The sequence below is a fragment of the Setaria viridis genome, chromosome 9, assembly GCF_005286985.2.
Source record: "Setaria viridis chromosome 9, Setaria_viridis_v4.0, whole genome shotgun sequence".
NCBI classification, from domain to species: domain Eukaryota; kingdom Viridiplantae; phylum Streptophyta; class Magnoliopsida; order Poales; family Poaceae; genus Setaria; species Setaria viridis.
Window position 1 is genome coordinate 20030403 of NC_048271.2, and position 67435 is coordinate 20097837.

Sequence of the window (67435 nt, forward strand, 5' to 3'; positions counted from 1 at the left end):
AGCAGGAAAAAAGGGGATTGATCTTCAAACTAGAAAAAAGGGGATCGATCTTTCCATTGATCTTACAAATAAAAGGTAACAACATAGCAAAGATGGCTAGGGTTCCAACAAAATCTAAAGTTACTAATTAACAGCATAGCAAAGATAACAGAATTGATCTTCCACCGGTGCGGCTCGCTCACTCCATCCACCCCTCATTCCGGGTCATCACGTGGTGGTGGCTCCAATTCTTCTTGTTCTCGCTCCTCAGGGGCACAGACTATGCCATCCCCAGGACGTGGTCCTTGACCTCATTCATGATCCTCCACCGATGCCTCGTGCCGAGGCAGACGGGGCACACGAAGGTGTTGTCAGCGTGGTGGAAGATGCGTAGAGCATCGCCCTGGGGCAAGGGCGTGCAGTAGCGGCAGCAACGGTCGTCAGACGAGCTCGTCTCAGTTTGGGAGTCAGAGTCGGAGTCGAACGCATCAGCTGGAGGAGTCACCATCAAGGTCAACTTCTGAGGTGGCGACGAGGGTGCGGGGGTGGAGGAAGCCACCCCTACTACCGGAGGAGGCTGGGAACGCGCCGGGGAACCCCCAGTGGCTCCACGGCGACCATCCGCGAGTGACGGCATGTCGACACCGGCGGTGTCAAAGTGTAATCTCGATGACGAGCACAATGGCCACCCGAGATCACCAGCATCGGAGCGGGATCCCAACTCAAAAGCGCCACCGTCGGTTTTGCCGATGAAAAGCAACGAAAAACTAGAACATTCTTTCTTCCATGACAAAACAAAATGCTAGTTGCCTCGTAACGCATACACTGGAGCGTCGATGAGGGCCAATGAGACTTTCCTTTCTTTGCCCTTAATTCTACTACGGTGCTGCAAATTCGCAAGCTGATCCTAAGTAATCGTTGTTGTTCATTGGATTCCTCCGGAATGACTTCGTTAGGATTGAAGAATTGCTGCAATTCTTCCTGAATAGACTCGATTCCCCGCCCCGCGTGAAATGTCTAAGACGCAACGGAATCGCTACGCTATGTTTCTATATGAAAATATATGCAAAACCAAAGTAAGTCCAAAGGAATCTTGCTCGCTCCAACGGGGAAGTGCTTGGTCTACGAATTCTACTAGCTGCCCCGCTTTCGCTACTCTTAAACGTTTGCATGTGGACCAGAGAATGGAGATGAGGATTTAGCCATAACTTGACAGCTTCTTTAGAATTATTGGACTGAACTCGATCACCCGAGGAAAGCGAATAGAGCTAGTTGCCAAGGTAGCTGGGTTACGAGATATCCCACCGCCTGTGAAGAATAGGAAGAGCCATGCATGCCTTTCTTCGCCACTTCACTGGGCACTTATGAGCCGATTTCACTAGCTTTAAAGAGTTTTTTTGGCACAAACAACGAAATAGTCCTTTTGGATTGAGCATTTTAGGAAGATTCAATAAGCTTTTTTTTCAACTATTTAGTCATATCTTTTGATAGGAAGTTCTAAATCGGGGGATATACAGTAAGACTCAAAGGATCCAAATTCATCTTTATTTTGAGAATTCCTACAGCAACGTTATACTTCTTTTATACGATCTTCCATACGAATCCGGCGCGGGTAAGAGTGCTTACTTAAAGCTTAGTAAGGTTATTTCAATCTCTTTATTTAGCATCCAGAGAAGTAATGTTCTTCGAGGAGTAAAGTAACTTATTCATCTAAAAGACCTAGTATAGATTAAAGATATAGCTGCCTCCCTATAATTATTATTTTCTTTTAAGTATCACACTCTCGTTGATTCAGACCATACGCCGGCTTCATAGTTCAAGTAGTTACCAGTAGTTCTCTCGGGCACAAATAATGCACTTACAAACTAATGAAATATAAAGGAGAAGAGGGGTCTGGGTATGGGGATTGCTTGGTCCTATGCTAGCTGAGACAGGTAAGCGGCGCTATTTCAAGCTTTGGATAGATGAGTGATGAGTCAGTCGGTTCGAGAAGATCCGTCATTGTGTAATAGGTTATCTTTAGGAAAAAGAACTAGACATATATGTTTCAGCCTGCTCTGACCTAGCCCAAATGGAGCTACTTACTCGTTGATTGGAAATCAAATCTTCAAAATTAAGACCAGGCGGTATGGATGGGAGTCTAGCACAGTGGTAGAGCGGTAGCGGGACCGAAGCATGAGCCTTATAAAAGCTAGGATTCGCGAAGTCAAATGTTCAAGAAAAGACGGACGGAAGGTGATAGAGTTACCTTGCTTCCTAAGTAGCCCTCTTTCTCCACAACAAAACTAAAAACAAACAATGAAAATGACTTGAATATTGAAAGTAGCAAGGTACTCCACTACGGGTACGCAGGCCAGATAGAAGGATTGAAGAATCCTGATGTGCAGTTCTGGGGAAGTGAAGAAGGAGACGATGGGGAGAGAGATGGTGAGGAGACGATGTTCCAATGCAGTAGGGTTGCCGTTTCCTCCGCCCCGGGGAGGGTCCTTTTTTTTTGTACTAATCGAGCTTTACCCAGGGCTTCTTTGGGCCAACGCACAAGCTATTCTTGAGGGTGCCGAAAGAGCCATTTTTCTTGGTGCAGCTGTTTTGGCTCGCAATAAAGCAAGGGTCCTGATCGAGCAAGACTACGTCCTATCTATCTACCTCTCCAAACACAATATCTTGAGTACCTATGATGGTGACTACATCTGCTGGCATGTGATGTTTGGACATAGAATCGAGTCCTTGTGAATGGGCAAAGCCAGGTGCTCTTATTTTACAACGGTAGGGACGATTACTCCCATTACTGACAAGAAAGACACCAAATTCACCTTTAGGTGCTTCAACTGCGGTATAGGTAGAAGGAGCTGGTACGGAAAAACCTTCTGTATAAAGTTCGAAATGGTGAATTGAGGTAGAGTAGACCGATGATTCGGTAGTCATTTGGCCGGCTATGGAAAGAAAAAGCTTGCATCTGCTCCCCCTAAACTATAACAGGTCCCATCTCTCTCCAAAGCTAACGTGGTAGTTTCCCATCATAAGGCTTTCCATCTATAGATTGATTGAGCCATTACCCACCAAGGATCCCATTCGTTCAGAACTCAGTTGACTGCTTCTATAGATAAGGTGGAACGTCCTTAGTTCAGCATTATAGCACATAGTCTCCGACGCTACTACAGCGCTTCGCTAACTCGAAGCGCCTCGCTATGAGAATGATGCTTCGCTAACGCTCGGCTAAGTCGTCGAACCCTTGCGCTGACCATTCACTTTCTCAGTAGTGAAAGCGCTTCTCTTTGCCCCTTAACTTAATCTTAATTTAATAAAGTGTTTGGAAAAGAAAGAGATTCTTGGTTTTATTGCTCCCACTTCCTCATCTGCGCTTGTCAAGCCAACTTTGCTTTTTGGGAGGTGAAAGAGGAAGCGAACATTTCAAAATGACAGCATCGAAGATATCTATATACACAGGAACGCTTATTCCGGACTGCGTTCCGGAAAAAGTAGCCTACTTGACAGAAAGGGCGGGCACTCTCGGCTCGGAGGTAGGCACTCTCGTCTTTCAACCCCACCGTCACTTTGAATTTAGTGGGGCACTGTTTACTTACAGCCTCTACGAGTTGCAAGTGAATGGGGCCGGTGCGTGTGAACAGAAGGGTTCATCAAGCCATTTTAACCCCTAAACAAAATAGGAAGAGGGGTACTTGACTAATAGGGGGCAATTGCATCGCACCTGACTGTGAGGGACCTCTTGATACCTTATGTTCACTTCCTAACTAGTAGCTGGTTTCCTGTCGCGGAAGCCTTTTCCCAGTGCGCGGAGCCCCAACGAGGAAGGTGTTAGTGCTTTCTCATGGGGTCAATAATGCTAATCCCTCTTTTTGTGCCGGGAAGAAGATAAGAAAAGGCGAAGCCTTCTCTTGGTTTCCCAACCTGTTGCTTCTAAAGGCTGCCCTCTCTCGGCTGGATTTTGGTCCAGCCTACTACGAGGATCCCGTATCCGTACATCGTCTTTCTCCCTCCTAGGTTCCCGTGGTTCCTATGCCGTCGCGTTTCCCAGTCCTTTTCTTTTAGTGCTTCGACCCGAAGCGATAGCTTGACGCGTTTTCCGTGGATAAGATGGCTGCGCTCCAGCTCACTAAAGAATGGGACGGCAGTGGTCCGCCGGCAAGCTCGTTCTGATCTTGGACGCAGTACATTGGAATCCTGAAGCACCACCACGAACGCTACCGCGCGTGCGCCTGCGGTGCGGTAAGGCACCACCCTGTTGTGCCAGCAGCCAACTCCGGCGTGTCAGCTTAGTTATCCTCATCAAGCCACAACCTTGATGTCTAGCTTCCCAACTGGTAGACGGTTCCCTTTCCCCTGGATCAATGAAGAAGGGAGAAGTCAGCTGATTCTTTCGAAGAACTGGAAGCGAAGCGCTATGCCGGGGCGAGGGGACGGGAAAAGAAACTGCTCCGAAGAAAGATATTGGGGTTCCCAATGCTTCTCCACGCCCAACGAGATGCGCCAACCTCGGGATGCTTTACTCCTAACCCCACGACGGTTCTGAGACGGAGCTTAACCTGAGTCTCGGTTAAGAACGGCGATGATCTACGTTTCACACGGCGCACGATTCCATGGATAGTTTCATTCGAGATCGTGATGGAGGACATAGCTTACGATCATCAGCTTTGATCATGCCACTAGGCATTTGATTAGGACATTGCACAATGATCCGAACACTTTGTCGCATCTCTTCGATACGAATACAGTAACGATCATAGCGATCTCCTCTGGTACCTACTGGTACGTCAAGATCCGATTGGTCATGAACATCGTAAGGTGCTGCTCTTCGCGAATCCCAGCATACCCCAGGTTGGGATGGGTAGGCCCACCACTTCACTTTTTCACTTTCACTTAGGCCCGGGCCAAGTCAGTGGGGGACCCTGTCGGGCTCCTTCCCCCCAAAACAAACTGTGGGCCTGTTCACTTCAGCTTATTCAGCCGGCTTATCAGCCATCAAACAGTGTTTTCCTCTCACAACAAATCAGCCGTTTCAGCTTTTCAGCTGGCTTATAAGCTGAAGCGAACAGGCCCTGTATGTGGGAGTTTCCCTTCATACGGCTCGAATCATTCTCAGATGCCCCGAGAGGCATCTTTCCTTATGATCTGGTGGTTCAGCAAACGAGCACCGGCCGCAACAGCAAGGAACTATGACCAATAGAGTCAGACACAGAGCGTCATACTTCTTTATCTTGTGATGGTTGAGGAGTTTCTTTCTCAGAGGGTGCGGGACGCTTGCGGAGTCCGTACCTTCCGTACCACCACAGGTCGTTCTTGGGAAAATCCCGCTCCTAAACATAAGGGAGGGATAGGGGGAAAGGGGCCGGGCCTATCATATAAATAGGGTTGTAGAAAGACCACGTATTTTCATTCGACGTTCCAGGGCGCCCGATTCGATCAACGAATTTGGCGAGCTGATCTGCTTTGATCCAGGAGAAAGCCCAGTCAGCCACCTTTTCGGTGCAGGTCACGTGACCTACAGCTCGGCCTTCGCTTTTTGAGACTTCCTCTACCCACATCTCTATGTGCCCGCATCACTTTCATATGGAGAAAGATGGGCTTAACATGTTCCATCAATAGCACCTAACCTATGCCGATTTTGGCAGACCGTGCTCCACCCCGATGAACTCATGCGGTTCCGACGTGCCCAGAGGCCAGAGGCGAATCCGTTCACGGTCCGTAGGACCAACACCATTCGAAGGTTGATGGCCCGCCCCGCCTAGAATAGGAATCTTTGACTGGGCTTACACACATTCGCTCACTTACGCTGTCCCCCCTCAGCTCACCCTAGCCCCGGGTACGTCGTCTCCAAGGCTTCACACAAAATCTTCACTGACAACATATGCATGCTTTTGTAGGGTCGGGCAGAACCGTTGTTGCCTGATGGGAACTTCCCCCATATTGCTATCAATGTCTTCATGTCGCACGACCTCTTAACATTACACCACTGAATCCCCAATCCTTTGCTTGCTGTGTAGTGACAGTACCAATATCCACTAATCAATGTTTCCAGATACGGTTGCTGGTTGACATCTCTTCTAATTCGTCGATACGAGAAGCAAATTGTTGTGTGGAGGAATCAATATCTCGACATAAGCCAAGAGGCAGATCTTGTGCCACTCCACCAGGTCGTATGAAACTGGCATGCATCCTAGCTCCCGGGACTCTTTCATAGAATTCCAACAATTTCTCCCGCTCCTCAAAAGCCCAAAGGAATGGAGTTGATGCTCCCACATCCATAGCATGAGTAGTTGAAGCAAGTGAATGATTTGAAATTCGAGTTATTTCACAGAATAACACTCGTATATATTGAGCTCGTAATGGTACCTCACAATTCAAAAGTCTCTCTAAGGCTGAAGAATGAGCGTGTTCTTGGGCCATCGTAGAAACATAGATAGGGTCAATGACGGAACGAACAACGAAACTTTACGACAGCTTTTTCGTACACGTTCACTTGCATCACATACACAAGTGCTCTCTGAACCGTGCAATAAGGTCACCCATAACACGGCTCTCCCACTGGAGTTATCTTAGCCTCGGGCCATGCTATTCCATGATATTGGAAAAATGGCAGCCTAACTACTTATTATCATCGTCTTGAAAGCTGGGCGCCTTTTGAATATGAGTGGGGCTCCTAGTCTAGGCGGCGCCTTCATGGAGCCAAACCGAAGGAAGAGCAAAAGGGTGAGGCCACACCCGGCTTCGAATAGGAGGAGGGCTTAGCTCTGGATCCTGCCTGCTTGCAGAAATGAATGGATCAGAAAGGGGGCTGGGTTCTATTTCCGGGCCGGGCAGGAGGTGAAGGCCAGAAGAAGAAGAGAAGTGCGCCTTCCCGGTAAGGAAGAGCATAAAAAGGTGTTGTCGTCTATCTCGACCTGTTTCCCGAGGCGTTGGAAATGAAGACCGGCTCAGAGAATCACTGGCGTGCTTTCTCTCCTCCATCGTTTCGCCAACAAAGAAGTCATCCTTGACTTGACGATTGACCATTCCATCCCTACCGAGCCGCCTCTTCAAAGTATTTACCTCTGCCTTTATTTTTTTCTCAAATAAAAAAGAAAAAATCAAGAACCTCATCTGTGATTTAATCGGCCCTAAGGGAGTTTACTCGACCCATTCTCCAGTCTCCCGCACTGCTCAAGTGTGCGACTCCGTATGAGGACCTCCTTCCCTTTTGCTCTGCCCACTCTTCGTTCACACGGTTATCAAAGCGGAGGAAGGGTGGGCAGAAGGTACCACGAGCCCTCTGTCCCACACATCTATCAAGAAGCAAGTGTAGTTCACCGGTTCCACCGAATGCTCCTATCTCTCGGCAAAGATCGTGTGAGTGTGCAGTTATGCTTCGGATGCTTCGCCATGGAATAGATCGACTCAGTTCCCCTTCTTTTCCGGTGCACTCACTTTATATCTCCGACACACAAGGAAGGACGCGGTGGGAAGAAAGCAGCCCTAGCCTCTGTCCGGTCGATCATTCCGCTGGCATCTTGCATTCACTCCTCTGTTTGACTGCCGCTCGGGAATGTAGTTGTAGATACGTGAGTCTTAGTGGGTCGTTGGCTCCACCTCTTATCTCCTTCTACGACATGCTGTAGTCGTTGGCTCGGGAAATGAAGAGGATAAACACTACACATTTTAGCCCTTCATGCTGCAGACACCAATTACGTTCATACAATTCTCCATTTACAACTCTAACATCAAGAGTACAAGCAAAGTTTATTCCAATTGAAACAAGTTATTGTTTACCTCACTGCAGGATGCATACCGGTGCCCAGGGTTGTCAAATGTCCAATTATACCTCACAAGGAGAGCATACTCGTGCTCACACTTGTTTACAGGATCCACAACGATAAGATCATCGTTAGAAGGCCCCGATCTGCCACTACCAATGACTTCAAGCACCTCTAGTAAAATATTTGAACCTATCAATCCATATTACGATCCAAATTGAAAACTAACTGCATCACGAATCTAGTATGTTCAACATAGATCCCCAAATCCAGAAATCCCCTTCCCTAGATGGATAGGGGAAAGTAGTGGCTCAAACCAGAGCACTGGCCTCATCGTGGCTCCTCATCCTCTCGTAGTCGGGAGGTGGCGCAATCATCCTCCCGTTGCCGCTATGATACGCCATTCCCGTTGTGGGCCATTGCAGATTTGTGCAGCGAAAGTTATCTTTGTGAAGCTAGCGAAGCATTATGCCAGCCATTCGATCAGTAAAGACTCACCTGAAACTTTCATATGGGACCCGGTCATGGTAAAGACTTCCCATTTGATCGGTAACATGTTCGACCCATGGCAGGAGCACATCTTCCTTTTTATTTTAGCGTCCTGTTTATCAGCTTAAACTTACATGTACGATCCTGGTTGGTTTATGACATTTTCATGGAGATTATATCGTCACAAAACCACCATGTAACAGCGAGTGACGATTTCTTTTTGGCTACAGTGCCAACTTTTATGACGTTGCGTAACTTTGTCACTAAATTTTCTCAGATTTGAAACTTTGTGACTTTTCAGCTAGAAACGTCATAGATATATGATGAGAACAAATGTGTCATAAAATTTTCATCATAGATCAACATATTTCTTGTAGTGGTAGTAATAGTGCACGCGCCTACTTGGCCTTGCCTGTGGTCACCGACTCATTCAGTGATGGTTACTATTGCCAGAGTACGAATCGGTGGTAATAGTGCATGCACCTACCATCCTCCTGCCTGTGGTCACCGACTCATCTGGTGATAGTTACTATTACTAGAGTATGAATCGGTGGTAACAGTGCATGCACCTACCTTGGCCTTGCATGTGGTCACCGACTGAATCGGTGACGGTTACTGTTACCACAGTATGAGTCGGTGGATTATGTCGGTTCATATTTTTAGCAGGATTTGCTTCAAATCTCTGCGTGTTTTTGTCCCGGCTTCATTAGCATCATTTGTAAGCCTTAAAATAAGACTATCTCTGGATTTTTTACTATCATTTGGATGTCATAGAATTCTTTTAAGTCTTTCTTTTGCTTCTCATTTTGATAATTTATAATTCATCCTTGGGACCTATAAAACACCTACAAAGGTACATCTTGCAAACGCATTAGTTCCAATAACTATGTTGTCATTAATTACTAAAATCATTATGGTCTAAGGTCATTTTCCTTACAATGGACACTCTTTGTGGGACATATTTTGAAAGTTAAACGAACAGTCTTTGTGGGACGGAGGGAGTAGATTTTATTATGCAGCTAGACCTACACTATATCAATGCATAATAATACACCATATAGGTGCCCCCCCTAACTTTACTAGGTAAGTTTATATCCACACTGCAGCGCGTACGGGAGTATACGTAGCACCATATATGAGTGCAGTAATATATCATGTATGTGTGCATCCATTAATCCCAAACATACTATATATCCAGAGGCACAAACATATTTGATGCTAGGTGGAACATGTGTAGATTGTCAGATGCATGTAGACTCTACTTTTTCCTGCGTGCAAGACTGCAACCAAGTCAAGCCGCCGGCCATTTTTTCTGCTTCATTACTTGGAAGGAGATCGACAAGTTCAAGTTCGCATGCACATGCAATGTACGTACCGTATGCGAGCAGAAATATATATAAAGATCGTCTTTGTGAGTCACGCTCACACAAGAGACCGGCATCACACTTCTATTTTTTTCGGTATTGCGGCCTTACGGCGCATGCACATCTCTTGTTGTTTCCTAATTTGCCGGTCGCCGTCGACATGCCCGGCATTGGCCTCTTGCGTTCCTACAGCAGTATGTATCAAGTAAATTACTGAGGTCTTTCTCTATGAAGTTACAAGTAATTTACATGCACGGGTAGAAAACTGACCTTTTATCCCGGTTGGTAGGGAGCAAATCTCCCAAAAAACCATCCGGAATAAAGCAATCGATACTAAAGGGGGGTCTTTAAAGGGGGGTCTTTAGGCCCAGGTCACTCAATCGGGACTAAAGAGCCCCTTTTATCCCAATTGGTAAAACCAACCAGGACTAAACGATTTTGCGCTAAAAAAATATTAGAAATTTCCGGGAGGCCTCCCACACGCGCACGTCGCAAGTCACAAGTCACACCAAAGGCTCTATCATCCCATTCTGGATCAACCAAGATCATGTAACCGCATTGCTTTTTTTCTTCCTACTAATTAAATGCCCCTTTACAAATCGCTGTTGACAACAGTAACATGAAAGCACGTAACCAAAATCTCTATGAAGCAGGTAGCCATTACCTTTGGGCAGCAAGCAAACTGGCGACCAAGGTTGAACAATACTTCAGCATAGTTCTCAACCCGTGATCGCACTTGTTTTAGGATGCCAATGAGTAGTGTTGCAGGTCGATGTCTCCTACTAGTTGCTACCAATGGAAGAAGATGATGGAAAACTTGGATGCTTCATAAAAGTCATTGTAACTTGAAATCAATGTTTAGTTTCGCACTTCATAAACTATAGCCTATCAACTTCTAACACCAATCAGAATGCAAACCTAAGGCTAGGACGAAATTGGAATCTACTGCCTTTGACCGAAATCCTTAATTCCAGAAATCCCCTTCCCTCCAATGAAAGGGGAAAGTAGTTGTACAAAACAGGGGACTGACCTGACCGTAGCTACTACTCCTCCCTTCGCTGCTAGGATGCGTCATTCCTACCACTCGTTGCAGATCTGCGCACTGACACCTCTATGCTCAAGTCTTTGCCACAGCCAAAATGAGTGTGCCGGCGAGTCCCTTGCATTGTACTCCATTGCAGATGTACCCGTTGCAGGAAATTAAGAACATAAATCTAGTAGCCCAAACAAGATGTCCAAATAAGAACATCCAAGCCCATACTGATAAACTATTCATCCCAAAAGGATTATATCCTTTGATATGTTGTGAAGAGTTTAACTATAGGTAATCTCTTAACCATCCGATCAAATAAGTGGAGGATTCATTAAGTTGTGAAACGTTGCCCTGCCATAATGTGATGTGTTTCCAATGCCAATAAAAAGTAACCCATCCAATGGTATTTAACATTCAGAAAACTGCCAAATAAAACGCGTCCCAAGAAGAAGTATCAAAAGTACCACCACGCCCTGAGCTGCCGCAAGGAAAACTATATCCAAAATCCTTTTATCCGGCATTAATTTTTAACCACATGCACCAAAAGCACCCTTTACTAATATCAAAAGCCTGCAACTAGGAGGTGGACCACACTTATTAGAACTGTAATATAAAGAAGCTATCTTATTGAAAAACCATAAACTACATTATGTCTCCGTAGTAGTGCTGACTCTTCAGAAACAAGAGGTTGTCGCAAATTTGATCCCTGCTGTGGACACTATTACCTTTTTATTTTTCTTCTTTTTAATCTCAGACTGAGTCGTGGGATCCGACCAGATTTTATTATCTCAGCTGCCAGTTGTATTATGAGACAACACATTTGTATATATACTACCAATATCTATATTATTAGGGTTTCTCAATTATGCAACATATCTGAATTGTGAATTTAAATATGCTAAAATAAAATTAAAAGTAGATTAAACCAAAGCAGCATAATTAGATTGCATGTCATAGCCATTATATCCATCATTACAAAGTTCATAATCATCATTCTTACTTATCCTAATTTGATAGATAGTACATCACAGCAGCAGCGATTGCTTGACCTTCTTCACCACATTGGTGGCATATTCCAGGTGTCCCTTCACCTTCTACAGCTCAGCAGCAATCGCTTCAAGCTTCATGTTAGCCTTTGCGCATTCTTCCTTCCATGACATTGCTTCCTCTTCAGCTTTTGCCTTCCTTTTCATCAGCTTCATCAGAATACCTTTAGTCCTAGCATCCCATTCAGGATCAACCCACATAAACGTTGTGCATTTTAGCGCTTCACACTGCAGACACCAATTATGTTCATACAATTCTCCATTTACAACACTAACATCAAGAGTACAAGCAAGGTTTATTACAATTGAAACAAGTTATCGTTTACCTCACTGTAGGATGCATACCGGCGCCCAGAGTTGTCAAATGTCCAATTATATCTCACAAGGAGAGCATACCCGTGCTCGTACTTGTTTACAGGATCCATAATGATAAGATCACCATCAGGAGGCCCCGATCTGCCGCTACCAATGACTTCACGAATTTAGTATGTTCAACCCAAATCCCCAAATCCAGAAATCCCCTTCCCTAGGAGGATAGGGGAAAGTAGCGGTTCAAACCAGAGGACTGGCCTCATCGTGGCTCTTCATCCTCTCGTAGCCGGGAGGTGGGGCAATCATCCTCTTGTTGCCTCTAGGATGCGCCATTCCTGCCACGGGCCGTTGCAGATCTGCGCAACGAAACTCGTCTTTGCGAAGCTAGCGAAGCGTCGTTCTGGCCATTTGATCCTTAAAGACTCGCCTGAAACTTACATGTGGGACCTAGTCACGGTAAAGACTTCCCATTTGGTCGGTAACATGTTCGACCCACGGGAGGAGCACATCTTTCTTTTTATTTTAGCGTCCTATTTATCAGCTTAAACTTACATGTGCGATCCTAGTTGGTTTATGATATTTTCACGGAGCTTATATCATCACAAAACCACCATGTAACAGCTAGTGACGATTTCTTTTTTGCTACAGTGGCAACTTTTATGATGTTCCATAACTTTGTCACTAAATTTGCTCGGATGTGAAACTTTGTGACTTTTTATCTAGAAACGTCATAGATCTATAATGAGAACAAATGTGTCATAAAATTTTCATCATAGATCAACTTCTTGTAGTGGTGGTAACAGTGCACGCGCCTACTTGGCCCTGCCTGTGGTCACCGACTAATTCAGTGATGGTTACTATTACCAGAGTATAAGTCGATGGAATGTTTCGGTGCATATTTTCTGCAGGATTTGCTTCAAATATTTGCGTGTCTTTATCCCAGCTTAATTACCATCATTTGTAAGCCTTAGAATAAGACTATCTTTGGATTTTTTACTATCATTTGGATGTCATAGAATTCTTCTAAGTCTTTCTTTTTTCTTCTCATTTTGATAGTTTTGTAATTCATCCTTGGGACCTATAAAACACCTACAAAGGTACATCTTGCAAACGCATTAGTCCCAATGACTATGTTGTCATTAATAACCAAAATCATTATGGCCTAAGGCCATTTTCCTTACAATGGACACTCTTTGTGGGACATGTTTTGAAGGCTAAACGAACAGTCTTTGTGGGACGGAGGGAGTAGATTTTATTATGCATCTAGACATACGCTATATCGGTGCATAATAATACACTATATAGGTGCCCCCTAACTTTACTAGGTAAGTTTATATCCACACTGCAGCACGTACGGGAGTATACGTAGCACCATATATGAGTGTAGTAATATATCATATATGTGTGCATCACATTAATCCCAAACATACTATATATCCTCAGGCACAAACATATTTGATGCTAGGTGGAACCTGTGTAGATTGTCAGATGCATGTAGACTCTACTTTTTCCTGCGTGCAAGACTGCAAGCAAGTCAAGCCGCCGCCCATTTTTTCTGCTTCGTTACTTGGAAGCAGATCGACAAGTTCAAGTTCGCATGCACATGCAATGTACGTACCGTATGCGAGCAGAAATATATAAAAAGATCGTGTTTGTGAGTCACGCTCACACATGAGACCCGCATGACACTTCTATTTTTTTCGGTATTGCGGCCTTACGGCGCATGCACATCTCTTGTTGTTTCCTAATTTGTCCGGTCGCCGTCGACATGCCCGGCATTGGCCTCTTGCGTTCATACTGCTACTGAGGTCTTTCTCTACGAAGTTACAAGTAATTTACATGCACCGGTAGGAAAGTGATGTAGGGATCAAATCTTCCAAAAAAACCATCCGGAATAAATTAATCGAGACAAAAAAGGTCTTTAATCCCGAGTCACTCAACCAGAACTAAACGATTTTGTGCCAAAAAAATATTAAAAATTCCTGAGAGGCCCCCCACACGCGCGCGTCCCAAGTTGCAAGTCACACCAAAGACCCTATCATCCTATTCAGGATCAACCAAGATCATGTAACCGTATTGATTTTTTTTCTTCCTACAAATTAAATGCCCGTTTACAAATCACCGTTGACAACAGTAATATGAAATCACAGAACCAAAATCTCTTTGAAGCAGGTAGCCATTACATTTGGGCAGCAAGCAAATCGGCGGTCAGGGTTGAGAAAGGTCCAAGAATACTTCACCATAGTTCTCAACCCGTGATCGTAGTTGTTTTCAGGATGCCACTGGGTAGTGTTGCAGGTAGATGTCTCCGAGCAATTGCTACCAATGGAAGAAGATGATGAAGACTTGGATGCTTCATAAAACTCATTGTAACTTAAAATCAATGTTTAGTTTCGCACTTCATAAACTATAGCCTATCAACTTCTAACACCAATCGGAATGCAAACCTAAGGGTAGGACGAAATTGGAATCTACTACCTTCAACCGAAATCCTTAATTCCAGAAATCCCCTTCCCTCCAACGGAAGGGCAAAGTAGCGGCACAAAACAAGGGATTGATCTAACTAGAGCTCCTACTCCTCCCTTCACTGCTAGGATGTGCCATTCCCGCCGCTCGTTGTAGATCTGCGCACAAACACCTCTATACTCAAGTCTTTGCCACAGCCAATAGGAGCGTGCCGGCGAGTCCCTTGCATTGTACTCCATTGCAGATATACTCGTTGCTGGAAATTAAGAACATAAATCCAGTAGCCCAAACAAGACGTACAAATAAGAACATCCAAGCCCATATTGATAAATTATTCAACCCAAAAGGATTATATCCTTTGATACGTTGTGAAGAGTTTAACCATAGGTAATCTCTTAACCATGCCATCAAATAAGTGGAGGTTTCATTAAATTGTGAAACATTGCCCTGTTTTCCGATGCCAATAAAAAGTAACCCGTATTTAACATCCAGAAAACTGCCAAATAAAACGCATCCCAAGTAGAAGTATCACAAGTACCACCACACCCTGGGCCGTCACAAGAAAAACTATATCGAAAATCCTTTTTATCCAGCATTAATTTGGAACCGCGTGCATCTAAAGCACCCTTTAGTAATATCAATGGCCTGCAACTAGGAAATGGACCAAACTTATTAGATCTGTTATATAAGTCACAAGTCACGATTTTTCACGTGAAATATGCGCATACGTGGTGCTTGGGATTCGAACCCACGACCTCAAGGCTCGTGCGTAGCTTTCTTGCCATCCCACCTACAAGAAACATCTGACTATATAGTGGATGCAATCCTTTTGTATTAACTCGTGGGGAACCCTTTTATCCCGGTTGGTAACACTAACCGGGATAAAATATCCCCTTTTATCCTAGTTGGTGACACAAACCGAGACTAAAGGGTCTGAGAGCTTTATTCATTTTTTCAACCACCCGTGAGGGACTCTTTTATCCCGGTTGGAAACACCAACCAGGATAAAAGACCCCCCTTTAATCCCGGTTGGTGTTACCAACCGGGATTAAATGGTCGAGAGCCTTTTATCCCGTTGGTAACACCAACCGGGATAAAAGGGGGATCTTTTATCCCGGTTGGTGTTTCCAACCGGGACAAAAGGCCCATCAGGGTCATTTTTTTCCACTAGCCTTTACAACCGAGATAAAAGGTCCTGGTTGGTGAGTCCCTCGCCAGTGGTCGAGTTTTAGTTCCGGTTGGTGAATCTTTAGTCCCGAGCTAAATATTAACTGGGACAAAAGGAGTGGATGGAAGGTGAGTTTTCCACCAGTGATGCATCCCAAGTAAATTACTTGTTTACATGAGCGCTCGATCTAGTTGTGGGTGATGAAGACACGAATGAAGCACGAAGCAATTCTGGCACGCAGCGAATGATGCAGGAATCATGACTCCTAGCTAGCTTAGCTCGTCGTTCAATTATTCACAACTTCGGAGACGAGAGTACACTTTTTCCGTGTTGATTTACAAAGCATATTTCCGTGTCGTTAAGACTAGTCTAGCTTATTGCTGGGACCGACAATTATATGTCCAAATCTATTTATATCATATAAAGAGTATGTACCCTTTACAAACTATTGTTGAATAAAAACTTAATACAATGGCAATAAATTTGTGGCTAAAAATTACGAATTAATAGAATAATTTTGGTCAAAGGTTTGTCCTAATGAAACGAAATAAACCTATAACTTTAAAAGGAGGGAGTAGTGGCTAATAATATGTTATTTCACTACATTTATTCATAGCACATTATTAGCACAAAAAAAGGAAGTATGAGTTCCAAGATAGAAAAAATCCATGTGAAAATGTTGTAAGGCGAGACCATACACGAATAGTATAGCGAAACAAAAGGAGCCGCTTTTATATCAGTGAATATAAAATAGTATAGCACTTAAATCAGGGCTAGAGAGTGAAAAATTGTAATATAGCTATATATACTCCTAATTTCATCAACTAATAGATATTGTTTAAGGTGTGACCATACACAAATAGCATAACGAAACGACAGGTGGAAAATGCTACTATCTCCTTTTGGCCGCTGTATATGACATTTCAGACAGGAGAGCTTGACCTGCTTGTAAATTTATTTTGTTATCTGCAACGTCGTCGTACAAGTATGACCCACCAGGCCACCAGCCAAATGGATCCGAGTAGTTGTTTTTGTACTATTGAATATCTGTTAATTGTAGCCCAAACCGCGTTGAAGAGGAGCCATGCTCACGTGCAGAGAATTATTAAGCACGCGCACACTGGCATGTGACGATGCGCAGTGTTTATATATTCTTGTGGCGGTCGACATGCCTCCAGTTTCCCGTCGCGTTCTTACACATGGAGTGGTAGTATATCTGCATCTCGATCGAAGATCCAACGAGTTAACTGGGCGACAATCTTCCACACAGTCCAGCTCCACGTTTTTTAAAAGTAAATTAAATTTCTTCAACGGTTGATCGTCCAGTCATCAACCCGGTCAACCGTGTGTGAATTGTATCTGAAAGAATATAAGGGATAGATTCTATTGATCGCATCGGTTACGTATTTATACAGTCTAACACTCCCCCACAGTTTTAACTGGGAGCACCGTGAACATTAAGACTGGACCTAAACTCCGTGAAGACTGATGTCGGCAGACCTTTGGTGAAGATGTCGGCGTACTGAGACGTAGTGGGAACGTGCAGGACGCGTGCTTCACCGAGGGCGACTCGCTCTCTCACGAAGTGCAAATCAATCTCAATATGCTTGGTCCGCTGATGCTGGACAGGATTGCTGGAGAGGTAAACAGCACTGATGTTATCACAATAGACCACGGTAGCACGGCGAAGAGGATGATGAAGCTCTTGCAGTAGTTGTCGTAACCAGCAGGCTTCAGCAACGCCGTTTGCCACAGCTCGATACTCCGCCTCAGCACTGGACCTGGACACTGTAGGCTGACGTTTAGATGACCACGAGATGAGATTGTCCCCGAGAAACACCGCATAGCCAGAAGTGGACTTGCGCGTGTCAGGACAGCCCGCCCAATCTGCATCTGTGTAGACAGTCAGATCTACTGGTGAGGTCCGGTGAAGATGAAGACCAAGATCCAAGGTACCCTGAAGGTAGCGAAGAATGCGCTTCATAGCGCACAGATGCGGCTCTCGGGGGTCATGCATGTAGAGGCACACCTGCTGGACAGCATAAGCAATATCTGGACGAGTAAAAGTGAGATACTGAAGAGCACCAGCAATACTGCGGTAGGAGGAGGGGTCGGTGATGGCAGCTCCATCGGCAGAAAGCTTGGAATGAGTATCCACAGGTGTGCTGCAAGGCTTGCAGCTAAGCATACCAGCACGGTCAAGAATGTCCAGAATATACTGACACTGTGAGAGGAACAAGCTGTCACTCTGACGCTGCACACTGACGCCGAGGAAGTGGTGAAGAGCCCCCATATCTGTCATAGAGAATTCTTGGCGGAGAGCATGGATGATCCGCTGTAGAAAACTCGTAGAGGAGGCTGTAAGAACAATGTCATCAACATAGAGAAGCAAGAATGCCACATCAGCACCCCGGCTGTATATGAACAGAGAACTGTCAGTCTTCGCCTCAACAAATCCGAGAGAAGTGATATGACTTGCGAAGCGATGATGCTAGGCTCGGGGTGCTTGCTTCAAACCGTAGAGTGACTTGTTCAACCGGCACACATAATCTGGGCGGGAGGTGTCAACAAAACCGGCAGGTTGAACACAATATACTGTCTCATTCAGGATGCCATGGAGAAATGCATTCTTCACATCAAGCTGATGAATAGGCCATGAATGAGAGAGTGCCAGAGTAAGAACGGTGCGGATGGTTGCTGGTTTGACCACTGGGCTGAAAGTCTCATCATAGTCGATACCTGGACGCTGTGTGAAGCCGCGGAGTACCCAACGAGCTTTGTAACGGTCCAGAGAGCCATCAGACTTGAACTTGTGACGAAACACCCATTTCCCAGTAACAAGGTTGACACCGGACGGTCGAGGCACCAGGGTCCATGTGTCATTAGCCTGCAGAGCGTCAAACTCATCCTGCATTGCACGGCGCCATGCGGGGTCAGTCAGGGCAGTACGGACTGAGGAAGGCACAGGGGATAGCGGTGCCGCGTGAAGGTTGAGACGGTCAACAGGCTGCCGGATGCCGTCCTTGCCGCGTGTGCGCATGCCGTGTGCGTTGACGACAGGTGCTTGCTGGAGAGGAACTGTGGCGGTGGTGCGGCCGGCTGGGTGCCCGGCGCCACTGGCAGCAGCCTGGGACGGACCGTCCGTAGGGGCAGTGGCACCAGGCGCGGTCGAAGCGAGGCCACCAGCAGCACCTGTGGCCGGCTCAGCTGGAGAGGAGCCGTGGCCACCCGTGGCCAACGTGCCGTGGCCGCCCGTGGCCGGGCCGTGGCCGTCCGTGGCCGGCGCGCCGTGGCCGCCCAAGGCTAGGCCGTGGCCGCCCGGGGCCGAGGTGGTGGGGTCGAGGCCGCCCGTGGCCAGAGAGTCGGTATGACCCCCCGGAGCAGCATCCATGCTGCCGGGGAGGCGGGTACCTGCAAGCACAGCTCTTGCGCCATCGGGCGAAGAGGAATCATCAGCATCCAAAAACTCAAGTGTGGTGTGGTCCTGGGGAGAAGAGGACATATCGGCGAAGGGGAAAACCGTCTCATCGAAGGTGACATGGCGAGAGATGATGATACGGTTTGTGTGAAGATCAAGACACCGATAACCCTTATGATCAGTGGAGTATCCCAGGAACACACACAGAGTGGATCGAGGTGAAAGTTTATGTGGAGCTGTGGATGATAGGTTGGGATAGCAAGCACAGCCAAAAACGCGTAAGTGATCATACGTAGGCTGCGTGCCATATAGGGAAAAGAAAGGAGTGAGGCCGTCGAGGGTTTTAGTGGGGTGACGATTGAGAAGATATGTTGCAGTGTGCAAGGAGTCAGCCCAATAAACGGGAGGAAGACTAGCCTGAAAAAGAATGGAGCGCACAATATTATTTATAGTGCGAAGAATGCGCTCGGCCCGCCCATTTTGCTGTGAAGTGTAAGGGCAGGACATGCGAAGAACGACTCCATGAGTGAGGAAGAACGTGCGGGCCGAAGAATGGTCGAATTCACGGCCGTTGTCGCACTGGACTGCCTTGATGGAGGAGCCGAACTGCGTACGCACGTAGGAAAAAAAGTGAGTAATGGCACCAAACGTGTCGGATTTGAGGCGTAAAGGAAACGTCCAAGTGTAGTGTGTGCAGTCATCTAAAATAATAAGATAATATTTGTAGCCAGACACACTAACAACTGGGGATGTCCAAAGATCACAATGTATTAAATCAAAGGCGTGCGAGGCACGAGAGTTTGACATGCTAAAAGGAAGGCGCACATGGCGACCAAGCTGACAAGCGTGGCAAATATGAGTATCATGGCGCTTATTACATGGAATAGCATTGGAACTAATGAGCGTGGATAAAGCCTCATAACCGATATGACCGAGACGACGATGCCATAGAGTGGTGGAAGATGCAGCAGTAGTGAGGGCAGTGGTGCTGGATGGCGTGAAGAACGGGTAAAGGTCGCCCGTGCTATTGCACCTGGCGATCACGCTCCGTGTCTGAAGATCCTTCACAGAAAGGCCGAAGGGATCAAACTCAATGGAACAATTATTATCAGTAGTAAAACGGCGAACTGAAATCAGATTCTTAATAATGTTTGGAGAAACTAAAACATTAGAAAGAACTAGAGGACGCCCAGTGTTCGAAAAAGAGTGTGATCCAACGGAAGTAACGGGAAGTAAGTTCCCATCACCAACAATGATAGATGAAGGATGCGATGACGAGGGAGGGTGAGAGGTGGTGAGTATACCAGCGTTGTTGACCATGTGGGAGCCAGCGCCCGAGTCAGCATACCATTCGCCCATGCCGGGAGGGGAGAGCGTCATGGTGCTAAAGTTGCTGGCGAGCAAGGACGTGTCGAAGCTGCCTCCATGCATGGGCGTCCATGGCTGCTGCTGCTGTGGTGGCAGCGGGGCGACGTGGTAGCCAGGTGCCCCGTAGCCGGAGCCGGATGGTGCGCCGAAGCCTGGTGACAGGCCGAAGCCGGGCGGAGGGGCCTGGTAGCCGTGCGGCGCCTGCTGCTGCTGCTGCTGCACGGCCATGTACCCTGCAGCAGGCGGTCTGTACATCGGCCCCGGAGCGGGCGGTGGCCAGTACGCCCAGGGCTGGTACTGCGCCGGCGGGCGCTGGTGTTGCCCGTGCGGCGCCTGCTGCTGCTGCTGTCCGCCCTGCTGCTGCTGCTTGTTGCGTCCGCGACGGCGTCCGGAGCGGCCGCCCTGGTTGCCGTTGCCTTGGCCGGTGGGCGCGTCGCCCTGGTTGCGGCCAGGAGGAGCAGGGCCGCCAGCAGGGGGGCGCCATGCGGTGTTGGTGGAGCCCGTGGCCGCAAGGAGCACCGGTGCGCCCGCGGCCGGCGTGGTGCTGCTGAAGGACGTGCCGGCGTCGCCGGCGAAGTCGTTGAGGTCGATTTCCTCGAGGAGCAGCAGTGTTCTCGCCTCCGAGAAGCTGGGGAACGGCTGTCGCAGCTTGATGTTCGTCACCATGGGGCGGAACTTCTCGCTGAGGCCGCGCAGCAGGGTGAGGACGAGGGTGCGGTCGCTAACGGGGTCGCCAAACTCGCGAAGAGAGGCGGCCATCGTCTCGAGGCGTCGGCAGAAGTCCGTGATGGAGGATGAGCCTTGTTTGACGGTGCGGAACTCGGCGGACAGCAAGAGGGCGCGCGACTCGCGCTGCCCGAGGAACTCGCCCTCCAGATGTATCCATGCGACCCGCGCGGTGGGCTCTTTCAACATTGTGGACTGCTGCAGGTCAGGGTTGATGGTGCCGTAGATCCACGTGAGGACGGTGCAGTTCATCTGCAGCCACGCCGGGCGATCATCGTTGACCACATCGGTGAGGACGTGATCGGTGAGGGCATATTTGCCCAAGACGACGAGAAAGAGGGCGCGCCACCGGGTGTAGTTGTTGGCGACGCGATCCAGGACGACGGGCACGAGCACCTTGATGTTGAGGACAGCAATGGCGGCGGCGTGGACGTCGGCGTACTTGGCCTCGTACTCGTCGAGGGCCTTGGCGCGGGCAGTGGCGGCCACCTCCCGGTCGCGCTGCTCCTGGGCCTCCTGGGCGGCGCGCTCGGCTGCGGTCTCCGCCATAGTTGGGGTAGAGGCAGGAAACCGGCGGCGGGCGGACGGATCGTGTCGTGGCGGCGCGGACGGACTGTGGCGGCGTGGACGAATCGGTCGTGGCGGCGCGCGACGTGGTGACGGGATCAGCGGCCGGCGCGTATGGATCGGTCGGCGGCGCGAAGATTAGAACGCACGGCGTCGAACGGACCGTGTGGTACTCCAGCGAGCCTTGGCCCAGCGACGGAGGGAAGGCACGGCGCAGGGGCGCGCGTGCAGCCGGCGAGCGCGAGGCCCAGCGACGGCGAGGCCGCGTCGGTCGTGAGGGCCGGCGGCGTCTAGGGTTGCGGAAGCGGGGATCGTAACCCCCTCAGATACCATGAAAGAATATAAGGGATAGATTCTATTGATCGCATCGGTTACGTATTTATACAGTCTAACAGTATCTATCCTACCATCTTATCCAAATTGACCTTGCCAACTTGGCTATGCCATGCAGATTGGCAGGACTCAAGTGCCACTGGTGGAAAATGCGGCTTTAGTCCCGGTTGGATAGGATCATAGATCCCAAAAATCCAACTGCAACTAAGTTTTCAAGATAAAAGGGGGTCCTTTAGTCCCAGGTCATTCACCCGAGACTAACAACCCCTTTAATTCCGGTTGGTAAAAGGAGCAGCCACATAGGCGCAGCACGCGCTCCTTTAATCCCGATTGCTTTTACCAAATGGGACTAAAGGGGGTAGGTGCATGCACGCATGCTATGCGTGCACTTACCCCTTTAGTACTTAAGACATTTTTTAATTATTTCTCATATGAATATTGTATGACGTGCATGGTACATGCACTTACACTTTTAGTACTTAAGACTTTTCTTTAATTATTTCTCGTATCAATATTGTATGCAAGTCGTATATATATTTCATGACAGTAATATATATATATATACAATTCTTAGTATATTATACACATAACTAGTATTTATATAATCACTATGTATATAATAATTTGTCTTTTTCATTCTTAGAATCATTCTCGTCGTGGTGTTGCTCGGTGCGGCTATTGGACGTCCGTCATAATAAAATTCTTCCGCGGGATTTATCACCTCGTCTACCAGGAATCCTATGAGACCTTCACATATTGCCAAAATCCTCTCCTTCTCCGAGAGTCTTTCTTGAATATTCCACATCTGTAATTTGGAAATATGTGAATGTTACACGAAAATTAAATATAAGGAGCTAGAAAATAATTAATTATTCATAGTTTATTTTACGTACATCTACATCATGCGACGACAGCACCTTGCCATGCACAAAATTGTTCATGTGCTCACAGACGTAGTATCCACATAGATTATTGCTTTGTTCCTATCTCAAGCACTTTAGTGGGAAAAAACAAGTTATGAAATATTCATGTTATAGAATGTACAAAATGTGCAAACCTCGTACGTACCGGGAACTTTGTATTGAATGTAAGTTTTTCTTTGAATTCATCATGGTGAGTCTAAAGAAATCGTTTCCATGCACTGCGGATTAAAATAATGAATGATATAGTGAGTCTAAAGAAATCATTTCCATGCACTGCGGATTAAAATAATGAATGATACAGTGGTAGGTGAAATTTTTGGAAACAAACTTTTACATAGAGATAAAGGTCCAGAATTATTATGAGTTTTGCATGTCTTGAATGCCTTGGTACTCCACCAGTAGTTTCCTCGATGAATCAAACACAATAAGATAGCTTTTATCAGACAAAATTATTAGAAGAATCCAGTGGAAATTGCGTACATAAATAATGTTCATATTAGAGCTAACTAACATTAATTAGGTAAGAAAAAATAAAATGAAAATAGACGGTACCCACACTTACACACTTACTCAAAGGTGTATGGCAGTAGCATGTATTCCTTGTAATTTTGTTTCTCCAAGAAATTGTATACTGCATCCAATGTTTGCTTTGGTTGATCCCGTATCTGCTTTTGGTTAACGAGCGATAGATCCATGAAGCCAACATTGAAGTACGATTCTCTGTGGTACCTCTGAATTAGCATCCTATATAAAATGGAAGACAAAGTTAGTAGGGTGACGCACACACAAAAAATAATAATCTGAGCCAAAATTTACATATTGATAAATAGACACTTACAGAACTTAGGAGCTGATGAGACAGACGTCAAGGGCATCATGATGGTACACTTCATATATATCGAATTCTATCCACAGGAGTTTCCCACCTTCGCCGAAAAAATCAATAGGTTCAACCTGAAGAGCAAACATGAGCCTATCGTTGACAGATTGCTCCATGTACCATTGATGGAATTCGTACATCTTCGTGGAGAGCTTCTATACAATTTTAGGCCTTACTAGAGGCTTGCCTACCTCAAAGGGCTATTTAGATACAATTGGCTCTGGAGCTGGCAAGTCTAGAACTTCAGCAAGCGACATACATGCATCCTGCATAAATCCAATGACTTGAATTTGTTGTTCTAAGAGCATTGCTGCTATAGTTTGAGTGTCTTTATCTGCTTGGTCCCCGAGATGGGGGACAGTACGACTAATGTCCCCTAAGGTTGCTTGCTCGCCATGGAGAGGAGGATGAAGCTCTCGGTCTCTGGTGGAGTGGCTCTGGCTGGGGGAGGAAGAAGAGTTTCGGGCAAGAGATTTTGTCCCATTAGAAAATTCCAACCATGACAAAAGACCCCCCTTGTTCTGGTTGGTAATTCCAACTTAGATTAAATCTTTTGTCCCAGTTGGAATTACCAACCGGGACAAAAGGGGGGTCTTTTGTCCCGGTTGGAATTTCCAACCGGGGCAAGGGAGGGTCGGTGCAATTTTTTATAGCCGTTAGAACCAGGACTAAAGTGGGGGCTTTAGTCCCAGTTGGTCTTTACAACCAGGACTAAAGCTGCCACCCCCCTCCCGCGACGATGGCCTTCGGTGGCACATTTTTGACCCAAGGATAAAGGCAGTCCCGGATCTAAAGTTAACCAGGATAAAAGCACCTGAATGAAAGGTCAGTTCTCTATTAGTGTGCACAGAGAATATATGCATGCTCTCAAATTTAAAAGTCATTACCAATTTAAAAAGTTACGTCAAAAACAACTTGGAACCGTATTACATTTCTTCAGGAATGAGGAACGAGATCCTCTCCGCAGCAAAGAAACACTGCCAAGGTCGAGTGGTCGACCAATTAACGCATTCTTTTGGCAGTGGCAGGTACAAATAAAGTACTTAGAAGTATTCCACTGATTAAACAACAGGCAGCCAGGCACGCGCGTGTTAGACATACATGATTATGAGTTTGTGTTGTGTACGTGTGTACCTTGTAACACGTTTCGTATCCCTTATCTGATGGATTCTCTTAGAGATAGATATGTTTGTTGTAACCATCAGCTAAGGGATCGTAACGACTCCTGTAATCCATCGCCAAGGATGTTCTGGCGCTATATAAACAAGTAGCGTGCGCACGGGGATGGTGCAGCGTTTCCACCCAAACCTTCCGCATCTGTAAGATCTTTCAGAGCGAGCTTTGCACATCATCATCTCCTTCACGTAAGGCTCCTGCTTGCCGCGTAGCAATAACTTATGCGGAACGAAGCAATAACTTAAATATATAATTTGTCCAATCTAGGACATGTCGGGAGGTTGCTGCCATTCATCCACCTTCGAAGAAAAGGACTAGGGTTGGTACTACGCTACAGGTAGAAGAAATCCAAGCTGATCTTGAGAGTGAGAAACAAGAGGGGGCACAACTTCAGCAAAAGATTGCTGAACATGAGTTTGAGATGGGTGCACTGAGATTCAGGGTGGAAATGCAAGAAACAACATTGAAGTCTCAGACAGAAAAGCTCGAAACTTTAAAGAACACCACAAAGCAGTTGCATACTCTGATTTCTAGCCTGATTCACTTCAGCACCAGTCAGAGCAAGGTGAATTCTTCCCTCAACTGAAGTGTGTTGCTGGTGAACTTGTTATTTGTTGCCAATGAACTTTTATTGTATGTTGCATTGTTGATGCTGAACTTGTTCTATGTTGCATTGTTGATGCTGAACTTGTTGCTGGTGAATTATTCATTGATTGTGATATGAACAATATAGAAGTTGGAAATGAGATATTTTTATGTCTGTAATTGTGATGGTGATCAGCTGCCAAAATTGAATATATGTCACTACGAAATGCAATAATGGGATAGGGTCCAGCAGAAAAAAAGGTGAAATATGGTACTGCAAAATGCAATAATGGCTCTTCGTTAGATGGGCTAGGACCTAGAAAAAAAGACCCAATATGACATGCAACAAACATTTTTCAGCCAAAAAAATAGCGCGGAAACCTAAAATGGGCTAAAAATATTCCAACAAAATTAGGCTCATAAAGACTCTTACATGTACCTGGCTTCAAATTGTGACGAACCGAAATCATCATAATAACCCTGCCACGTCAAAGCCACGTTGTATTCTTGTCCAACATGGCGCAACCTGCGAAACAGTTTTATGACGACATGTGGGACGAATTTTCATTCGTCATTATCTTAGTGACGCACCAAAATAAGGAACATCCCAAGTTACGGTTTATGATGCTCGACTAATGACGAACGGTTTTCGTCACTCCCGCGTCATAAATTATGGTTTATGATGAAAAAACACGTTTATGACACTTTTTTGTTTGTCACTAGTTGGAAGATCCCGGACCGGCCTCCTACCCGGCTCCCTCCCGCACTGCTCCTTCGCCGCCTCCGCTCCCCGCGCCACGCCGGCCATCCCTCCTTCCTCTTGCGCTAGCAGCGCGCCGACCATACCTCCCTCCTCCTGTGCCGGCTGTCGGCCGCTGCCCCTCCCTCTCTCTCCCCAGCCAGCCTCTGTGCGCCATCCCTGCCTTCGCGCCACGCCAAGCCGCCCTGCTCCCCCACTCGGCGACACTGGCTCCTCCCAACGCGCCGGCGGTGACCGAGGGAGGCGCGCGGGTGAGCGCGAGATGGAGCCGCACGCCTTCCGTTTGGGTCCGCACGGTCCCTCCATTTTGGAGGAATCTGCTCAACCCGGATCAAGAGGGAATATTCCTATCTGGGTCGAACCCGTTCCACATCATTTTTCAACCAAACAGGGGACGAAGGGGGTCAAACCCGCTCCGACCCACTCCAACCCAATAACCAAACACACGGTTCTAGAACCAGAAAATCATACTGATCACAGCCCTGCACACCCAATTGGTAATGTGCACTCTCCCACAAATGAAGTGCAGGTAATAGAGTAGATACTTTATTTCTAATGTACACAGTTACAACAATAATATTTAAGTTTTTACTAAGATATTATGTAATATGGTTGATGACACTTTGCAACAGTAGACATCCACTAAAGACCATACGTCTTTACCTAGTGAGCAAACAGTTGACAAGGTATACTTGTGTTGTTCAGAGCATACTAGTTGAGTATGTCATAATCAAGTAGACACGACCTCATACACTTATCTGTATACCTACCCTGTAATATTTCTTTAGTTAACTTTGATGTAAACTTAGCTACATTGTGGCTGCAGGAGGCACATATTCAGAGTTCTATTCATGAAAATAATGGTAATGCAACCACAAATTTTTCACAAGATCCCATATTGACAAACATGGTATGTCTAAGCTAATATTGCAATATTGTTTATAATGAGTGAACTTGCTTTAGTGGTGCTGTATTTTGACTAATATAATTTCTGCCTATTCTAGAGGACTCGAAGAGTTAAAGCCCCCAGTTTGAATCAGTCAGATTCGGTATGCTTCTATTCCGCTTGTTTCTTTTGTAATTAAATTAGTTAAATGTACAAAACTCTTATCTTCATGTTTTGCAAAATGGTAGAGGTGTTCTCCCGTCTATCTTCTTTTACTAAGAAACAAAGGAAGAATTGTGGCCAAAGCGAAGTTAGTGACTACTGATGGCAAATGAGAGATTGGAGGAAGCATGCTTCGAAAGGAATACGTTGGGGTTTATGTTGAAGGTCTTGAAAATGTTGACAGCAAAAATAAAGGAGATGAGGTGATACCTAGACATGTTTTTGAGATTCGTACACTAATAGATGCTATTGGCTGTACTATTCCTTGGCCCCGTTCACCTATGAATTTTTTTCTAAGATTAAACCTACAGTTTTGTAATATCTTTAAATTGTGTTATTCATCTAACCCCATGCCCGTTGCAAGTGAAAAAAGCTACAAGTTCAAATCTAAAACAACATGGTGATGTAACTTTTTAAGGGAGAAGTGAAGCTGCGATGGAGAGGGGCAAGAACGGGCAATGGAGCATAGGTTTAGTTGTTAGTGAAAAAATTAGAAATAGTTGTATGATATTGTCACTTTGTCTGTGTTTCTTTATCAAGGCAATTGTCTTGTTGATAGTACTTTAATCAATAGACATGTTGGTTCTTGAATGAAGTAGTCAGTTTCTTTTTGGTGAACCAAAGAATTGATTGCCAATGCAATATCATGGATAATTTATTTAGGCATTATTAACCTATTAGAAAATAAAATGATATATTAGATTTATAAATGCAAATAAAAGAATCATTATATATTAGTACACAAGAAAATTGATGTATCTATAAATCTTCTCTACATTTCTTAATACACAATATGGTGTTACTATAAAACGTGTCTATATCCGTAGATGCGTATGCATCTACGATATTGTTTCTACATTTGTTGACACACAATTGGGTGTTACTATGAAACGTGTCACCCGCCACGTCACCTACCACGTCACCCGCCATGTCACCCACCACGTCACCTGCCACATCACGTGCCATGTCATCCACCACCTCACCTACCACGTCACCCGCCACGTCACCTACCACGTCACCTACCATGTCACCCGCAACATCACCTGCCACATCACCCGCCACATCACCCACCACGTCACGTGCCACATCACATGTCACGCTCTACTAAATCGTCTCTATACTAATTGTTGTGCAATAAGACGTTGTTATAAAAAGCATCTATATTAGTATGCATGTTTTGTATATGTATCTATAAATTGTATCTATATTTCTTAATATGCAATGAAGCGTTACTATACTACGTAACTACACCACTAGAGATATTTTATACATGTGTCTGCAAAATTGTATCAATTTTTTTAGATATGCATCTAACATGTGTATAAAATGTCTCTTACTTTCATAGCAATGCTTAAAGAATTCGACTCTACAAGGTTTTGACATGGTACATATGAAGATGCTTCTAACACGCTTTATGAAAGCGTGCCTACATTGACATAGAGACGAAATAAAGCGTGTCTAACTCTAAATCTGGCGTATCTAAAGGGGGGCATTCTAGTAGTGATGGGTATTCATTGTTGATGTCAAATCAAAGCTAAACTCAAAGTGGCCAGATTGGAGGAAGAAGTCAAGCAATGGATTAGTGACCAGGAACTAAGCAAAGTTTGGTCAAGAGACGGCTTGAGCCATGGGATCTTTGCTAGGGTGAAGATGCTAGTACTTGGGAGAATTTCGAGGAACCAATCAAGCCATGAAAAGTGAAGTATTGCAAAGCATCAAACTATTGTTGGATTATAAGAATTGAGGTGACTTGTGGATATGAAGTTGTTTGGTGATCATATTGGTTGATAAATCCAAGGTCACTAGTTCAAGGATGGTATGCTCAAGAGACAAGAATTGTTGCACCCTTATGAAGTGAGAATTGAAGAAAAGTGGCATTGTTCAAGTTATTCAAGCTCAAGAGATTGAATTAGGTTTTATCTTTGATCTTGAGTATAGGTATGCTGCTCTATCAAGAGGGATGCGACATTGAATGGTTTGACTAGTCTCGAAGCTCAAACTAACAGAACAACCCAAGTGCTGATATGAGAGAGACACACACTGCACAACACTCCACTCAGCCTACTAACCATGGGTGTGCCCAAATATCTGGCATGAGGCTAGAATAGACGTATTCCAGTAAGGCTTCAGGGTTGATTTTACCGGAGTTTTCAAAAGGGTGTCAAAATGCTCCGGTACTAGGAGTCTGGTGCCGGAGTATCCGACAAGGGGCCAGAATAGCCATATTCCAGGAAGGTTTCTCGGCTGATTTTACCGGAGGTTCCGATAGGGTGTCGGAATGCTCCGGTACTAGGAGTCTGGTCTAGTTCCTTTGCTTGCTAGAGTTTCTGGCACGAGGCCAGAACATCCTTATTCCGGCAAGGTTTCAGGTTTGATTTTACGTGAATGTATGGCATAGTGCCGGAGTCTCTGGTACTCACTAGTTTCTATTCTTTCTGCTGTGGGTGCTAGAGTATTCTGACACGGAGCTAGGATATCCGACACACATCTAACGGCTAGTTCTGTGAGTGCTGGAGTTTCCGGCACTTAGCTAAGCTATGCGTAATGGTTAGTTTTTCAGAGCTCAGGTATATATCCCTCTTCAGCCCCCTCTCTCACTAGAGTTGGTTCCTCCACGAAATAGAAACACCCTAGAGCACTTGTGAGCTCTTCCCAACATCTCTTTGTGAGATTTGTGAGAAATCATTGAATTGGGTTAAGAGTTTAGGTGATTGTGAGCATGATTGAGCCATTCCCATCCTTGAGCACTTGAGGGCTTTGTCAAGCATTCTTGAGGCATTTTTTACTCTTGGAGGTGAAGCCTCCTAGATGGCTATGTGTTGCCCGATGAGATACCAAGTTTGTGGTGAGCCACAGGAAGTTTGTGAAGGTTTCAATTTCACCTCCACAAGGGAAGAAATCAAGTTAGTGGAAGCCAAGGTGGTTCTTGGCAAGGGTAAGTGGTTGAAAGAGACCCGGTTCCTTAGGAGGAGCTCCTCAACAGAGAGTAGGTGCTTCATTAGAAGTAGCCGAACTTCGGTAAACAAATCGCGTGTCCACTTTCTTCTTGTTGTTGTTTTTGAGTTCTTGCTCTCTCTACTTTGTTTTTCTCTGATCTACTTGGTCATGTGATTTTGAGTGTAGGGGCTCCATGGATCTACTCTGAATCATCATTTGGAACACATGTCTTCAAGTGGTTTGAGATAGAACTCACTATATAGGCGAAGTTTAATTTCATATGTGGAATTTTTTTAGTACCAGTGCTAGAGTATCCGACATGGTGTCAGAATATCCAGCACCTACCAGTATAGGAGTTTTCAACAAGCTGTCGGAATATCCGGTGATTTCGCTGCTAAGTTTTATTTTTTAGCAATCATCTATTCACCCCCTCTAGGTGACATCCATGGGGCAAATCAACTGTGGCATCATCATCTGAGTGTGTTCTTGGATCGGAATTGGACACGAAGCAGTGAGTTGTTTCTCTTTTAGAAAAATAAAGAACAATTAAGAAGTTCGTGTTGGTCCGACCCGTTTCCATATGTGCTTGATGACGTCGTTGCAGCAGGCCGCTTTGCTTGTGTTTACTGTAGTTTCTGGATTCAAACAGGGTTACAGAACAAAGGAAGGTCCGCGTAGTTTCAGTCAATGGCTGGGACGCGTACGGGGTACTTTCGATCGTCTTGACTTGACTTGCATATGACCTCCTTACATATCTTTTTGGTGGACAATTAGACGACCATGCCATTTCTTTGTATACGCTGGAATACCATGGCAAGCTCCATACAAGTTTGCCGCAACTTCATCAACAGCACTACAACAGGCAGAAGCAATACCTTAGGTGCCCACGCATACGCGGATGCGGATGATACTCGTCCTTACGACCTTGCATGTGCGAGTGGATAGCGTTGGGTCTACAGTACACGGTGTCGTGGTCAAAACCTACGTAAATACTACGATGTACTCAACGCTACAAGCGGTCGTAGCTAATTAAACGGTGATATTTGCGTGTAGGACAGCACGCACAACGTGGAGTTTCTCTTCTTAGGCCACGTTTACTTCCCTCAAAACTCCCAACTTTAACACTATGCAAAAAGAAGATTCCCCATCACATCAAACTTGCGGTACATGCATGAAGTACTAAATATAGACGAAATTAAAAACTAATTGCACAGTTTTGTTGTACTTTGCGAGACGAATCTTTTAAGCCTAATTAGTCAATATTTGGATAATAATTCACAAATACAAACGAAACGCTACAGTGCTATAACAGTAATTTTGCACCTCCAAACTTTGAGCAACTAAACAAGGCCTGAGTAGCAGTTGTTTGGACTTTGGACCCAAATAGCTACCAAAAGCAAAACAGTCTTGTCAGTGTGTCGTCTAAAAACGCATGACAGAAAGAGGTACAGAGTATGAGCGAGTGGAAAATACAATGCGGGTCCATGGTTGATCAGCGTGTTTTGACCGAAGATTCACCAGGTATGTACTATGTAGTTTCGTCCCTTGGATTTGGAGTAGCACGTGCACATTGCGTGTGCGGGCCTGTTTGGTTACTTTGCTTATTTTTAAGCACGTGTCACATCGAATGTTTAGACACTAATTAGAGGTATTAAATGTAGACTATTTACAAAACTCATTACATAAGTGGAGGCTAAACGGCGAGACGAATCTATTAAGCCTAATTAATCCATCATTAGCAAATATTTACTGTAGCAACACATTGTCAAATCATGGACTAATTAGGCTTAATAGATTCGTCTCGCCGTTTAGCCTCCACTTATGTAATCGGTTTTGTAAATAGTCTACGTTTAATACTCCTAATTAGTATCTAAACATTCAATGTGACGGGTGCTTAAAAATAAGTCAGGGAACCAAACCAGGCCGATCCCGTGATGAGCTATGATGATGCCCACGTGCCACTCATGATGGCTAATCGGCTTTGGGCTGTACGAATCTAGGGAAGCATCTAGACTCACGCATGGGGTCGACAACTTAGCTAGCCTAGCCAAGAGCTCACCGTACCACGCTGGGATGGATACGGATATATAGACATCCGAATTATTTGTATTTGTATCCATCTAAATTGCTAATATAAATATTCATATTAATATTTATTTTTAATATTTATTTTTAATATGGATGTACTGTATTCGGTTTTCAGTACTTTTATATATCCAATTCCATATTTCTATTTGATATAAATATGGAATACTCGACATTATCAATATCTACGAAGAATAAAGTACGGATGAAACCATCAACAACTTATTTTTAACTAATTACTAATTACAAATGATGTTAATTTTAATATTACTAATAAAATAATGGTGTACACCATTTAAACTACTAAAAAATATCTTTATGAGTATATGACAAATGACTAATTATGTTAATCTAATATTACTAGTCATAGACAGTGATAAAGTTTAACTAATTTTAATATGGTCAATCATATCAATTTTATACATTTTATATTAAGTAATAAATTATACTTATTTGAATTAATGTACTGATTTTTATTATTAAACTATATATATTTATGAAAATATTTATTTTATATTTATTTGATATATGTAGTTTTTTAAATATATATTAATAAATATGTTATTTTAAATAACCTATCTATTATGTACTATACTTATAATTTACTCCATACTTGTAACATGATTTTTGATCAACTATAAAATCAATGCTAAAGAAAATTAATACTTGTCGGGACGCTATGTTCCAAGTCGAGTAAGTATCCAAAAGCAAATCCCAATTCGAACTATTCATTTTGTATTTGTATCCAAATATTCATATTTGTATCAAATTCGAATTAAAATGTGGTACATAGTTCAATTCAAATTTGATTCCATGCGTATTTTATCCTTACATTTACGTGCTACTTCACATGCACATGCGCCCCTCAATAATTCATACACCAAAGTACATTACTACACATCGACGCACATTATCCATGAAACCATCCTAGTTTCCCGAAGCATGACCGTTCCCTTAGCAAAATTTTGATGACACACCGTGCAACCGCGATAATATAGAAGCTACTATAACAATGATGAATCCGCTGCTTTGTGATCTTGTCCTTACCATTGGTATTTTGTATGTATTTTAATTTTTGGGTGACCGTATGTCCCGTGTTGCAGAGAATCTGTTCCGCCACGATGCAAATAAAGTTATCTTCAGTATAACTTAATAGACATAAAGTGGTGTCAGAAAGTTTGTTTGGCATTCAGGTTCCTCATATGCCTTTTTGACCATGGCCGCTCATGCCTGTCCACCTTTCGCTTTGGACCCAGACTAATCTTGCACTGTGCCACATGCATTGCCTGAATGAATTAATGGATGGGTCAGATTTCCTGCCGTCACACCAACATGCCATGTGCGGAGCGGGTGTTTGGATTCTTGAGTTAAAATCTAATTCATGTCACATCGAATCTTCGAAGGCTAATTAAGAGGACTAAACATGAGTTAATTATAAAACTAATTACACGGATGGAGACTAATTCGCCAGACGAATTTATTAAGCCTAATTAATTCATGATTAGCACATGTTTACTGTAGCATCACATTGTCAAATCACGGACTAATTAGGCTTAATAGATTCGTCTCGCAAATTAGCCTCCCTCTGTGCAATTAGTTTTATAATTAGTTTATGTTTAATACTCCTAATTAGTATCTATACATTCGATATGATAGAACTTTAGTCCGGACTAAAGAACCAAATACTCCCTTAGACTTAGACTTGGTTCACGTAACAAAGACTTTTTACTCCTTGAAGTAGTTACTTGACTCTCCTATCCTATCCATTCAGGTACCCTTTAAGTACATCTCGAGATCCCTATTGGATGGCAAGGGTCTGCCTTAGATCTTGTCAATGTATTATGTACACGGGTCCACAATACACGTACCAAAAAATATATTATATATGTACTCCTCTCTCCCCTCCTAAACATTGCAAAGTTATTTGAACATCTCCTATCCCCCTCTCCCTCCGCCTCACCTGTCTCCCCCCTCTCTTCGAAATTCGATGGTTAGCGTGGTGGGGTCACGACTGCCGGCCACCAGCGCGCCGCTGGAGCGGCAGTGGAGAGACGCATATAGGCCTCAGCCCCTCGACATGGGCTGGCACAATACGGGGCACGACCACCAGCGCGTGGATCCATCGAGGGTGCAGGCATTGGTGGTAGTGAAGTGGATAGGGACCGCCATAGTGGTGGTGCAAGTGCGACTGCCAAGCTGTGATCCTGCATGGTGCTGGCCTGAGTGTCGCCACCAGCACCCGAATCCAGTATGCCATTGTGGCAGCAGACCGTGGCAGCCGGGGGCAGCTCAGGGGCGGCCTGCTGCGGCAGTGGGGCCTTGCTCGGTGCATAGCCAAAGAGACCCTACCGCAAGGTCGAGTACCGCCGCATGAGCCGGAGCTGCTCCACCGCGAGCTTGGGAAGCACGCGACGTCTGGGCTTTGAAGGTGCTTCGCCGCACACGACATTTGGAAGCTTGCCCGTGTACCTACGGAGTATTTTGTTTTCCTTTGTTTTTTCTCTTCCTTCTTCCTTTCTCCACGTGGCTTTGCTCTTGCTTGTCCTTTTTTTCAATGAATCTTCAAATTTGTGTAAGGTTCATGAGATTTGTGAGGTACATTAGATGAAGTACTAAGTGTATATATAAATACATGTGGTACATGGTTTGCGGTACCACGATTATCAAAACAAAGAACGTGGTACATAGTGGCGGTCTTTGATGTACCCGTGGCATCCTTTGGGTCATGTCAGCTTGACTAGATTTCCTCACGTGTACATGTACGCTTAGAAATAAATGGAATATGCTGCAAATAAGATCTCACATGATTCAAAGCGAGATGGAGGACCAAGTTTGTTGCTGCCAGTACTGCAAGGTAGAAGATCGTATTTTGGTTGGACTAAGATTTTTTTACTCCTTGAAGTAGTTACCTGCACTATCCTATCTATTAAGTACCTTTTGTTGACGTAAAAACTGGACTTCAGGCTTCTACATGAACAACACGGAGAACTTGGGAGATTTGCTTAACTCTAGTACAGGCTCCAAATCAGCTCTTGAAGGTGCAAGGCATGCCAGTCAATTTGACCTTAAAATTGACAAGGTAAACACTAAATTCTCGAGCCGATCGGTAGTGAAGCCTTTCGAACTTATAGGTATGTGTTCTTGGAATAAACACCACAACAGATAGATATTCAATGTAATCATGCGGTGTATATAAATAAAGCATTAATGGCATGTGCCATTGGCTATATGAGCTGATGGACTAAGATAACAGCATTGTACAACAACAGCCATAAAAGGAGCCCTTGCTAACCATGGGTACACCAGATAAACTAACAGATCTAGTCAATGTCTTGATAAGTGTAATTAAACTTAGACAAGGTAACATGGTGAGAGGGCATTAACTTCGGCCCATTAACTTAATAGACAAGCTTGCGGCAGCAAAGCCTCGTACGTGTCCCTATCGACTCAATGACATCACCACGCTTCTGTGAGATATGGGTGATAACCAGTCGATGCATAGGCTCTCAACAGTAGCGTTATGATGACAGAGATAACTCAATGCATAGCCGTTGCATAGGCTCTCAAAGCCTAGAAAGTTCAACTTGCAATCTAAGATAACTTGATAACTAACCATATAACCGAATATCAGAATATAAGACTTAATTTAGAAAGTTCTGATAAAGGTTGTAATGACCAGGTAACGATACTTACAAGCTCGCCTAAGATCAAAGCCGATGCAGCCATGCACGCATGAAGGAACTCGTCGAATCTACTATATTTATACTCATAGGGTTTTGGCAGCATGGCGCCAAAAGGTTGTATTTTGATTGATTGATGATTGTTTTTACAATGGCCAAAGGGAACATATTTATACTCTGGGCTAATGACTCCTGATTGAGCCGTAAAAAAACTTGTCTAACAATAAATATCTAAACTAAAGATAATATTAAGATACATGAACTCTAATTTTTGTTACATAGAGTCCTCGCCAATAAAACTTCCTCCGACCTTTGCATGCACGTGCTGGCCCTTCCCTCTTGACGCCATCCTTGCCTTTCTTTATTCTAATTATGTTTTCTTCCTTGACCAATCCGACGAAGCCACTCTTTGTGGTGGAGCTTATGGACTCCATATCTTGCACGAGTACTGTAACCTTCAAGTGTGGAAAGGTCAAACTATAGATTTCCAGATGGGCCAGGCCCACTGGGTGGCCCGAGGCCCGGCACTAAAAAGCACGGCACGAGCACAGGCCCGGCATGAGGTGAATAGCGCCTAGGCCAGCCTGGCAGGATGATAGTGCCGGGCCTGGGCTGCATCCTCAGCACGCTGGGCTAGCATGAGCCCAGCACAATTTTTGGCCGGCCCGATGCGGCCTGACGGCGTACTAGCAACCCGCAAGTATATATATGGAAAAACCCTAATTCATTGTGCTCCTCTCCTCACCCAACACCCTGGCAAGCAGCCGGCGCCCTCCCACCCTCTCTCGGTTTGTACCGTGACACTTCCACCACCGCCTTACACTGATACTCTATCCTACGGCAAGTATGGTACCGCACTTGCCAGTCTCGACCCGGGCCTAGACCCATAATTCAGCGAGTGGCGTGCGCGTTTAACATATTCCCATGAAGCATGGTGACCTACTCGATTTCAAAATAGGGCGAGCTCCTAAATCCCAAAAGCGTCTCCACAACGCGGTCCGCAACAACACCCATAACAGGTATCACCACCAGCTCCTATGCTCCTCAACTGTGTACTCGCAACAAGTACCAAATAGGGAATGTCCGAGAATGGTCCCCAAGCCCCCAATTCAAAGATTGGGTTGTGTAAAGCTCACCCCCGTCAAGTATCCCAAAAACACCTTCTCCTGCCGGTTTTAACCCCACACACGAACCAAGAATCCTAATCACAATATGCCATACACATGCAAGCATCACACATCACGTATATACGTAGTATAGTAGTAGGTCAAACAAGGATAAAAGGCATAAAGAAGGCTACACAAGGTTCATCATCATCATGCGAGGAATAAAGTGCTAGCATACTAATTAGCAATGCCTAATGGGTATTCAAATCAAATGGACGTGAACCTAAAGTTGCTTTCTTCCTCGTAGTGGTCCTCAAACGGCTCCAGCTCCAGTTTCAGCTCCGAATCTCCGACAACTCCTAATTACGTAATTACCATAATTACTAGGGGTCTATTTGCAAATAAAAACCAAAAGCGATCCATAGAATACCAAAATAAGAATTAGTTATGATTTTAGATAAATTATGATGCTGGTTTCATAATTTTTGGAGTTAAAATGAATTAGTTATGAATTTTTGAAGTTTAAATCTATTTCTAGATTTTCAAATAATTCACAAAAATAAGAAAAATCATAGGGGTGACACATGGTAGCACTAGAGCGTGCCATGTGTCTTGCTGACATCATCAGTGGGCCCGGATAACATCAGCATTGACTCGGTCAACAGTTAATGGTCTACGTTGATTGGTCAACGAGTCCACCCGTCAGTGGGCCCCACGTGCTGACGTGGCAACCTGGTAGCTATAGGGTAGCTATAGGCTGGCTATAGGCTGTCGGTTAGTTAGCTCTTAGGCTAAGGTGGCGATTGTATGTTAGTTGCGTGGTGGTTGACTCATCGTCCACGTGTGGGCTATAGGCGGCTATAGGATAGCTGTAGGGTGACTGCTAAGTAGTCGTGGCAGTCCACATGGCCCATGACGTGGCCGCCACTGGGTCGGTTCAGGCGTAGGATCTTCTACGGCCCGTGTGGCCAGTTCGACATGTGGCCCACGGTGTGGCCGCCCGGGCTGGGGTTTTTGGGTGCACTAGCAGAGCGTTCGGCGAATTGCCCCCAAGGGCATTTCGTGGCGCCAGCGCCCGGCCGATGGCGGTATAGTGGGCGGTTGGTGATGTTCGACGGTGGCGTAGCCCTTGATAACACGATGGCAACTCCAGGAGGTAAAAAGGCTCGACCTTTGGCCCGGCGTGGCGGTAGGGCGTGCCCGTGGGCCAAGATCGGGTCTTGGCCACGGCGAATGGCGGCGTCAGAGTGGCAACAGTGCGTGGAGCGTGCTCGCGGGTGTTGGCTGGGCTAACGGTCTTGGCTTTGGCTTGCGCACGCCCGCGGGCTCGAGGTCTAGCCCCGGCCGAGGTGTGGCAACGCGGCTCACGGGAGTTTCGGCGAACCAGGCCCGTGGCGCACGGCGTCACAGCCGGGCGACGCAGGCAGCCCCTGCAAAGGAACTCCCGGCACGATGGCCAGATAGACAGAGCGGCGATGGCAGCTACGGTGTGGCACGGAGGCGGCTCTTAGAGCGATATCACGTGCGGGACCGTGGTGATCGCGCCCGCGGCGTGGAGCAGCAACTATGACGGCAAAGCGGCCGGAAGACTCACCGGCGGCTTGGGGGCGAAGGCTCAACGTGAGGAAGATGGCGGTGCAGTGGTGGTTCGGTGCAGTGCCGACTTGGCGATGGTGGCCGCGTCGTAGGTGGCACCAGCTTCATGGTGTCGGGTCCGGACAGCGGCGACAGTCCGGCTCCGCGGCTCTAGCACTCTAGCGACCTTCTCGTCCTCCCCAGCTCCCTCTTCCTCCCTTTCTCCTCCACCCCCACCCCTCCCCAGTGCCCTTTACTCCTTCCCCCTTCTTCAATTCTAGCGGCGGACAAGGGGAAATACCCCAATTGCAGCTCGGGCAGGGAGAGGCTGGCGCGGGGGCTTTTGTAGGGCACAGCTAGAGTTTGGTGGTGGCGATGCATGGCGGGGAATGTGGGGTGGAGTGACATGGAAGCCATCGGAGTTCGCCAGCGCAAAAGCGAGGTGAGGCTGGTGAGCTCGTGCACAGCGGGGCTGTCGTTGTTGTGCTCATGCATGGCGCGTGCGTCGCGAGCTTGGGGAAAAAGGAACAGGGCAGTGTGCGGCTGATGGGCAGGGCCCAGCAGTCGACGGCAATGGGGTGGAGGATTCCGTATGGTGGGCCGACGGGGTCAGCTGGGCCGGCTAGTTAGCTGGGCTCCAGCCTGGTTGGTTTTGCAAGTGGAGCAGGCTGGAGTGGGCCGACCTGTTGGGCTAACGGGGCGAGCAGGCAGTGGCCCGGGGTTAAGGGGTTGGTAGGCCGGCGAGGTTAAGGGGTCGGCTGGGTTAGTTGGCTAGGGAGGATTCGGCCCAGGTTCGGATAGGTGGTTTAGTTAGTTTAGGTTTAATTCAAATTTGAATTCACTCAATTAAAATCCAAATAAAGGCCAAATAAAGATCCAAATAGCACTCTAGCAAACATATGTTCCTAAGATATTCAATTTAATCCAATTTATATTAGGAATTTTTGGGAGAGATTTAATGAAGACATTATTATAGTTTAAATTTTCACTCCACTAACAACAAAAATTTTGAAATCCACCTTTTTGTAAAATAAACATCTCGTAAAAATATGAGATGTTACATATTAATTCCCAATAATCTTGATAAGTACAGAATTCAAATCATGTTTACCAGACATGTTGAGGTAGATGTCAGTCTAGCTATGATCGACCTCTTCATTTGGTTGATCGTTCGTGCAACCTTGAGCAATCAAGTCCATTAGGTATTTCTCGTCCAACTGGGCCTACTCGTCCACTCATCATGTCATTGTAACTAATATAATATAAAAAGTATTATTCTAAGAAATAGTAGGCATCAATAACTAAAAGGAGAATCAAACACTTAGTACAATTTGTTACAATAAATGACTAAAAATTTATTTACATTGAAGGGAGTGTCATTTACAACCATCATCAAATATTTTCTAAAATTTTATGCACAATTATTACAAAAAATGACTAAAAAATGAATGACTAATAGTTATTAATTTTGTAACTATAAATGACTACAAAAGGAATAAAACACTTATACAATTTGTTACATTTCTAATATTTTATGCACATTTCTATAATTTATTGAACTATTTGATGAATTTCTAATATAAATGGCAAAAAAAATATTTATAATGAAACGTAGTTGTTCACCATCATCAAATTTCTTGGAAATTTCTAGATGTATCAAAGTAATTTTCACTCTTTTGTTGACATTTGTAACAATTCACAAGATACAATAAACATGGCATAATCAATGTTGTACAATTTACAATTAATAGGCTTTTCCAAGAATTTTTCTATATTTTCTAGCTAATTCAAAAAAATTCTATAATTTTTAGCTAATTCAATAATTTTTCTATAATTTCTATCTATTTTCATATATTGCAGAAATAAAAAAGGAAAAAACAAAAAAATGATGTCAGCTGGCCGTGGGCTTACGTGAGCAGAGAAGACGCGAAGCCCGTGGCCGGCCATGCGGTACGGGCGCGGGGGAGGGGGCGACATTGTTGTCGCAAGAGAGGAGGCCAGCAGGGAGGCGGAGGTGGTGCGCGAGGAGGGCTGTTGGCGGAGTGGCCCTAGGTGGAGGTCGGCATCGGCGTCGGGGGAAAGGACGACGACGAGGGTCGGCGGCGCAGCGGGTGGGGCCGGGGCTGGGGGCGGTGCCGCGTGTCATCGGGGGAAGAGGCTGGTGAGGAATGCCGACGGTGGAGTGGCTGTGGAGACGGCCGGGCATCATCGTCGGGGAGAGGCGGAGGGCCGCACGGTGGTGGGAGAGTGTAGGGCGCGCAGCACGAGTCGGGGGCGGCGTGACGGTGGCGGAGCATGTAGGGGCGGCGCCGATCGGCGGCAGGCACGCACGAAGTAGGTTGGGGAGGATGCCGATAGGGAAGAGGAGGAGGGCTGCCAGCAGAGAGTAGTGGGGCCGATGGGCGGCCGGGCGGCGGCGACGGAGCGCGCCTTGGCGCCGATCGAAGCCAGCGTGGTGGCCGAGTGCGTCGGGGCACCAGTTGGGGGCGGCATGATGTCGTCGGGGAGAGGCGCGTCGGCGGTCGCGTGCAATGATGGTGTGGGGGCAGTGGCGTGCGATGATGCGGAGAGGGCCGGCGGTGTAATCAATCGCAAAATTTAGCTAAGTCTTGGGGGAGGAAGACGGTTGAGTTTTTATCCCCCCACCCTTTAGTACCGGTGCTAGACACCACCCGCTACCACCCGCTACTAAAGGAGGGTAGAGCGTGCCAAAGCGAAACTGCCCCCCTTTAGTACCGGGCGTTGTTATCACCCGTTAGTAAAGGGATTTGTAGCCCGCTATTTTAGCTTCCCGCCTAAACATCTTTTTCTTTTTCTTTCTTTTACAATTTCTATTGTAATAATTTATTACGTAGTAAATCAAATAACATTCATAAAAACAAAAAAAATTGTTAGATTTATGTTTATTATATATACACTATAAAAATATTAGATGCATTTGAATATCAAATGTAGTAAAATTATTAATTTTAACTTATGTTAACTTTAAAATTCGAAAAATAGATATTTTGACCATACAAAAATTTAGAAGAATAGTTGATGTACTGTTATATTAACATGTTTACCATGACTTAATCATGTACTTGTTTAATTGTACATAAATATATTATTTAATGGTGCTAAAAAAATCGAAATATTTAATATTTTAACCATTCAAAAATTAGTTCTTGTTTAATAGGGTGAGATTTTTACAAATAGTATTGTTAATAAACCCATAGGATACATGACATATCATTACAATGTGTTATTATATTAATTTGTTCCTTTGTTGATAACTACAAAACACAATATAATGGTTCTAATACATTACACGTCATCATCTAGCGGAATGTTAATAACCTTCTTCTTACGAACGTCCGTTAGTTGTGATCGCGGCGTAAGTATGGAGTGTCCTCTTTGGCTAACAGGATGGTTGGGTCAGCATCGACTGAAAATGGAAGAAGATCATCGAGCTGATCATAATCTTCTGAAATGTTAGTCTTGTCCTCAACTCCAACGAATTTTCTTTTCCCTGGAAGAACTATGTGGCGCTTTGGCTGGTCATCTGACTTATTAGCATCCATCTTTGTTAGTTTGCTTGATATGTTTTTCACATAGAAAACTTGAGTCACATCATTGGGTAGGACGACTGGTTCGTCTCTATATCCAATCTTGTTGAGGTCCACTATTGTCATCCCATAGTTGTCTGTCGTTACACCTCCTCAAGTAAGTTTCACCCATTGGCATCGAAATAGAGGGATTTTCAAAGGTCCACAGTCCAGTTCCCATATCTCCTCAATCACACCATGGTATCTGTCTTTTTTTCCATTTTTGTCTATTTCATCTATACGAACACCCCTATTTTGGTTTGTACTCTTTTGGTCTTGGGCTCTCGTGTAAAATGTGTACCCATTTATCTCGTATCATTGGAATGTCGATACTAAGATAGATGGACCCCTAGCCAACCATGCTAGTTGTTCTTCAATTGTGTCATCACCCATTAGTCGTCGCCGCAACCAAGAGGTGAAAGTATCAATGTGATGACGTGTAATCCAGGCCTCAGTCTTCCCTTAGTTTGAGGACTGTACAAAAGCCTTCTCTGTTTTGTACTCCTTCATATATGGAGCCAACAGGGATGATTATTGCAGGACCGTGAAGTGTGCTTTACGCCATGTACTCTCATCGATGTCCATCTGAACTTTCCTCCCTAGTGTGCCCTTTGACTTGAGCCTCCCCTCATAGCGTGATACAAGGGCTCCAATCAAACTCAGGTCATCAATAAAGTCAACACAAAACTCAATGACCTCCTCTATTCCAAATCCCTTCGCGATGCTTCCTTCTGGACGGGCACGATTACGAACATATTTCTTCAGAACTACCATAAACCTCTTGAAAGGGAAAATATTATGTAGAAATGTAGGACTGAGAACAAAAATCTCTTCAACAAGGTGGACTAGAAGGTGGGTCATGATATTAAAGAAGGAGGTGGAAATACCACCTCAAATCTGACAAGGCATTGCACCACGTCATTCTGTAGCTTTAGTAGATTGTTTCGATGGATTGTCTTATGAGAAATCATGCTGATGAATGTACATAGCTTCATGATTTCCATTCTCACATTCTCTGGTAGAATACCCCTTAGTGCAACAATCAGCAATTGTGTCATCAGGACGTGGCGGTCAGGGCCTTTAGATTTATGAATTTCTTCTCTTTAATATTTCTTATTCCCTGTACATTCGAGGAGTAGCCCGATGGGATCTTGATACTATTCAAGCACTCAAACATGCTTTCCTTCTCTTCCTTGCTGATAGTGTAACTGGTAGGATGCAAGTAATGTCTATCACCTCTCTTTTCCCGATGTAGGTCATCTTGTTGTTTCATACGTTTCAGGTCCGGACGTGCATCAATTACATCCTTTGCCTTTCCATATGTACCTAGGAAGCCAAGAACGTTCATGCAAAGATTTTTCGTCAGGTGCCTCACATCGATTGCATTACGGACCTCAAGGACTTCTCAATAAGGTAGCTCCCAAAATATAGACTTCTTCTTCCACATGGGTGCATGTCCGTCTGCGTCGTTCGGAATAGGTTGGCTACCAAAGACTACCCTCACATCCTTTATCATAGAAAATACACGTTTACCATTACGGTGAACGGGCTTAGTACATTTTTCTTCCTCCTCTACAAAATGGTTCCCTTTCTTTCTTAATAGATGCTTAGAAGGAAGAAATCCACGATGGCCCATATACACGACCTTCTGACTGTGTTTCAAATATATGCTGCAAGTATCATCTAAATAGTGTGTGCAGGCTCAATATCCCTTGTTTGTCTGTCCTGACAAATTACCAAGAGCAAACCAATCATTGATGATTACGAACAGCAATGCTCGTAGATTAAAATTATCCTTTTTGTTCTCATCCCACACACGTACATCTTCTTCCTTCCATAACATTAAAAGTTAATTAACCAATGGTCTTAGGTAAACATCAATATCGTTGCCAAGTTGTCTTGGGCCTTGGATAATTACCGGCATCATAATAAACTTCCGTTTCATGCACATCCAGGGTGGAAGGTTGAACATATATAAGGTCAGAGGACATGTGTTATGACCACTACTGAACTCACCGAATGGATTGAATCCATCTATATTTAAACCAAACCGTATGTTCCTTGCATCCTTTTTAAACTCGAAAAATTCTCTATCAACTGTTCTCCACTGGGACCCATCATCGGGGTGTCTGATCATTTGATCTTGCTTACGTTCTTCTTTGTGCCAATCCATCAACTTTGCATGTACCATGTTTCTGAACAAACGCTTCAAGCGTGGTACTACAGAGAAATACCACATTACCTTCGCAGGAAGTTTCTTCTTGCTAGCCTGCCCCTCAACATCACTGGTGTCATCTCGCCTAATCTTATAACGTAGCGTTTTACACACAGGACAAGCCTCCAATTTCTCGTATTCCTTACCGCGATAGAGGATACAGTCATTAGGACATGCATGTATCTTTTATACCTCCAAACCCAGAGGGCAAACAACCTTTTTCGCTTCATAAGTTGAGGACGGCAATTCGTTTCCCTCGGGAAATATATTGTTTATAATTTTTATTAACTCATCAAAACCCTCGTCACAAACTCCATTTTTTCCTTCCACTGCGATATTTCCAGTGTGGTACCCAACTTTTTGTGCCCCTATTTGCAATCTGGGTACAACAATTTCTTATGATCATCTAACATACGCTCAAACTTTTTTAACTCCTTCACATTCTCGCAGTCTTTCTTTGCATCTCGCAACACCTAACTTAGATTATCGGTAGGACCTTCTTGTGCAACCATCTCTTCTTCAGCCCGAGCTGAAGGAAATAGCTTGGGCAGGAGGAAGAAAACGCTTGATTTATAGGAGAGAAGTTAGTACCAGTTGGTAGCTCCAACCGGTATTAAAAATCACCCATTAGTACCGAGTGAAGCCTCCACCCGGTATTAAAGACCCTTAGCCATATTAGTACCGGTTGGAGCCCCCAACCGGTACTAAAGGGGTCACGGCGGTTTCTAAAGACTAGCCGTTAGATCCAATACTAATGCTCATATTACTCATATTAGTACTTGGTTAAAACCAACTGGTAACGAACATTGAGCTGCAGAGATCGAGTCGACGATCTCGCAAGGGTCCGATCGAAGAGGCAAAATGAATCTGCAAGGTTCTGAGGAATTCTTATGGCAATGTTTCGGAGGACTCTAGTATATAGAAGCTCGGATCTCGGTTTATAGAGCACCAGTTAGTAGTGGATCGAGTAAAAATCACAGAAGAAGGCAAAGGGATAAGGTGGCGTGGAGAGCGCGAAAAAAGAGAGTCGCCGAAGAGGTGGAGTTCGTTGCGGACGGAATCTAATTTCATGCTTATTTTTTTCCGTGCAAGGCCAATTTTGCCGTCGGAGGCGAGCGAAATTGGCTCTCCCTCGAAAGCCCCCCGTATATCCTTTGAATGCCCATCGAAAGCCCCCAATATCATTTGAGTACCCATCGAAAGCCCCCTATATCATTTGAATGCCTTAAAATTAACCTTGTAATATATGAAACCTATAAAGGTAGTAGCGCCAGTGAATATGCTGTCACTAAATCACCAAAGTAAAAAACGATAGCATATGGCTATTTTCCTTACAAGCCACATTGCCTAACACTTAAAAATATATAAGCTACATGTTGAGTAAAGGAATAGCGTTAGATATGACACTACTGGTCCAAACGCGCACGTGAATATATACGCTGCTAATTAAGTCTGTTCCAGAAACGGTCATAACTTATATCGATAATACGGTGTCTTAATAACAAACGAAATGGAACATAAAACTAAATCGTATTTTTACACGTACGACTGAATTACGGATGGATTCGGATCGAATACGGATGTAATCGAATTCGGATAGCACTATTTACCACATTTTAATTCGAATTCGAATACGGATACGAATATTATCGAATACAAATACAAAATGAATGGTTCGAATTCGGATTCGCATTCGGATACTTGCTTGTCTTATAACATATCGTTTATAACATATCGTCACAACAAGTGTCAATTTTGCTTTATGGTTTTATAGTTGATCAAAAATCATGTTAAAAGTAGGGAGTAAATTATGAGCATAGTGCATAATAAATATCTTATTAAAAATAACATATTTATTAATAAATAGTTACATATATCAAAATAAATATAAAAATAAGTATTTCCATAAATATATATCATTTAATAATAAAATAAGTTCATTAATACATTTAAATATGATTTATTATTTAATAAATAATATAATGTGTTTAAAATTAATATAAATAGTTATATTAAAATTAATTAAACTTTATAATTATATATCACTAGTAATATTAGGTTAACATAATTACTAATTTGTCATATGGATAATTTTTTAATAGTTTAAATGGTGCAAGTAAATATTTCATTAACAATATTAAAATTAACATCATTTGTAATTAGTATTTAGTAATATAAATAAGTTTTAGATGGGTTCATTAGGTACTTTATTCTTTGCGGATACGGATAGTGTCGGATATTTCATATTTTTGTCGAATACGAATCTGGAATCGGATAGAGAAAAACATTAAAAATTGAATACGGATACACCCATTTAGACATCCATATTAAAACAAATACGGATACGGATATCCATATTTAACTAAAATCGAATACGGATATCGAATAATTCAGATTTTCTGCCATCCGAATCCATCCTTGGACTGAATGCACGCAAAAGGCTGCAAATGCACATCAGAATTGATCGATCTTGTGCTTTCCCATGCGTGGAGTTATATATAATGTTTAATCTGGTCCCGTTGAGCTCTGCGTCAGCATCAAATTATACTTGTACCACCGAATTTAGCTTCATTTTCGACAGGCCACTTAATAGCATCACACCCTCCAGAGAGCCAAACTAAATAGAATTTTACCAGTGTTTTTTCTTCAATACTCCCTCCATCCCAAATTACTATTCGTTTTAGCTTTTCTACGTACGTAACATAACAGTAGCTGTTGCCACTGTCCATTCCTGCAAATATATATAAAAAGTGACGGTAGTGAAACTAAATATAATAACTTAGGACTCACAGTTTCATGTCTCAATACGAAGTTATCCAAAATGTGCTTGATGAGTGATGGCAGCTGTGCTTCCTATGAATCCGTTTGGATAAAATGAATGAAAGCGACACATCTCGAAATCCATTTGGACTCAGTAGTGCATTTCTTTCTTTTTTTGCCGCGACCGGCGACGGCAAGGTTGCTGTCTTTCTTTTTGCTATACTGGGATTCTGGGCACTATACTGGTAAACTCCATGCAAGTTTGGCACAACTTCCGCCAAATTAATTATTAAAGGTAGCCGGAAATGTACGTGGAGTGTCAACACGCATGCGTGATCAATGCGCTTCGGAGGTAGGTTAGGAGCTGTTTGGATGGGATGGGATATAGTTATATAAATCTGGATAGTAGTCATAGATATAAGAGTCCAGATTATAAACTGATGCGTCTAACTCCATTTTTATTAAAAGAAAAAGGAAAGAAAAAAATCCTCAATATTTTAAGGTGGTTCAAGGATAGTTGTGCAGTGTTTGCAAGCTCATTGAATTAAGTACGTGGGACTGAACTAAAAATTTATATGTAGTATTTGTCTAACTCCATTTTTTAAAGAAAAAGGAATGAAAAAATCCTGGATACAAATCGAGATAAGAACATATTTCAAATTAAATTAGACGACAAATTAACATGGACAAAGCAGAAACTTTTACGTAACGAAAAATCCGTCTGAACTAAATAAAAAGTCCCTCTGAACCAAATTCTAAAGAAATCGGATCGTGACCGTTCGATTTCACTACCTCTTTTTTATAGTGGCTTGCTTTAAGACAAAAAGAACGGCATGTGGCAAATGTGCAAACCAACGGCTCTAAAAGGTGGTCATATAAATAGCTATAACTGAGTGTCATGTTGTGTAGCCCGTTAAGAACATATTAAAAATGGTGCCATATAATGGACGCCCAGAGAAGTTTCAACGATGCAAAATTTTCCCTTTGCCTTGAAATTTGGACGCGGAATAGCCCAAAAAGTCGTCTCAAATAAAGGGTGTAAAATGCATGTCCTAAAAAGATAGGGAAGAGAAGCACGAAGCACAATATAATCCAGAACAATAAATGGGAACCTCCACCGAGTGGTTGGGTGAAGATAACTGTGGGTGGGGCCTTCTCACTGGAAACTCGCCAAGCAGGTGTGGTGATCATCATCCATGATGAACTCGGCAGTGTCATTATGTTAGATTGGCAAAGTTGGGAGTTAGGGGTGAAGTAAACAAGGGCTAAAGTGAAAACGAGGGTGAACGTAACATTGCACTAGCAAGTTGTGTTGGCCTCAGGTTGTCCTTTGTTGCTGCCCTGTCACGTCGTGCGTACCAAAAAGCTGGGGATATTACGCGTCAACGACCTGTAAATGAAACCGTGTGTAGGTGTTTGGATACTAGATGCTAAACTTTAGCAGTGTCATATCGGATGTTCGAATGTTAATTAGGAGGATTAAACATTAGCTAATTATAAAATAAATTGCAGAACCTCGAGCTAATTCGCGAGACGAATATATTAAGCATAATTAATCTATCATTAACAAATGGTTATTGTAGCATCATATTGTCAAATCATGAACTAATTAGGCTCAGTAGATTCGCCTTGCGAATTAGACTCCATCAGTACAGTTAGTTTTATAATTAGCCTATATTTAATACTACTAATTATTATTTAAATATCCGATGTGAGAGATGCTAAATTTTAGCCGGTGATATCCAAACAACAACTATTGTGATCAACGACGCGGCGGGCCGTCGCCGTACCGTACCGGGTCAACTTTTGCCCCTTACGCTTTCCTTCGCGCGCTCCAGTTGCTTAGCGTAGCGGCCAAGCAGGCAAACATTGCGTTGCTCGCTCCCGCCGCTCGGCCGGAGCCTGCAGATGTGCAACGCCGTACGACGTCGGCAGGCCGAACACGCGCCGCCGGTGATGCACCGCCGCGCCGACCGCCGGCCCATTATTCGTCATACGCCTGGGACGTCGGGCCACACGCGGCGGAGTTAGCTGAGGCTGTCGCTCGACCTGTGGTGGTCAACGAACGAGTCGCCAGATCACCTGGGCGTGAGGTGGCCAGATCACGCGTGGGTGGGGTCGTGCTTGCAGCCGATGGACTGCGTGGAACAGATATCATATTGTTTGTCGCCATATCTTGGCTTCCGTAAAAAGGCCATCCCGCGTTTGGAACATAAAGATATTCTTGGGGAGCGATTCCCGTGGGTTTTACACTGACTCACTGAGTGTAAACCCGGCGAAAGTATTCAAACTTTGTTTGGAAATCACCAAGATACGTTCCCATGGGAATTGGGAAGTTGTTAATGAGAATAAATTACCTCTCCGATCAGCTAATAACTCACATGCTATTCTCCAAAAAAATCACTTCTGAAAAAATTCAGATGCTAGACAGTAATATAATACTTCCTCCATTATAAATCATAAATCGTTTTGGCTTTTTAGATTCATACATTTTTATTGTACAAAATATATAAATTAAAAAACGAAAATAACTTATAAAATGAATATTTTCACAGGCTGCTGTGTGTACCGGTAAATATTCACTTTTTGACAGTGTCCGGCAGTGTGTTTGAATATCCATTTAAACTTTTGGAAACGGTATATATAATTTCATCTTAAAATACAATCAAAGTATAGTACAACTTTGCTAATATAGTAATTTATTTTGAATACATGTTCTATACCAATAATCAGTAGTTAAGATACAACCTGGTTACCAGATCGACATCAACAAAATGGCATTTCATTGTGATTGGAGAGGACAGTAAAACTAGTGTGTTTGGTTTGAGGGTTCAACTAGGTTGGAACGGGTTTGAGCTACGTAGACCTACATTTGGTTGAAAAGTGAAGTAAGTTGGGTCTGTCCCTCAAGGGAATATTCCAACCATATGCGGGTCGAGTGCGTCCATCCAAATCGAGCGAACGCATCCCACCCACATGGACGGCATGCTGCTCCGTTTCGTGCGAAAGTGGGTGCAGGCGCGCGCTTGGCCTCCGGCACGGCTCAAGGCGGCGCGGTGGTAGGCCTCAGGTGCGCTGGAAGCGGGCGCCTGGGGGGCCGGCGCGCCTGAGGTCGGCCCCGCGGAGGCCGACGTGGGGAAGGTCGGCACGGGGAAGAGGAAGGGTGGCTGGCAGCGCATGCAGCCGTGCGCGGAAGAAGCAGGTGGAGGGACAGAGGGGCAGCGAGCGGCACAGGGAAGAGGCAGAGGCGGCAAGCAAGCGGCGTAGGAGAGATGGGTGGCGGGCGGTGCTGTGGAGAGGTAGGCACGGCACCAGCGGCAGTGAGGAGGCGGGCCACCCGGTGGAGGAGCGGACGGCGCCAGCAGCGTGAGGGAGCGAAGGTAAGAAGATGAGGAAGAAGATAAGGCAGTGGAAAAAAAATAAAATTAAAGGAGAATGACAAGTGGGTCCCACCAATGATATGCGGGCTCCACGTAACGGTTTAAGGTGGCATCTATCCCATCCCACTTAACCCCTACAACCAAATAAAAAACTAGGTTGGATCCATGCTCATCAAATAAACATGGGATGGGTAGAACACAACCCAAAAAAGTGGGTTGGAGCTGTTCCAACCCACTGGATTCCAAAAACAAACACATGCTAGATGTAGCGATTTGCGCGGGGTAGTCTAATTTTCGTGTGACCACACGGAGGCTTCGGTCCGATCAACCCACTCCCATGTGCATCCAACATCCCTTTCTCCTCCGTTCTCAATAAAAAAATATTTACAAAACTTTTCACACAAAAATTTATGGGACAAAAGTTTATAGAAAAATATTCGCATGCAAAAGTTTATGAACAAAATTTTGAGAAACAAAACTAGATGAAAAGGTTTTGGAAAACAAACATTTAGAGAAAAAGTTTTGAAAAAAATTTAGAAAACTTGTAGGAAAGATGTTCCGAAAATAAAAAATTATGAACAGAGTTTTGGGAAAAAGTTTCGAGAAATATGGAAGCAAAATTTTAGAAAAAAAATTACGAAAAGAAAAAGAAAATCAGCCTGACGCCGGCGGTGCCAGGCGAGCTCGCCTCGGCGCTCCCGGCAGGGGAGATCACCACGGCAGCCCGCGCGCTGCCGCCCCTGGTAGGAGAGCATGCCTGGGCCTGGCGCTGCCGCTCCCCACAGGGGATCTTGCCACGGAGACCCGCGTGCTACCGCCGCCAGTAGGAATGCTCGGCCCAGCCTGGTGCCGTCGCTTCTCGCGGGGGAGCTCCCCTCCCCGGCGTCGTTGCTCTCGATGTGGGGAGGGGGAATCCCAGCGACGGCAAGCTATCCCATCGGACTGCCTGCCGCGAGCTCGTTTGGCCCGCATACCCCCGCCCGTTGCTGTCGTACATACATCTATGGACCCACCATATGGTTTGGACAGTCCCAAATATGGAGCTGGACACCGAGACACATCTGAGATGGAGACCATAGCGCAGGGCGGTATAGTCTACATGGAAAGATAGGAACTAGTCGAGGATTAGGAAAGTACTCTCTGTAATAAGACTAGAATTCCTCTAGTCATATCCGACTAGTATTCTTGTAAATCAACCGACTTGTAACTCTGCCCCCGACTATACAAGGCTAGGCAAGGACCCCCTCCAAACTAATTCAATCCAACCAACACACAGGACATAGGATATTACGCTATTCAGCGGCCCGAACCTGTCTAAATCGTGTGTCTGTGTTCACCTTCGAGTTCCAGATCTTGACGAGCCCCACCAACCAAAACACTACCTCGGCCACCCCCCTCGGTAGGTTGATGGGTCTAAACACCGACAACTGGCACATTAGGTAATCTCATATTCTCATCGAGAATTCGTGGGCAAACTCGATGTCACAAGTCGTCATCAAGTCTATCATCGCTTTCAAGGAAAGCACGACGTTCATCTTCAGCTCCTAAGTCTACATCGTGGATGGAAATAGAAGTTTCCACCGCTACATTGCGCTGGCCCCAGAGAAGAAGGTTTCAACCGTCAAGCTCCAGTGCTTGCACTGGAAGACCTCGTCGAAAATTTTGACGAATTTTCAATCTCTAACCTAGTCAGAGGCTGGGGGGGACGAGTCCAAGTACAACTCAACTTCTCTCTCCAATCAATCTAGCTCATGCAAGCCGGTGTTGCAGCCATCACACGAGTTAGACTACCCCCAATCTCGACTCCCGTTCGGACTATGCAACACAGCCACTATCTATTAGGCAGCCATGTCCATATTCCAATCCAACTCAGATAGGATCGAGGACCTCGACTTCTACTCGGACTTAGACGAGGAGACGCCTTTATTAGGCCCGCAGTAGGACCTGGTAATCACATCTACTCCACAAGGCAGATTCGCCTACTAGCCTAACATGAAGCCACCAGCCCTTACCAGAGATGACGATTCTCGCCTCATTACCTATCTCGATACACTCTCATTCCAAGAGGGAGCTCCTCTATGGCCCATCTACGAAGAAGACGGCACCACAGAGGTCATCACGTCAAGCTTAGGAAGCTATTCTCCAGAACAAAAAGTCTTTGCTGTCCTTGGTGCTACTGATGAAGACGAAAATCAACGGGATAGGGACCAACGACACAAGCGTTATCTAGATGAGGTGCCCAATGACGAGTTGACTGCTGATGTAGTCGGGGAGGAAACTAAGCCCAAAGGACAACACGTATAGCAAGGAACGCCTTAAGAGAAGAGCGTCGCCGTCGCCTGAGGGAAGCCCTGCCGATCCGAAACCTGGATGATGCCTTCGAGGCAGTCCAAGGGCATCAACATAACACTCCCCTGGCTATTGTGTCATGCATCAATCTCTTCTCGCGAGCAATGCCTCAGAACAAGTACACTCGCGCGCTCGTAGAACTAGCCGAGCGAGCATACGAGCAACTTGATTGCCAAAATCCTATACAATTGGTGGACTGCTCAAAGCGAAGCCATCATGCTAGTAGCTGGAGGCCAAGTCAGATTGGCAATGACCCCCTGTGAAGACCAAGTCAGATTGGTAACAACCCTTTGCACAGATCAGTTGGAGGTGCTAGACCAAGTTAAGCTGGAGGTGAAGGAAGCCAGGTAGGACCATCGGGAGGTCGTGGCCGCCGAGGCGGTCATCCAGAGCCCGAACACCCCATAGAAGACCTCCGCAATAAGATCAACTCCAACCATGACACCCACACAATCATCAATAGCCGACGCCACAAGCACAAAGAAGAAGTAGATCACCTAGGAGATGACATTGATGGGTTTCCCGGCTTCTCCAGACGCGTCAAGAGGACAGTCCTACCTGAGAAGTTCAAACTCCCGGGAATCACCAAGTATGATGGCAAGCAAGATCTAGTCCAATGGCTCCGATGCTACTCACTAGTAGTACAAACCGCCGACAGCAACAAAGACACCAAAGTAGTCTACTTCCCCATTTGCATGGAGGCAGCGCCTCTGACATGGCTTGAGTCACTTGCAAGAAAAAACTCCATAGACTCGTGGGAAGATTGAAAATGGTGTTCATTAGCAACTACACTGGGGCAATGCAGCGTCCTGGCAACAGAATCGACTTGTCCTAGATCAACCAGCAGCAAGGTGAGACTCTGAGAAGCTACATACGCCGTTTCTTTGACAAAATGCCACAGTCGTGGATGTCACAGAGAACGACTTCCAGAACAGCCTCTCCGACCGCCGGATGTTCCAAGACTTCGAAAGGAGGCACCCAAGTAGCGTCAAATCCTTAAAGGTCATGACTTAGACCTGGGCAGACGAGACGAAGAAGACAAGGAGATCGAAAAGTTTGAGTCCAACCGCAGCAAGGGCCAGAACAATAACAACAATAACAATAATAGCAATGGCCAACACAACGACAAGAACCATATCGCCCCAACAACAACAACCACAGTAACTACTCAGGGAGTTAGAACTGCAAGCGCAAGCCAGACAACACAATTGCAGCGATGCAGCGCTCGTCCAAAAACAGTGGCAACGAGAACTCAAATAGGCCCTCGTTCAACGAACTCCTGAAGAAATAGTGCCCGTGGCACCTGTACCATAAGCACTCTTCGTGGGATTGCTTCAACCTGCGCAAAGACAAGGACAAAGCTAAGGAAGAAGAAGATGACGGGGAGAACAGCAACTTCCAGAACCTGGCAAACATGGTCAATGTCATCTTCAGCGGTTCATCGGGATTCCTCACCAAGCGGTCCCAAAAGCTCACCTTATGGGAGATCCTGTCCATTAAAACGGCGACGCCTACTTTCCTAAAATGGTCCGAGGTGCCTATCACCTTCTCCAGGATGGACGAGTTTCTCAGACCCAGGGCGCTATCCTCTCGTCCTAGATCCAGTGGTCGTAGCCTCCAAACTCACTAAAGTACTCATCAATGGTGGCAGTGGCCTAAACGTCCTGTGTGCCAAAATGTTGAAAAAGATGGGCCTCGACGTCACCAACATGCTCACCCCTATGAACTCTCCAGTCTACGGCATTGTCCCTAGCAACACGGTTGTACCCCTTGGTTAGGTGATCTTGCCAGTTACCTTTGGGACCAAAGACCACTACCGGACGAAATGCATTAGATTCGAGGTGGCTGATTTCAAAATATCATACCACGTCATCCTTGGAAAACTAGCACTGGCCAAATTCATGGCTATCCTGCATTATGTGTACTTAGTACTCAAGATGTCAGGACCCAAGGGAGTACTTTTCCTGTGTGGAGATTTGAAAAGATCATACGACTGTGACATAGAAGCTGTGGAACTCACAGCGACTACTCATGTGCCAAACTCAATGATGCAAGTCTTCACAGCACCCAAGAAGTTGTCCAGTGAAGAACTCGAGGTACCAGAGAAGAAGTCTGGGGTAGCTAGGGTCAAGCCGATGAAAGAAGTCGACATCAAAGCCATTGACCTTGATCCAGTGGTAGCTCCAAGATAGTCCTGATAGGCACAAGACTGGATCCTAAATAGGAAAGCGTGCTCATCAGCTTCCTTCAGGCCAACCGTGACATCTTCATGTGGAACCAGAGGACATGCTGGGGGTGCCTAGGGAGTTGATCGAGCACTCACTAAGAGTAAATCCAAAAGCTACACCGAGGAGGCAGCACCTACACCGATATGCCCAAGACAGAATGGAAGCCATCAAAGTAGAGCTGGCAGAACTACTCGTAGCAGGCTTCCTCAAAGAAGTCTTCCATCCAAAGTGGCTCGCCAATCTCGTCTTGGTCAAGAAGAACAACAACAATGAGTGGCTGATGTGAGTCGACTATACCGACCTTAACAAGCACTGTCCAAAGGATCCCTTCGAGCTCCCGAGGATTGATCAAGTCATCAACTCCACAGATGGTTGCGCCCTACTTTGTTTCCGTGATTGCTACTCGAGGTATCACCAGATAGCTCTCAAAAAAGAGGATCAAATCAAGACCACGTTCATCACCCCATACAGAGCTTCCTACTACATGACAATATCGTTAGGGCTGAAGAAATACTACTACTCACCAGTCCAGAAGCTGCTTTACGCAATACTACTCACCTCGCGGAAGCTATGACACTACTTCCAGGAATATAAGATCTCCGTTGTCACCAACTTCCCCTTGGGAGAAATTCTCGACAATCGGGATGCCACAGGCAGGATCTCAAAGTGGGCAGTCGAACTCAGAGAGCTATCCCTGGAATTCAAGCCTCAGACTGCTATCAAGTCCCAGGCCCTAGTTGATTTCATGGCAAAATGGTAGGAGAATCAACTACAAACACAAACAGAGCGCCTGGAGCATTGGGTCATGTACTTTGATGGGTCGCTCAAGCTTGAAGGTGCTGGTGCAGGAGTACTCTTGATATGCCCCAAAGGTGAACAACTCAAATATATCCTGCAAATCTTCTGGGAAGTATCCAACAACGAAACTAAGTATGAAGTGCTTCTGCACGGCCTTCGCCTGACAGTCTCGCTAGGAATCAAGTGATTGTTGGTTTACAATGACTCACTGGTGGTGATCAATCAAGTCAACGACAAGTGGGACCGCCACAATGAGAACATGGATGCATACTGCCTGGAAGTGCGCAAGTAGAGAACAAGTTTTGTGGTTTGGAGTTACACCATGTCATCCACGACAACAATGTAGCCGCGAACGTCCTATCCAAGCTAGGATCTACTCGAGCTCAAGTACCAACTGGGGTCTTCGTCCATGATCTACGCAAGCCATCCATCACGGAGTCGGCACAATCTATAACCACCGACCCTTGTCCATCTGAACCTAGTCGGGAGGTCATGATGATCGACGTAGACTGGATGGTACCCTTCATCGACTACATCAAAGAGCACAAGCTACCTCCAGAAAAGAAGGAAGCAAAGGAAGTCTCACGACACAGTAAGAATTATGTTCTAGTCAGAGACAAGTATTCAGAAGAGGCGCATCATCAGGGGTGCTCATGAAGTGCATCTCACGGCAAGATGGCAAGGATATCCTGGAGGAAATACACAAAGGCATCTGCGGCAACCATGCATCCTCATGAACAATCATGGGTAAAGCTTTCAGATTAGGGTTCTATTGGCCTTCAACTCTCATTGACGCCGAGGAACTAGTCCGCCTATGTCAAGGGTGCTAATTTTCATCAAGCAGCAACACATCCCTACCTACAAGCTGATCACCATAACACCATCTTTGCCCTTTGCAAGTTGGGGGCTTGACATGATTGACCCTCTACCAACTGGGCCGGGAGGGTTCAACCGAGTTCTAGTGGTCATCGACAAGTTTGCCAAGTGAGGTGAAGCCAGTCACCTGCCCCAAAGTAAACAGAGTACTCGACTTCCTCGACGAGCTTGTTCATCATTTTGGCTTCCCCAATCACATAATCATGGATCTGGGTTCAAACTTCAACAACCATGGGTTCTAGGAATACTGCAAGAATAGTGGGATCGATGTTCGGTACACCTCCATCACTCATCCACGGGCCAATGGCTAGGTTGAGTGCACCAACGGTATGGTTATGGACGCTCTCAAGAAAAGGCTGCATGACATCTCCAACACCAAGAGAGGCAAGTGGCTCAAGGAGCTACCCAATGTACTCTAGGGGCTACGTACCTAGCCATGCAAGCCTGCAGGGCAATCACCCTACTTCCTCATCTATGGATCTGGAGCTGTGCTGCCTGCTGACGTCATGTGGAAATCCCCAATAGTCGAGGAGTATGAGGAAGTTGCAGCAGAAGAAACAAGGTGTTTAGACATTGACAACCTCGAAAAATCTCACTGCGTAGCACTCATGTAACACCCCAACCCAATATACCATAGTAGTTGAAATTGTTGGCCAATGTGATCCAATTGTGGTTGTAGTTGGTGGATTTAGTACCACCTTGGAAGTTTAGGGGGGGTGAGGGCCAGCATATAATCCTTGTTGTTCCAAACATAGCACATCTGGGTTAACCCTTTTGCATGAAGCGAGGACGAAAGTGTAAGAGAGGTGCTATGCATATGCAGACATGTTCCATGTTAGGAGCTGGGCCATAAGCAGATTTTGTAGTGTGGTGTTACAGTATGTGACACCAGCCCAATTTGGTTGTGGCCATTAGTGGCTCATGAGCACAAGTGCGCATGTTTAGTACCACCTTGCTAGTTGAGCAAGGGTGGAGCCTACTTATAAGCCTTTGTCCTCCAGCCATAGCACCTTCGGGTTAACCCTTTTACATGAAGCAACGATGAAAGTGTAAGCAGGGTGCTATGAGTACATATGCCCACCCCTAGGAAGGGCTGGGCGGTGCGACTTTAGAGGACGGGGTGTTACAACTCGTCCAGTCTGCAAGATACCTCAAAGGACTTCGCCGCTACCATGATTGAAACCTCAAGGAACGATCATTCAACATAGGTGACATGGTCCTTCGCTGTATCAAGGACACCAAGGGGCTGCACAAGCTCAATTCACCATGGGAGGGGCCTTTCATTATTTCCAAGGTCACTGGATGTAGATCATATCGGCTACAATACCCCTCTGGTGAAGACGTCGACAACTTGTGGAACATCGAGCAACTCTATCGATTTTATCCTTAATCTAGATTTACATATTCATGTAATCGGCCATCAACCCTAGTTGTAGATTTACAATTCAATAAAGTAGTTATATATTTATCATAATTCGACTACTTATCTCTGCCTGATTGTGGCTTGTAATAATAACTCTATAAACTCTAACGAGCTATTCACCTCCTTGGACAAAATTGTCCAATTGCGACTTGTAATAACAAGTCTGCTCGAGCTATTCAGCTCTCTAGGCAAAATTGTCCAAACGCGACTTGTAATGACAAGTCTGCAATATCACCATGAGCTATTCAGCTCTCTGGGCCACATCGCTACACCTCGGCTTGTAAAAACAAGTCTACATATCCTCAAGGGTTATTTAACTACCTAATCAACCACTATCTAGACAATTCTGTCTAGCCGCAACTTGTAAGAACAAGTCTGCAGTTCCGGGTTTTCATGAGCATACGTCGATACAACCCATAGAGGTTGTAAAAAGATGAGCCTTATTTACGAATTCTCAAAGAGACTACTCATCCATAGGTCTGCTACCTAGATAGGCTGAATACTAGCACTCTAAAGATGGAGAGCTTAAATACAAATAACCTATATTGGCATTTGATACGGCTAACATTAGTAGCTTTGTGTGCAAACAACTACATCGATTACATGAGTACAACTCAGAATTGCTTGTACGATGCACACAAACAAGTTGCAAAGACTTAGTTATATTACATCACATGCATTACTACTTATTCATTACAATACTAAAGTTTGTTTACACGCAGAATTACTCAAGGTCTAGTCGTTTGGCTACCTCTTCAACAATGGGGGCCATCTCCTGCATGTACTGCTTGAAGGCTTCATCAGAGCAGTAGTTTGCCACGCCTTCAGCATTTGGTGTCAAATTGGCTCCCAGGTAGAACGACTTCACAAAGCTCAGCACTTGCTGGGATATCGACTTCACCATCTTCTGGACATAGCCGGTCACCTTTTTTTGGCATGTCTTTACGTATTTTTGATAGAGGATGTGGCTCCACACCTTCAACTGGAGGTGCTATCATATCCGCAATGGGTTAGGTGGCTTCAAAAATTTTCTTCAAAGTAAACAAAGCAGTTTTCGCCTCTGCCTCACAATCCTTCAAAGTCTCCATGGCTTGGACCAAGTCAGCTTCGCCGTCCTCGTGCATTTTCTTCTCCTTCCCAAGGTGATTCTCCAGTTTCTGAATGTGAAGAACAAGCTTGTCATGCTGGTCAGTCACACGGTAATAAGTGTTCTTCCAATCCGGAACCTGCGCCTAGAGATCCTTCTTGGCCTTCTTCAAAACTATACATTGATGTACAAAAAGTGTTAAAGAGAACAAGGTAGAATCAACACACACAAGTCACAAGAGCAAAGGATTACCTTTGACTTTCTAGCGCAAGGTTCTCTTCTGTCCAACAAGGCGATCCTTTTGTTCAGTAATCTCCTGGATGTGATTACAGTACTCGGTGGTCATGCCATCAAACTTCATTAATAGTTGTGAGGAGTACACTTTCTCTTTGGCAAGATCTTCCTCCAGCGCTTCTGCACAAAGTACCATATCTCCATATCTTTCAAGCATCTGCGACTTGCGGCGGGAGCGCTTAATGATGTCCTACAGCACAAAAATTAGTACTCGTGTCAATTCATGAGCACAAATTTATTGATTATCTCCAACAAGACAAGGGCAAGAAGATATACCTGCATATAGTTGCCTAGGTGATGATGCGACTCCATCATCAGTGACACCATCTCTGGATTCAGTAGATGGTCGTCGATCAATTGGATGTCCTCCAGATGGATTTTCTTTTTAGCTCCAGATTCTGCACGGATTTCTTCCTGCGACACCAAGGCACGACTACTTAATGGTCCAATCGCGGCAGTTTCCATTGCCATGGATTCTAGAGCTAATGCCGCTTCAATTTCTACAACTAGCTCGGGGACTGCAGGAGAGGCCACGACGCCAGGAGTAGTCACTGGGCCCTTGGGCAATGGCTCGAGGGCTGGCACTTCTACATTCGCCATCAACTTGACTACCTTGTGCACTAATGCAGCCACACTGGTTAAGGCACTCGATGTAGTCGTTGTCCCTTTAGGTTGTCCTTGAGGCATAGGGGTTGGCAGCATCGGGGTAAGATCTTTCACTGAGAGGCCAAGGCCATTGATACTGGATTTTTTGCCAGGCCCTGACAATTCCATGTTCGAGGATTTCCTACAAAACCACGAACTCACAAAGGTGAGAAGCAAAGATAGCGTGCTACAATAAGTAGTCGCAAGAGAACTAGGATTACTTGGACGATCTTTTCAGCTTTAGTTTGGGCTCACCCATTAAGCGCAAGGGCCTGACGCTCGAGGAAGGTACCTTGGGTGCAGTTTGCGCATCTGCAATGAGATTTTGACCAGCTTGAGATACTCCCCTTGATCCTTGAGTTGTTTTTGCGCCAGCAGGGTCCACGGTTTGACCAGATGGATGGTCATCAATAGTATCGGTCACCAGCAACTTATCTTGATCAGCTAAGGCAACTGCCTTCTCCGCTTCCGTCACCGGCTCGATCACCTGCGAACCACTAGCGCCATCTAGAGTAGACGCAGTGGTGATATGAAAACACCTTTTGGGAGTATGATACTGAGGATCTTGTCCTTCCTCATAGGTAATTACCTTGGGAGGCACATCCTCCATAGTGATGGATTTCATCACGACCCATTTTGCAACAACGGTCCGCTTCTTTTTCGGTGGTGGAGGGATCTCGGCTTCAAGCTCATCTGTGCCTGAGTGCTTCTTTGACCCGGAGGACAATCCGACCTTAGCAGATGGTCGAGCCTTTGACTTCATACTGCTTCGCGGCATCAAAATTAGTACCCCTAGAGGATTCAACTACATCCTCCTCTTCTTCATCGTCACCTCTCATGACTTCCCGCATAAACACGCGAGGAGTAGCTTCACAAGTGTCTTCGAATCCGAGAGGAGGAGGAGCAGAAAAGTACAAATTAACATCCTCCTCTACACAAGAACAAATCAGTGGAATATTAATCTCCAATTGGTACTTGGGGGCTGCAGTCATGAGTACTTACAGGCTTGGGTGGGTGTGAGGTGCTGAATTCCCGCACAATAGTGGGGATCCCCCTCACATTCTTGAACATGCGGCCAAGCATGACCATGATCTCATATGATCTCGTCTGCATTGATGTCATCTGAAGAGAATCTTGACAGATTAGTTGGGCTGGTGTACTTGTAGTTTAGATGGCAGCGCTGCTGGAGAGGCTGAATCCATCACTTCATAAAACTGAAGGCGATGCCAAGACTGGTCAGACCCTATTTCTTCAGATTTTCTAGCCGCTTCATCAGCTCGGGTTCTTGAAGGCACTCGGAAGTGTTTGGCTCATCCAACCAACGGTTGTTCCATACAGGCCTATGGCTTGATAACTTGGGTAGTCAAGGAACATGGTTGCCAATGTAGCACCATCCTTCTTTCCACTCTGCATTGGAATCTATGAGTTCATAGTCCAAAATATTGATCCCTCATCGTCTGCTGCATCTGGATTCCCGCACCACCAACAAGGGGTGTGTGCTCAGTCTTGGGTTGTGGCTTCACGCGGAAGAACTTTCGAAAAAGTTGAAAGTGGGGTCTAATTCCCAGAAAAACCACATAGAAATGCATGAAGATTGTAGTGTGGAAGATCCCATTGGGGTTCAGATGAACTAACTCCAACTTATAATAATCTAGTAAACATCGGAAGAAATCTGAGGTTGGCAATGCAAAACCTTGCTCGATAAAGTGGGCAAAAATTACCGTCTCATTGGGATAGGCCTCCAAAGGGAAGGCATCGTCATAAGTAGATCTCCTGTTATGAAGTCTTACTCTGGAGAAACTTGGCGGCCACAAGCGACTTGATTTCCTTCTCCTTCAGAGTTGACCGCTTCCAAGCAACAACGGGATTGGGCAGCGCGGTCTGATTGGTTTTCCCATACTTCGGCGCTGGCAACTGCGGTTCCTTCTTCTTGCCGGATCTCTTCTTCTTCTCACCTTCGGCCGGTTTGGATGCAATAGTCTTCCTCCCCATCCTTGATGTCATGAGCATCTTCAATCGCATATACTCGGGGGCTGGGAGTGATGGGGGGTGGCGACGCAAGCACTCGAAGATCGAGCAATGGCGGCGATGCTAGGGCTACAGTGCGGAAGTTGGAAGGGCAAAAGGTAAGAGTGAAATGGAAAGAATAACTTCCCCCTATATTTATAAGACCAGCGTAGCGAAACTAGGCAGTGGATCTTTACGATCTAAAGGATTTCTTAAAATTAGGGGATTTGATTGGCAGTTGTCTATATTTTAGGAAGAGACAAGATTACTCTCCAGGGATGGTCACGTTGACCAAAGGTTGACCCTTATACCCACAAAACTAGTTGGCTAAAGGCTCGGGGGTTATGTGCCACGTGTCCATCGGAAGAAAGTTTTTTCTCTAAGTTTTAAGGGGAAAGTGATGCAAATTGCAGATTAAACCTCAGCCTGATTCTTCGATTCAACCTAACGCTCGGGGGCTACTCTATATGGAGTGCGACTTTCGTCGCACTTCCATATAACATATAAAGACGAATATCACAAGTTCGGAAAGGGCTTGAGCACATTCCAGCCTCGTGCAGTTTTGGGCACCTTTGAAGATCTAATCAAATCAAGTACTCGAGAAGTCTCGAGAGTAGTTGGTGGAGAATTCAAAAATACCCAGTTCTGCTAAATTTGGCTAAAAAGTATTTGGGGGCTTGTCGTACATACATCTATGGACCCGCCATAAGGTTTGGACAGTCCCAAATATGAGGCTGGACACCGAGACACATCTGATACGGAGACCATGGCGCAAGGCGGCGTAGTCTATATGGAAAGACAGGAACTAGTCGAGGATTAGGAAAGTACTCACTGTAATAAGAGTAGAACTTCTCTAGTCGTATTCGACTAGTATTCTTGTAAATCAACAAACCTGTAACCCTGGCTCCGACTATATAATGCAAGGTAGGGAACCCCTCCAAAGCAATTCAATCCAACCAACACACAGGACGTACAGGGACGTGCGTGTCGGGATAAAAAATCGACCGGTCGCAAGTGTGCTTACGGTTATCCGCAGAATTAGCATTGCGACGAGCTCCACCAAGCAAAACACTACCTCGGACACCCCCTTCAGTAGGTTGCCGGGTCTAAACACCGATAGCTGCCGAGTAGCTTATTACTGGAGCTCGGGTGCTCTATCCTCTCCACCAGATTTGAGATGAGGAAGATGTGAGAATAGGAGAGGAAAGAGAATGAAAGAGAAGAAATACGATAAGACCATCGTGAGGTCCACGCGCATGGAGGAGCGTGCCTGTCGGGATAAAAAATGAAAAATGATTACGGTTATCGCAGAATTAGCATTGCAGATTTGCGTGCCGTTCCACGCTGCTGCATGTACCTAACTATGAGTTAAATTTACTACGAGTCTACGGCTGTAAATCTGTTGGTTTAGTTTCCCCGCACCTTCCTCCATTTAAATTTGCATCCTTGTGCCATAAGGTTTGGACAGTCCCAAATATCAGGCTGGACACCGAGACACATCTGATACGGAGACCATGGCGCAGGGCGGCGTAGTCTATATGGAAAGACAGGAACTAGTCGAGGATTAGGAAAGTACTCACTGTAATAAGAGTAGAACTTCTCTAGTCGTATTCGACTAGTATTCTTGTAAATCAACAAACCTGTAACCCTAGCTCCGACTATATAATGCAAGGTAGGGAACCCCTCCAAAGCAATTCAATCCAACCAACACACAGGACGTACAGGGACGTGCGTGTCGGGATAAAAAATCGACCGGTCGCAAGTGTGCTTACGGTTATCCGCAGAATTAGCATTGCGACGAGCTCCACCAAGCAAAACACTACCTCGGACACCCCCTTCAGTAGGTTGCCGGGTCTAAACACCGATAGCTGCCGAGTAGCTTATTACTGGAGCTCGGGTACTCTATCCTCTCCACCAGATTTGAGATGAGGAAGATGTGAGAATAGGAGAGGAAAGAGAATGAAAGAGAAGAAATACGATAAGACCATCGTGAGGTCCACGCGCATGGAGGAGCGTGCCTGTCGGGATAAAAAATGAAAAATGATTACGGTTATCGCAGAATTAGCATTGCAGATTTGCGCCCGTTCCACGCTGCTGCATGTACCTAACTATGAGTTAAATTTACTACGAGTCTACGGCTGTAAATCTGTTGGTTTAGTTTCCCCGCACCTTCCTCCATTTAAATTTGCATCCTTGTGCCATAAGGTTTGGACAGTCCCAAATATCAGGCTGGACACCGAGACACATCTGATACGGAGACCATGGCGCAGGGCGGCGTAGTCTATATGGAAAGACAGGAACTAGTCGAGGATTAGGAAAGTACTCACTGTAATAAGAGTAGAACTTCTCTAGTCGTATTCGACTAGTATTCTTGTAAATCAACAAACCTGTAACCCTGGCTCCGACTATATAATGCAAGGTAGGGAACCCCTCCAAAGCAATTCAATCCAACCAACACACAGGACGTACAGGGACGTGCGTGTTGGGATAAAAAATCGACCGGTCGCAAGTGTGCTTACGGTTATCCGCAGAATTAGCATTGCGACGAGCTCCACCAAGCAAAACACTACCTCGGACACCCCCTTCAGTAGGTTGCCGGGTCTAAACACCGATAGCTGCCGAGTAGCTTATTACTGGAGCTCGGGTGCTCTATCCTCTCCACCAGATTTGAGATGAGGAAGATGTGAGAATAGGAGAGGAAAGAGAATGAAAGAGAAGAAATACGATAAGACCATCGTGAGGTCCACGCGCATGGAGGAGCGTGCCTGTTGGGATAAAAAATGAAAAATGATTACGGTTATCGCAGAATTAGCATTGCAGATTTGCGTGCCGTTCCACGCTGCTGCATGTACCTAACTATGAGTTAAATTTACTACAAGTCTACGGCTGTAAATCTGTTGGTTTAGTTTCCCCGCACCTTCCTCCATTTAAATTTGCATCCTTGTGCCATAAGGTTTGGACAGTCCCAAATATCAGGCTGGACACCGAGACACATCTGATACGGAGACCATGGCGCAGGGCGGCGTAGTCTATATGGAAAGACAGGAACTAGTCGAGGATTAGGAAAGTACTCACTGTAATAAGAGTAGAACTTCTCTAGTCGTATTCGACTAGTATTCTTGTAAATCAACAAACCTGTAACCCTGGCTCCGACTATATAATGCAAGGTAGGGAACCCCTCCAAAGCAATTCAATCCAACCAACACACAGGACGTACAGGGACGTGCGTGTCGGGATAAAAAATCGACCGGTCGCAAGTGTGCTTACGGTTATCCGCAGAATTAGCATTGCGACGAGCTCCACCAAGCAAAACACTACCTCGGACACCCCCTTCAGTAGGTTGCCGGGTCTAAACACCGATAGCTGCCGAGTAGCTTATTACTGGAGCTCGGGTGCTCTATCCTCTCCACCAGATTTGAGATGAGGAAGATGTGAGAATAGGAGAGGAAAGAGAATGAAAGAGAAGAAATACGATAAGACCATCGTGAGGTCCACGCGCATGGAGGAGCGTGCCTGTCGGGATAAAAAATGAAAAATGATTACGGTTATCGCAGAATTAGCATTGCAGATTTGCGCCCGTTCCACGCTGCTGCATGTACCTAACTATGAGTTAAATTTACTACGAGTCTACGGCTGTAAATCTGTTGGTTTAGTTTCCCCGCACCTTCCTCCATTTAAATTTGCATCCTTGTGCCATAAGGTTTGGACAGTCCCAAATATCAGGCTGGACACCGAGACACATCTGATACGGAGACCATGGCGCAGGGCGGCGTAGTCTATATGGAAAGACAGGAACTAGTCGAGGATTAGGAAAGTACTCACTGTAATAAGAGTAGAACTTCTCTAGTCGTATTCGACTAGTATTCTTGTAAATCAACAAACCTGTAACCCTGGCTCCGACTATATAATGCAAGGTAGGGAACCCCTCCAAAGCAATTCAATCCAACCAACACACAGGACGTACAGGGACGTGCGTGTTGGGATAAAAAATCGACCGGTCGCAAGTGTGCTTACGGTTATCCGCAGAATTAGCATTGCGACGAGCTCCACCAAGCAAAACACTACCTCGGACACCCCCTTCAGTAGGTTGCCGGGTCTAAACACCGATAGCTGCCGAGTAGCTTATTACTGGAGCTCGGGTGCTCTATCCTCTCCACCAGATTTGAGATGAGGAAGATGTGAGAATAGGAGAGGAAAGAGAATGAAAGAGAAGAAATACGATAAGACCATCGTGAGGTCCACGCGCATGGAGGAGCGTGCCTGTCGGGATAAAAAATGAAAAATGATTACGGTTATCGCAGAATTAGCATTGCAGATTTGCGTGCCGTTCCACGCTGCTGCATGTACCTAACTATGAGTTAAATTTACTACAAGTCTACGGCTGTAAATCTGTTGGTTTAGTTTCCCCGCACCTTCCTCCATTTAAATTTGCATCCTTGTGCCATAAGGTTTGGACAGTCCCAAATATCAGGCTGGACACCGAGACACATCTGATACGGAGACCATGGCGCAGGGCGGCGTAGTCTATATGGAAAGACAGGAACTAGTCGAGGATTAGGAAAGTACTCACTGTAATAAGAGTAGAACTTCTCTAGTCGTATTCGACTAGTATTCTTGTAAATCAACAAACCTGTAACCCTAGCTCCGACTATATAATGCAAGGTAGGGAACCCCTCCAAAGCAATTCAATCCAACCAACACACAGGACGTACAGGGACGTGCGTGTCGGGATAAAAAATCGACCGGTCGCAAGTGTGCTTACGGTTATCCGCAGAATTAGCATTGCGACGAGCTCCACCAAGCAAAACACTACCTCGGACACCCCCTTCAGTAGGTTGCCGGGTCTAAACACCGATAGCTGCCGAGTAGCTTATTACTGGAGCTCGGGTGCTCTATCCTCTCCACCAGATTTGAGATGAGGAAGATGTGAGAATAGGAGAGGAAAGAGAATGAA

The 67435-nt window shown here is 45.3% G+C and overlaps 1 protein-coding gene and 1 pseudogene across 1 annotated transcript; both read right to left on the minus strand.

The window, feature by feature from the left end:
• Window positions 1-20047: 20047 nt before the first annotated feature.
• LOC140221133 (uncharacterized) lies at window positions 20048-21666 on the minus strand. Its single transcript, XM_072290461.1, has 2 exons — window positions 20328-21666; window positions 20048-20085 (listed from the first exon to the last, which is right to left on the minus strand). The coding sequence occupies exons 1-2, from the start codon at window positions 21664-21666 to the stop codon at window positions 20048-20050; spliced, it is 1377 nt and encodes a 458-aa protein (XP_072146562.1).
• Window positions 21667-42152: 20486 nt separating this feature from the next.
• On the minus strand, window positions 42153-59352 carry LOC140221134 (uncharacterized; annotated as a pseudogene).
• Between the last annotated feature and the right edge of the window lie 8083 nt (window positions 59353-67435).

Coding starts and splice junctions, on each gene's coding strand:
- LOC140221133 (XM_072290461.1), bottom strand. CDS start 21,666: ATGGCGGAGACCGCAGCCGAGCGCGCCGCCCAGGAGGCCCAGGAGCAG. Junction 20,086..20,327: donor CCACATGGTCAACAACGCTG/GTATACTCACCA, acceptor CTTTCTGTGAAG/GATCTTCAGACACGGAGCGT.